General features: G+C 45.9%; 6 protein-coding genes across 6 annotated transcripts; all 6 read left to right on the forward strand.

The window, feature by feature from the left end:
• Nucleotides 1-11419: 11419 nt before the first annotated feature.
• On the forward strand, nucleotides 11420-15171 carry PtA15_13A163 (uncharacterized protein; the record flags this gene model as incomplete). The annotated part of the gene is made up of 17 exons (XM_053162333.1): nucleotides 11420-11518; nucleotides 11611-11808; nucleotides 11892-11948; nucleotides 12022-12121; nucleotides 12208-12751; nucleotides 12844-12904; nucleotides 12981-13214; nucleotides 13302-13546; nucleotides 13626-13717; nucleotides 13799-13972; nucleotides 14079-14182; nucleotides 14261-14287; nucleotides 14392-14565; nucleotides 14653-14757; nucleotides 14832-14861; nucleotides 14928-14957; nucleotides 15040-15171. The coding sequence occupies 17 exons, from the start codon at nucleotides 11420-11422 to the stop codon at nucleotides 15169-15171; spliced, it is 2406 nt and encodes an 801-aa protein (XP_053026319.1).
• Nucleotides 15172-21682: 6511 nt separating this feature from the next.
• On the forward strand, nucleotides 21683-23059 carry PtA15_13A164 (uncharacterized protein; the record flags this gene model as incomplete). Its single annotated transcript, XM_053162334.1, has 3 exons — nucleotides 21683-22301; nucleotides 22384-22899; nucleotides 23010-23059. 3 exons carry the CDS (start codon nucleotides 21683-21685, stop codon nucleotides 23057-23059), a joined length of 1185 nt encoding a protein of 394 aa, XP_053026320.1.
• Nucleotides 23060-25814: 2755 nt separating this feature from the next.
• Nucleotides 25815-29384, forward strand: PtA15_13A165 (uncharacterized protein; the record flags this gene model as incomplete). Its single annotated transcript, XM_053162335.1, has 9 exons — nucleotides 25815-25889; nucleotides 25977-26110; nucleotides 26186-26418; nucleotides 26502-26713; nucleotides 26800-26918; nucleotides 26989-27129; nucleotides 27809-28067; nucleotides 28208-29275; nucleotides 29376-29384. 9 exons carry the CDS (start codon nucleotides 25815-25817, stop codon nucleotides 29382-29384), a joined length of 2250 nt encoding a protein of 749 aa, XP_053026321.1.
• An 8280-nt stretch (nucleotides 29385-37664) lies between these two features.
• Nucleotides 37665-39628, forward strand: PtA15_13A166 (uncharacterized protein; the record flags this gene model as incomplete). Its single annotated transcript, XM_053162336.1, has 5 exons — nucleotides 37665-37850; nucleotides 37943-38016; nucleotides 38120-38320; nucleotides 38388-38589; nucleotides 39464-39628. The coding sequence occupies 5 exons, from the start codon at nucleotides 37665-37667 to the stop codon at nucleotides 39626-39628; spliced, it is 828 nt and encodes a 275-aa protein (XP_053026322.1).
• Nucleotides 39629-47816: 8188 nt separating this feature from the next.
• PtA15_13A167 (uncharacterized protein) lies at nucleotides 47817-51825 on the forward strand (the record flags this gene model as incomplete). Its single annotated transcript, XM_053162337.1, has 6 exons — nucleotides 47817-49851; nucleotides 49923-50762; nucleotides 50850-51101; nucleotides 51164-51410; nucleotides 51486-51663; nucleotides 51760-51825. The coding sequence occupies 6 exons, from the start codon at nucleotides 47817-47819 to the stop codon at nucleotides 51823-51825; spliced, it is 3618 nt and encodes a 1205-aa protein (XP_053026323.1).
• An 852-nt stretch (nucleotides 51826-52677) lies between these two features.
• PtA15_13A168 (uncharacterized protein) lies at nucleotides 52678-53060 on the forward strand (the record flags this gene model as incomplete). Its single annotated transcript, XM_053162338.1, has 3 exons — nucleotides 52678-52690; nucleotides 52768-52862; nucleotides 52944-53060. 3 exons carry the CDS (start codon nucleotides 52678-52680, stop codon nucleotides 53058-53060), a joined length of 225 nt encoding a protein of 74 aa, XP_053026324.1.
• Between the last annotated feature and the right edge of the window lie 13728 nt (nucleotides 53061-66788).

Consider the following 66788-nt stretch of genomic DNA (forward strand, 5'->3'; position numbering starts at 1 on the left):
AATGCTAAAGACTTTCGTGCTTTGAAGCGCAGATCAGCGGAGTTCTTCTTACAGTCCGGGCGCCTCATGAAGAGAGGAAGCCCCCTGCCAAAGATTGTTGTAACCATTCCCGCAAAACAGGACGAGATCCTCAATCAGCTCCATGAAAGCCTGGGCCACCGAGGCACTACGGAAACTTATCGCCGTGTGGCGGAGCGCTTTTGGTGGCCTTCGCTCAAGCAGGCCGTAGTGAAATGGTGTCAGAGTTGTGACGCATGTCAAAAGAGGGACCTCCGTCGGCCTCAAGAAGTTCATTACCCGACTGGAGAGTCCACGGTCTTTGGTCGCGTCTCGATGGACGCAGTTCATTTGAAAGCTAGCGGCGCCAAATATCTCATTGTTGCACGGGACGACTTCTCTGGCTGGGTGGAAGCCAAAATTCTCAATAATTTGACCTCAGAGGCTGTGGCTACATTCCTACAAGAACATTGGACGATGCGTTACGGGCTAGCACAATCATATTCGACTGACGGTGGATCGGAATTCGGCGGCGCGTTGGCCGACATGTTGCGGGCACTTCCCGGGCACCATCGTGTTTCTACTCCTTACTACCCTGAAAGTCAGGGTATGGTTGAGCGCGGGCACGGGCCACTCAAAGCCGCCCTGGTGAAATTGGCTGGCGAGAGCGGCAAGAACTGCCGGAAATTTCTTCCCTTGGTGCTCTTTGCGGATAGAATCTCGACCAAACGGACCACCGGCTATTCCCCATTCGAGCTGGTTTTTGGCCAGCGGGCCGTTCTTCCCTTAGATCTAGAGATGGAATCTTTCTTAGGCGTCGATTGGGAGTCGGTGACGAATACTACCGATCTGCTGGCGGCGCGTTCCCTTCAATTGGAGCGCAGCGAGGAAACGCGTGGCAAGGCGTACCAGAAGATGATGGAATCGAGGGGCGAGTCAGTCCGGTACTGGGAGGAAAGGCGCGCGGGTCATCAGCGGGAACCTTTCAAGACGGGCGAGCTAGTTTTGGCGTACAATCGATCTCTTGAGGTTCAGTGGGGCCAACTTTTCGCGCATAGGTGGAACGGTCCCTATCGCGTCGTGAAACAGGTCCAGGGTGGATCCTATGTCCTGGCGGAGTTGGATGGGACGGAACTTAAACGACGATTTTCGGCGGATCAGGTGAAGCGCTACTTTTCGCGTGGAGGCACTGGAGAACAAAAGTAAGTTCTCTCCAGTTGTGCACCTCCGGGCTAGATGCTCTTAAGTATTTTCGAAAACTCTACTCTATGCCACATTTGTGAGCACCGCGGCGGCCCTTGGTTTCTTTTCCTTCTCTTTCTGGACCTCTTAGGCGCGGATTTCAGTTCAATTTTCGGCGACAGGCGCGCAGCAGTCTAGGGACAGACTGCATTTGGGGAGGAGATGTGGTGTTCAATCTTGTACACGCGGGGTCAACTTTAGAACTCGCGACGGCGCGCGGGAGACATCAAGACGCGTGGAGGATCAATTTTCCCGGATGTAACCCGTTTCAGGACTCAATCTTTCCGGATCTTTGGCGCGCTGGTTCCCTTTCTACAATTGCTTTTGGATCTTTTCTTTTGTTTCCTTGCTTTCTTTTATTTTTATTTTTTTTCGCTCTCAGTTGTTGTTTCATTTCTCATATGCGCGTGTTGGATGGTTGTGCTATGTGCTGGGTTGGTTTGGTTTTGTGTTTTGTTTCCTTTTGTCTGTTTCCTCTCTTTTGTGTTTGTTGCGCGCGTGGGTGTATGATGAAGGTCCCGCTGCGTGCTGCGCCCGGAGTCTAAGTTCTGTTCGAACTTAGACAATGGGACGGCACGGGAAGACCCTGAACCATAATCTTCCTATCAAAATTTTTACGGATCACCTTATCAGCGCACTCGGAGCGCCTTCTGAGCCTTATCCATCCCAACGATCGGGATACTCTTTCATCACGCACGTGGCGTTTTTTCTTGTCGATCCTCATTCTTCCTGACCCCGCCTTCCGGCGCACTTCGACGACCGCGACATCCCAAACTTTCATCATCCTTCCCGGTTTCCTTTTTTTTTTTTCCTTTCTCCTCTCAACTCACAACCCCGCCGACGCGCGCTCAATCGCCGTCGTAAATCAAACACCCCCCTACCTCATCGCTTACAGATCCCCCCTTCTTCCCGCGACCAATCCCCGGAGGGCATTTCCCAACCTTTTCCCCTCCAACAACTGCCGCCGCCTGGCACGGACGGAGTTCCACACCGGTCATCACCGGTCATCAAGAGGTGTTATTACCCTTGATGACCGGTGTGACCGATTATCAAGGTGTGAGTCCCCTCAATGACCGGTCTGTGCCGGTCATTGGGAGGTGTGACCGGTCCGCGCCGGTCATCAAGAGGTGTGAGTCCCCTTGGTGACCGGCACAGACCGGTCATTGAGAGGAGATGTTACTCCCCTCGATGACCGGCACAGACCGGTCATCGAGAGGTGTGATTTCCCTCAATGACCGGCGGTCCGGTACAGACCGGTCATTGAGAGGAGATGTTAATCCGCTCAATGCCGGTCTGTACCGGTCATGGATATCAGGAGGATCAAGTGGGGTGTGTTTGTACATAGCCCAGTTGAAGTTGTAGGCACTCCAGCTCTGGCTGGAGTGCACAGTACTGCACTCCCCTTTTGAGGAGGAGAAATATCAGGAATGGAGTGCTGGGGGAATGCACTTCAATCTGATGGAGTGAGACTCACGGGCACTCATTACATTTCCTGGCCACTGGAGTTCTTTGTGGTGCACTCCAAAGAGTCTTGAGTCCCCGGTTCTGCACTCCAATTGACTTGGAGTACTCTAGTCTGTACTCCAACAATCATTGGAGTGCACACTCCATACACTCACTTTTGGAGTGCTTTTGGGATTTTTTTGGAGTGCATTTAGGCTGACCCAAAATAAATCCAAATCACTCAATAAGGCTTACTGATAATGCTACAAATGAGGATCAAAGAGTTTACAAACTCCCAACAGGTGACCAAATTGCTTAATAATAATGCTCAGGAACCTTGATTGGACAATGGGACTTTGTAATGGAACCAGGTTGGGCCCAAATGTGATTTACACAAGAGTTGTATCAGGTAACAGAGTTAATGATTCTGTGCCCATCCCTCAGAGTCACATTCCTTTCAATCTGACCCAGATAAGTCTGGAGCTGTCTGGACTGCCTTTCAAGCTCATACACAAGAAATTTCCTGTCAATCTGGCCTCCTCCCTCACAATCAATAAATCTCAAGGTCAAAAAATTGGTAATTTTGGTATTGTACTTCATGAACCTGTCTTTTGCATTGTCAAGAAGCAAGTCAAGCCAAACTACTAAGGTTGTGATTCCACAGCCTGAAAGTGGCCAGCCTTCATAATAAACTTCAAAAAATGTTCAAAAGGAATTTCTCTCACATTTTCAGTTGAAATTTGGTTTCTCCTTTGACTGAATGCATAGTCACCCTGAAATTGCATCATCAAAGGTTTGAAAATTTTCCTCTGTCCCATTCCTTTTTGGGACTTTCACATCCTGTGTCTTTCACACACCCTGGGCTGTAACCCCAAATTTGGGGGCTATGCCATTGCTGTAATTTACAAACCTCTATGACTTTAACACCCCCTGGAACCCCAAATTTGGGGGCTTCCCCTTGTTACTTCTACAAATCTTCTGTCTTGGCTTCAAATATTACTTCCCTGGCATTTTAGCTCCCCAGTATAGAGGCCATGGTCTTATTCTGTCTTTTTCTCAATCCTCTCTCTCCTATTCCACTACATGGTCACCTATTTCTCTATGTTGTTCTTGCCCTGATTCTCACTGCTTTCCACTCTATCCATTTTCTTCTCTCTTTTCTCCACATACTCCCCTGTCTTATACTATCAATTTTCAGCAGTTAAATCTTCTAGGAGTTGAAGTTCCATCTTTTGTGTATAAATCTGGGGGTCCTCAAGAGCTACTGTGATATGAAGTGAAGCACAAATCTCCACTTGTGCATATTATTATGGATGCCAGAGCAGTGACATGTGGCAATGCCAAGGATGTCCCCTCACATCTTATTGAGAAATATAAAGGCCACTGAATCTGCACAATAATGTATGTGAAGGTCCCAATTCTTTAACTAAAAGACAAAAAAAATTGGGCTAGCAATAGCATCTGAGGGAATTTTTCTTGGATGTCACTAACTGAAGGCCTGATGCGCTGCAGCGGCGCAGCCGCCCTAACCTCTAGTTTATTATTGAATATTGCTCAATTGAGAAAATTTGGGCATCATTTTATTTACAGTTGCAACACCTTTCCACACCAATGTGCATGCTTGCAGCCTAAATAGCAGGATGTTCACCTGTTTTTGCTGTTTTGCACCAGTGTGCAATGCCACAATCAGTGAGAAGAGTATTTATTATGGAATATTATTCAATGTAGAGTACTTGGGCACCATTCAATTTACAGTTGCGGCATTTTTCCACCCCAATGTGCATGCTCGCATCCTAAATAGCGGGAATTTCCCCTGTTTTTGCTGTTTTGCACCAGTGTGCAATGCCACAATCAGTGAGAAGAGTATTTATTATGGAAGATTATTCAATGTAGAGTACTTGGGCACCATTCAATTTACAGTTGCGGCATTTTTCCACCCCAATGTGCATGCTCGCATCCTAAATAGCGGGAATTTCCCCTGTTTTTGCTGTTTTACACCAGTGTGTAATGCCACAATCAGTGAGGAGAGTGTTTATCATGAGATAGTATTTAATGTAGAACATTTGGAACCATTCAATTTACAGTTGCCGCATTTTTCCACCCCAATGTGCATGCTTGCAGCCTAAATCGCAGGATTTTCAACTGTTTTTTCCTGTTTTGCACCAGTGTGTAATGGCACAATCAGCAAGAAGAGTATTTATTATTGAACATTTTTCAATCAAGAAAATTTGGGCACCATTTTATTTACAGGTGTAACGTTTTTCCACACCAATGTGCATGCTTGCAGCCTAAATAGCAGGATTTTCACCTGTTTTTGCTGTTTGATTTACAGTTTCAACATTTTTCCACACCAATGTGCATCCTTGCAGCCTAAATAACAGGATTTTCACCTGTTTTTGCTGTTTTGCACCAGTGTGCAATGTCACAATCAGTTAGAAGAGTATTTATTATGGAAGATTATTCAACGTAGAGTACTTGAAGAACATTCTATTTACATTTGCGGCATTTTTACCACCCCAGTGTGCATGCTTGCAGCCTAAATAGCGGGAATTTCCCCTGTTTTACACCAGTGTGTAATGCCACAATTAGTGAGGAGAGTGTTGATTATGAGTTAACTAGAGTCCAAGGCGGCTACGCTGCTTTAACCCACCAGAGCATGCTTTTGCAGTTTGATTTTTATTTCAATTAGATAAATCATTGTATGTTGTTGTTTGAAACAACTCAATTTCTACTCCTGATCATCTGTCAAACAAAAAATTCATGGAAAATGAATTAATCTGGATGTGTTAGTGTTGTTGCTTTGGATTCTCAAAGTTGAAAACATATAAACTTCTCACATTGTGGCATAATCCTAATGTAATCACTTCCTATGCAGGAAAGTAAACAGATTAAATAAGCAGATAGCTTACAGTTGCTGAAAAGAAGACCTTTTTTTTTGAAATGTTCTGGTATGTCAAAACTTTGAAGAACCCTAACTTTAAGGTAGACTTAACCTGTCAAATCGTTTCTTCAACTAACTGCATGGATTTATCACATTCAACAGATTGCTTCCAACACCACTTTATCAATCATATTCATTCACAGTCTTGTGCAGATACAAGGCTTTTTGTGGGTACTCAGTCTTGTGCTGCAGTGCAGCATTCAAAATTTGATCAGTAGCAGCGTCAATATGGTTAGATCCATATTGAATTTTTGGGAATGGATGGCTTGTGGCAGCCTACAATGTGTTTGTTACTTCTGCTCATATTAACAGTTTAACATTAAGCGGACCGCCGCGCCCACCAACAAAAAAAAATGGCAGCATTTCTCCCTTCCCCCACCCCCCCCCCCCCCCCCCCCCCCCCCAAAAAAAAATACAGGTCCCAATGCACCTGGATTGCTTGGCTCTTTAAGCAATTGGCGCCAAGCAAGAGCCAAGCAATGACCAGCATTCATCGACTTGCTGCCTCCTTTTATACTTTTCCCCTAAACTTCAATTCAAGCCGGACTCTGTTATTTAATCTCCTTTTCCCCTCCCACCTTTGCCCACATCCCCCTCCCCTTTTTCTTCCATTTTCATCTTATCACATGCAATCAATCACTTGAAAATGGTTACCTGAGGTTCTTTTCAGAACTCTTAAAATCACCCTGAGCCATTTCCCTAGCCCTTCTCCAGGCTCACACCTTTTCCGGCATGCCTCCAAGTCTTCCCGGACGCAATTGATCCCACAAAAATGGGAAATTGAGTTTCTTTTCAGAAGTTTCATCAACCCCCTCCGCGCACCTATCTGACCCGCTCTATAAAATCCAACTCCGGCGATCCGCGTATTCTGGTTGGAGGAGGATGCCACCTTGGCATACCATAAAGGCAACATTTTAGGAAGTGTCTTAAATTAATGGTGAATGAATTTACACCAGCGATCACGGGGCGGCGTAGCCGCCCTTAAACGCTAGTATAAAAAAAAGAGGAATCTACCTTTGCGCAGGCGCCATGATCCACCAAAGGTAAATACAACCAGCAAAGTAACAGAGAAAAAAACCACATAAAAATACATATGAGGGTAGGGATGCGGAGATCACACAAAACATGGGCTGTGTATAGCATTTGGCACAAGATGGTGTTGTTTTCTGGAGGGAGGAAGGGGGTGCTATGTGATGAGTCTGATGGAGGACCTATTGAGGGACGGCAGCGGGGAAGAGTCAGAGCCAGACAATTGTATTCTGACAATCCTTCATCCATCCATTTTGTGACCTGGATAGACACAAGGAGAAAGGGATTCCTCTGAGTAATAGATGGTGAGGAGGCAGATGGAAGAGTAAGGCATTGCTTACCTAGGCGATCAGCAGCGGGTAGTGTGCAATTCTCCTCTACATAGGCTGGAGCAATTAATGCTTGAATTCGAGGCCCTTAACTTTGAGATCATTGAGCCAGTCAAAGACAGAGATTCGGAGTGTCAAGTTGGCGAGGGAGTGCCTGGGCGCCGGCCGCCTGGGCCTGGCGGCTACTCCAGCGTGCTCACAAAGCGCTTCTCGAACAGCACAATCTCCTCGATTGACATTTGCAAAGATGATCAGCACCCCCTGCACGCCAATCAGCAGCTCAAGCTCCCAGTAAAACACCTACAAGAGGATCTAGTAGATGTCGACGAAGCCCACCTCCGTCTGGATCAGATTGTATATTGCTTCCTGGCTGTTCTGCTCCTTCTCGGAATATGTAGAGCGACCAGGCGGATCCATAAAGCTAGAAAAAGTCTGATAATTAGGTCCACAGAAGGTACAGGTGGGTTTATTAGTCTTGGGGAGGGGTGGATGGTTGGGCCAAGGAGTGAGGAGGACACTTACATTTCCAGGATTGACATTGAGTTGAGTTGAGGGTGAGGTTGCTAATGGTTGACGGCCGGCGTTGTGGTTGAGAGTGTTTGTCAAAGGTGTGGATGGGGCCTCTGAAGGCCAGAAGACATCTATCATGAGGGGAGTTGACGGTGCTTCTGGTAGGGCGGAGGTTGAGCGGGTGGTCGCAGATGAGATGGATTTTGCCATGCCCAAGAGCCACAAGCGGAAGGTGTTGTGAGTTGAGGGGACGGCCACCCCAGTGGCGTAGATTCGAGTGCAAATATTGGGGGCTGGTGATGGGGCTTGAGTTGCTTGCAGATTGCACAGCTTTCAGATATCATTAGGATCCATTTTGACTCCGGATGGTCTGCCGAGCAACTGAGAGTGAATTAGTTACATCTTTTTCATAATAAGGAAGAACCAGGTACATACCATGGTCGTTGTCGTCACGCTTTCAACACCTAGCCGGTCAAAACACCAACAGGAGGGGCGTGGCGGTGGCGTAGCTGTCAGGGCTTGATTAATGTGGCACTTGAGTGGGTGGATCTTGAGAGCCGTAGTGCTGGATCTTCTATAAAACATGCTTTGACTTGCTTGTTTGTGTCCCCCAGGGCGTCCTCTGCCGCTGTACTTCCAGCGTGCAGCTCGTCCTCAACCCCCTCCGCTGTTGCACTTGCACAGTTTGAGGGGCTAAAGAGTTGCCCCCCCCCCCCCCGGGTTCTGCAGCCTTTGCTGCGGGATGGGGGCCTTCAACGCCCTTCCTTTTTGACCTTTGCGCTTGACGCAGGCTGGAGGTTGGCCCAGACGCAACAGCCATTGCTGTTCACAACACCTTTGGTGTTGTATGGGGGCATTTGAGATTTCTTTTTTTTCAGTTCTGTTGTATGTGTATGAAACTTTGTATTTTTTTTTGTGTGTTTTATCATAAGGGGAAACCCTTGATGTTTTTTTCCCTATTGAGACAAAATGTAAGGGGAAACCCTTGATTTTTTTTTTCAACTTTTTACAAAGCTGTGTCTTTAATAAACTTGGATATTCAACAGAGAACATTTTGGCACCATTCAATTTACAATTGCGGCATTTTTCCGCCCCAATGTGCATGCTTGCAGCCTAAATAGCGGGAATTTCCCCTGTTTTTGCTGTTTCACACCAGTTTGTAATGCCACACAGCTCCACATTGTTTTGGCTTCTAACTGGTGATGAGGACTAATTATCATTGGTCAATAGCCGTAGAATAATAGTGTCACAGGTCTGTAAAACAGCAAAAACAGGTGAAAATCCTGCTATTTAGGCTGCAAGCATGCACATTGGGGTGGAAAAATGTGGCAACTGTAAATTGAATGGTTCCAAATGTTCTACATTAAATACTATCTCATAATCAACACTCTCCTCACTGATTGTAGCATTACACACTGGTGTAAAACAGCAAAAACAGGGGAAATTCCCGCTATTTAGGATGCAAGCATGCACATTGGGGTGGAAAAATGCCGCAACTGTAAATTGAATGGTGCCCAAGTACTCTACATTGAATAATCTTCCATAATAAATACTCTTCTCACTGATTGTGGCATTGCACACTGGTGCAAAACAGCAAAAACAGGTGAACATCCTGCTATTTAGGCTGCAAGCATGCACATTGGGGTGGAAAAATGCCGCAAATGTAAACTGAATGGCCCCAAGCTGTTCTACATTGAGTATTATCTCATAATCAACACCCTCCCCACTGATTGTGGCATTGCACACTAGTGCAAAACAGCAAAAACAGGTGAAAGTCCTGCTACTTAGGCTGCGAGCATGCACATTGGTGTGGAAAAATCCCGCAATAGTAAATAAAATGGTGCATAAATGCTCTCCATTGAATAATATTCCATAATAAATACCCCTCTCATCAATTGTGGCATTAAACCCTGGTGCAAAATAGCAAAAACAGGTGAAAATCCTGCCATTTAGCAACGGTCGGTAGTTATTGCTACAGCAACGCGTAACGTAACAATAACGTAACATTTTTTGGCCGTTATTGTTATTGTTACCAGTAACGGCAGTGCAATATCAATATCACACCAAGAGTTTTTTTTTGCGACGGCCGTTACTATATCTGAGCGCGTAGCGACAGATATTGGGCAAGATAACAAGCAATAAAAGGCCAAAACAGGGCCAATTTGGCCTTTTATTGCTCAATAACGCGTTATCCGCTGGATGACGCGTTACTTTACTGGTAACTGCCTCAAAAAAAGAGGACCGTTACGTTACACGTGATGCCGCTGTTCGCGCGTTACTGCTAACAATAACGGCACAAAAAGTAACGGCGGGTAGTTACTTTACAAAAACCCCGCAGATATCGTAAAGTAAAGTAACTACCCACCGTTGCATTTAGGCTGCAAGCATGCACATTGGGGTGGAAAAATGCCGCAAATGTAAATTGAATGGTCCCCAATAGTTCTCAATTTAATATTATCTCATAGCAAACACCCTCCTCACTGATTGTGGCATTACACACTGATGCAAACCAACTTATATTCCAGATAATGAGGCAAAATCCTACTAATGGCAAATTTCCAAAGATGCATTGTGTGCTCAATGAGCTGTAAATCTTCAACAATACCAAGTCAAATCCTTTTCCAATTCAATAATTTTCATATGTTGTACTTATAAAACATGCAACCACTATGTGTTGAACCGCTATACTATGACATTGAACCGCTATACATGCATGTAAAGTACATAATGTTTGTAGTGAGGTGTGATGTCCCAGTTCTTGGACCCTACACATTCTGGAATAGGCACCAGCCTATTGCCCTCCTTTGCCGCTCTTGGAACCCAATGTTGTTGCTTATCTTTACCTTTCCCTATCCTTCCTATCACAGCCCTCTGACCCACTCTTGTATTACTATTACAAGTATAAATAGGAAGGTAACTTGTCCAATAATCCGGATTAGGTAACATCCCTGGCTGATTAACGCCTCTCAAGGCCAATCTTGGCCTCTTCTTGTGAGAACAAAAGAGAAAAGGTGTTGACTATCAGTGGTGCAGCAAGAGGGAATGAAGTCCGTTGTGATCTATGGGTATAAATAGGGGTACGACGAGAGTCAATTTTTGCCAGGTTGCAGAGTTTCAGACTCATTAAGCTGCCTAGGAGAGGGGAAATTATGCGGAAATTTAGTCAGAAAATGGCAAATCTCTGTAGGAGATAACAGCAATAACAACAATAACAGGCCTTTTATTGCTACTAACAGGATAAAATGACAGTTACTGCTATTATCCATCACTATTTCCTGGGCAAGTTCCTGTATTGTTAGCAACAAAAAAAATAGATAACATAAAACATTGTTATTTTTAGCTGGTTTTGGCTACACTACACTACACTAACAAATAATGTTAGTGTATTGGCCCACTGTTGCCCCTAGCTCCAATGAGACTATTCCCACAATTCTTGGTCCAGGCACCCCACAAACCTGAATCTCTTCTTTCTTTTTCTTCTGTCTTACTAAAAATCTGGGATTGAGCGGAAAACCTCCCAGCTGGCCAACATTGCAATTTGGGGAGAAAATAGTGGCAATTCCAAAGAAAAAATCCTGAACAGTGGGGTTGTGGAACCTCAAGTCCCTGAACCTGGGTGCAACACCAAAGGAGCGGATTGTTGGCCCATGGGAGGAGAAAGATGTTCTAGTCCCGTAGATGGGGCTGAAAACAAGGCTGTGGGCCCTCTTGCCAGGAAGTGCAGATAGGAGTGACCCCCTCAAATCAATCAAAATCTACCTTCGGGCCAACGGGCCCCCGCCGCGGGGTCGGTCTTGTCGACGGGGCCAAGTTCGCGGTTGAAGTTGCAACGAGTTTGGCACTGCCACAGGCTGTTGACCACCCGCTCAAATCAATCCGGAAACCAATCGCACTCACACTCAAACTCTTCCAGCCGGTTTACCACTCCATGGGCGGAGGACCTAGCACACCACCACCACTGATGGATTCGTCCGAGGAAACGTTCGAGGATGAGCATCTGCTAGAGCACTCGATTGATGGTAGAAGCGTCAGTTTCTGGTTTGGCTGTCTGATTTAGTAAACCTCCCATTTGGTTCTCTTCTCGATGCCTGGCTGACTTCGGTGGCTATGCTTGCACAGATACTCTCGGACGACTTGGTGGAAATCACTCGGCCAATGGCCTTCCCATCCGGAGAAGAACCCAAAGGATCCCATTCTCACTCGCATGAACAACCTAGCGCTGATCCCTCTACATCACCCGACATCAATCCTGATCCAAGCAAGGCACAAGAACCAAAGCCTTACAAGCTACGATGGTCCAAAAGCAAAGTTTATATTGTCAGCCACCTACTCTTCAACTCAGTCGTCACCACCTCGCTCCTGAAGTCTGAATTGGTTTTCTCTTACCTCCCACCTTTCAGCATCCTACTAGTTTCCTTCGCGATAACCTACCAGGATATCTCGGAGTTCTCCAACGTGTACATACGTCTAATCCAGTCATCGAGTCAATCTGGGATCTGATCAATCTTTCTTTCTCGGTGTTTTGCGCAGGCCCCTAGATCGTTCTATCTTAGTTGGGTTCCCGAACGGGCCATAGAGCACTCATCGGAGCGAGACTCTTGGCTCAAGCTGGACCTCGATCCTAATCTTTGTCGGTATTCTCAACGCTCATGGACGGCCTCTCTGAATAACCAACTGACCCCTGTGAACGTTTTGCTCTAACCTTGCTTACAACAGCAACGAATGAGGACATTCTGGTGAATGTTCCTATCGATCTGGAGGCTACTCCAGACTACGCTTTTTCAGTCCCAATCGATTCCATCCATTCCGTCATTCTCACACCCCCGACTCTGAGCTCTTGGTATGGAACCGTAGTGATCAACGTCTTCTGCGGCCCGACGCTCCCAAAACTCTATTTTCATGACGATGAATCTCGCTCCACCCAGTTCTCCCGAGAGGTTCGTGAAACAAGATTGGCTCAGAATCGACTTTCTTCACTCCCTGCAAGCTGGGGTGGAGAGGCACTCCTCACACAGCTCCGTCGCTTTGCCGATGTCTGCCAATCCGCCAGAGAGCATGGCCTCTTTCTTCTCAACCCTAGCAAAGACGAACGCGAAGAACACCTCACACCCATCTTCGCAGACGATGCATTGATCCCGCCACCCTCTCCCCCAAAGCGGAATAGCATACTTCATCAAAGCCTGCGGAATGGCAATCCATCTGGCTCAATGGATGATTTTGCTTTCAACATTTTAAGTTCTTTCAGCAAGCTAACTCAGAAGTCAGTCATCCATGATCGTCTCACTTATTTACCTACAAGTTTTATACTCATCCCATCTACTTGCTTCCCGATTTTTATTGTGACTATTCCAGTGCAAAATCAGCTGCGCAAATGGTGTTGTCACACAGGCTCGCCAAGCCCATTATTCCACATGTCTGTCCCCTTTTCAGATTCCCGAACTGATGAACATTGGAACCGTCGAATACTGACCGGACATTATTTTCTTCAGTTACCCCAACCCATTGCGTCGCTCGCCAATGGTGAACCAGAATTTATCCGATGGTCTCAGCAAGCAGGCGTTGAAGGCTATGATGCTGCCCGAGTGTATTTGGCCAAATGGGCATCGATTGTCGCGGCCCAGGGGGAACGTTCACGGCGGGCCGAGTTCAACGATTGGGATCCCGAACCCATCACCAATGACGGTAATATAAGCAACTTGGACGGTGGATTTGAAATGATCCATGTGCGATAGCTTCTATTTATTGTCGCAACAAACGTAACAGCTTAGTGTGAAATTCTAACATTATTGTCTTGGTTTAAACCTTGATAGGCGACTTATCAAGTACCGAAAGTACGCTTTCAACGAGCACCTGCTCAGCCAATCGAGTTGGAAGAATTTATTGCATGGCAGGACGATTCTGGTAAATTGCTGCTGGACAAAGCCGAGGGACAACGGCGAATCTTTCAGCGCGGTGTTGCGCCCACCGCCAGGAAGCTGGTTTGGTTGTTTCTATTAGGAGTGCATGGTTGGGAGAGCACATCCCAAGAAAGAGAATCGGGTCAAGCAAGCATGATGTAAGTCACCTCATCGACTGGCTGCGTTGAGCGGGAAACAAGCCGTAGCCTTTCATTTACTTTCTCGCGCATTCATCAGTGAAGAATACCAGAAGCTCAAAGCCTCTTGGGAGACGGGGAACGAAGAGCTAAAGTCGACGGCCTCATTTCAGGAAGAGGCGCATCGCATAGGTTTGTTGTGATAATACCTGATGGAGACCTGATCAACAACTTAAAGTGGACTTACCGTTGGTGGTTCAATATACACCACAGAAATCGACTGCCGACGGACTGATCGGGGCCAGCCGTACTTCTCGACCGTTTCAAACCCCGCGACTTCGGACGGTCCTGAAACAGAGGAAGACTCCAACATGCCCTCCACCAATCAACACGTCGAAACTGTGGGGAAGATTCTGATGACTTACAACGTTTGGGAGAAAGAGCTTGGTACGCTCCCCCTCCCATGATACTCTCTGTACACAGCCCGTTCAATGGCACATGTCGTTGAATCTCAGCCCGCCTGAATTTTCCACAATGCCACTCCTACATTTAGGTTATGTCCAAGGCATGAGTGACCTATGCGCGCCACTTTACGTCGTTTTTGAGGCAGACGAGGTTACCACTTACTTTGCCTTTGTCAAGTTGATGGAAAAAATGGTGGGTTGACGAGTCCCTTTGGTGTATCGGTGCCTGTCAAGCATCTCAATTGATAGCTGACGCTCCAGTCTTTTACAGAAAAGTCATTTCTTACGAGATCAGAGTGTGCGCCCTACGGTATTCTCCCCCTATCTCCCTCCGTTTTGGTCTCCGCCTGACACGCCACCTTCTTGTGTTTTTAAAACCTCATTTGGTGGCCAATCTTCTAGGGAATGCGAGACGAACTTTCGCGGCTTCAGCAGCTGTTGCTCTTGATCGATCCCCAGCTGTATTGCCATTTCGAGAAGACTAACAGTCTCAACTTGTTCTTCTGCTTCCGTTGGATTCTGATTAGCTTCAAAAGAGAGTTTGAGTTTCATGACGTTCTGAAAGTTTGGGAGGCTGTGAGTTTTTTTTTTTTTGTACTCCTCTGCTATCCCTTCACCAGTCAGGATGCTTTGATCATCACGCTAAGAATTGTTGGTCTTTAGTTGTGGACCGACATGTGCGGACCTCATTCGGATCTATTTCTGGCATTAGCCGTGTTACAGACTCATCGGGAACCTATTATTCGATATTTGCAAGAGTTCGATGAGGTAAGTAATAATTGGAACACCGCCACAATACTAGTTCTCCGCTAATCTTACTCCTCTGTTCGGCGGTTTTTAAGGTCCTCAAATACATCAATGACATTGCCAATGTGAGTTCAGACCTGGTTGGCTGCATTGACATTTAACTTAGAAGCTAACCATATACGATCTTCCAGACCCTTGAGTGTGATACCCTTCTGACGCAAGTGAGTTGACTGCTAATCTCGAAATAAGTGTGATGGTGAGAATAATCGTGTGGGAATGCCAACTGATTCCATTAATTCACAGGCACACTTGTTGTATTTGACCTACAAGTCGATCGTCGAGACCCGCTCGACGGTCACGTCTGACGGAACACAAGTCATCGAATCCGGAAAGCGAAGTGTCGTCGTCACCCAAGAACTCAAAAGTCTCCTGTAGACCTCCAACATGTTCGATGCCCATCGGACTCTTTCAACATTGGATCCTATTTTTGGAAGTCAAACATGCCTCCATCATGAATCTTCTCTTTCACAATATCCTCTTTTTTCCGACACTTGCTCTTTCCCTCATATCATTCCTACTATTTTTGGTTGGTTGTGTGTTGTAATCATTATTCTGTTGTTGTAGCTCTTCGTCGGGTGTCATCTTTGGCCTTGGAATGTATGAATGTAATAACAGATTGACTTTTTATGTAACTTGAGCAGGTCTTCAGTTTTGTAATTTAGCTCAATGAATTTTTTACATTCAAGATCTTCTCCTTCCAGGATTTTTTCCATTCTGGTGGCCAAGTCTCCTTGACCAGTCGAGTCAAACAACCAATCTTGTCAAATTTGGCATCAAATTGAAGCTCATCTCAGAGTGGATATCTTCAGCTATTGATACTGCATACCAGGACCCTGGAAACCCCCTATAAATGTGGGTAATGTAAAATCCAGAATTTTGGCTAAATTCATACATTTTTGAATTCCATTCATACACAGTTCATACCTATGCTCAGAGAATTTCCAAATTTTTCATACATTTTTTATGCCTAACATTTTTTCCCTTGCAAGGCAGAAAGCCTAATTTTTTGTGATGCTAGCCATTTTTGATGGATTCAGCAGCACTGGGGCACACCCAAAAGAAACAGAAAACCCAAAAAAACGGAGAACTATGAACTTGTTGTGTAATAGACTCAAGTACAACTGAAACTTTGCTTTATTGAAAGAGATTTGATACAGAAGAATCACTCTTCCCACTGATGTAAGAATGGCACTTGAGACATTAGGGGGGTTCACAATTGAATTTTACAAAACTTTTGAGTTAAATTCAAGGCCCTTATGAACAGAATTATATTAAAATTTGTCCTAAAGTTTTTTAAATTTTGACTGTGAACCCCCCTACACTAAAACATTTATTATTTTGCCCAAAAAAGAGATAAAAGTCAACATGAAAAAAATGAAACCAGAATTTCACTCAGGGGAACAAACTGAGCATGCTGAGCCAAAAAAATAAAATGTCCCAAACTGAGCAAAAATCATTGGACAATGTTTTGGGATGGTTTTTTTTCACGGGCCTGGCAGGCCTGGAGCGGGCTTGAGCAGGCTTGAGCGGGCCTGGAGTGGACCTGAGATGGGCCTGCCCCAAAAGCACATTGGGTCAGTATTAAAGGATTTTGCCTTGCTGTGGGAGCTTCTGGGGCTTTTGATGGGCCCAAAATTGCAACATGGGCTTTTGGTGATCTAGAAGTATCAAACTGGGCCACAGAATAGCCTATGGGCCTTTGAATTCCCAGAAAGCCCACCATGAGCCCCCACATAGCTAATGGGCTCTTGGTAGCCCATGAAGATCTCCATGGGCCAACAGATACCCTCATGGGCTTTTGGTGGCCCATGAAGATCTCCATGGGCCAACAGATATCCTCATGGGCTTTTGGTGGTCCAAAACGCCCCCCATGGGCTTTTTGTGGCCCAGAAAGGAGGCAAAAAGCCCATGGGATCCCATGATGGAAGTATCTGTTGGCCCATAGGGATCTTCATGGGCAACCAAGAGCCCAATAGCTATGTGGGGGCTCAAGGTGGGCCTTTTGGGAATTCAAAGGCCCATGGGCTATTCAGTGGCCCAGGTTGATACTTCTAGACCACCAAAAGCCCATGTTGAGATTTTGGGCCCATCAAAAGACCCAGCAGCTCCCATGGCAAGGCAAAAAACCTTTAATACTGACCCAATGTGCTTTTGGGGCAGGCCCGTCTCAGGCCCGCTCAAGGCCCGCTCAAGCCCGCTCCAGGCCGCTCCAGGCCTGTGAAAAAAACCATCCCAAAACATTTTCCAATGATTTTTGCTCAGTTTGTGACATTTTATTTTTTTGGCTCAGCATGCTCAGTTGGTTCCCCTGAGTGAAATTTTGGTTTTATTTTTTTCATGTTGACTTTTTTTTTTGGGGGGCAAAATAATAAATGTTTGTAGTGCTATTGCAATGAGGGGGGCTGCAATTTTTGGGGGATTAATACACAATTTCCCCCAAATTCAGTAATATTGAGCCCTTCACTGAGTGTAAATAAGTGGTGCAGATGCACTGTTTTGAGGTGTGCCAAAATCCAAGAAGTAGTAGTTGATGTGAAGAATCCAGAAGCAATAGGCATATGAGGTTGATGTGTATAAGAATATCTGTACCAATACATAGAAAAGTTTATAACAACTATTGGCACTAGCAAGCTGTCAGAATTCTGGTCCATCTTCTCCGCTCACATGCTCCATCTCTTTTCCATCACCATAAGTGATGCTCAAAACCCTGTTTTAACTCATCATCTTCCATTGCATTTGTGTGATGTATCCATCAATAAGTTTTGATGCTTTTCCATTACTAGCAACACTGGGTCAATAAGATACCAGTAACGGTAACGTGTTGATATCATATCAATTTTTGGTGTGTTATTTTTACTGTTACCAGTAACGGCAGCGCGTTACCAATATTCAGTTTGAATTTTGGATTTTTTTTTCAAGCCGTTACAATATTTCCGCTGATATGAAGTCAATATTGCTGCAGTATCGAGATTTTTTTTGGCTCTTTTAGCCTTTTTTTTGCTCTAATACTGCTGTTACCACGTTATCTGTGTTACCATAGCGGTAACGGTATGGTAACACAGATAACGTTTCAATACGCGCAGCACGCAAAAAAACTTGTTACTGCTAACGGTAATGGTTCAATTAGGTAACGGGGATTGATTCAATACAAAATTTGGCCCAATATTGTATTGAATCATATCAACCCAGTGTTGTTACTAGTTTTAATGTCTTCTCTTTTCCATTGTCAAGTGGCAATTCCCCCTTCCATGTGCTGAGATTTTAGTTAGCATATAGGTATTTTGTTCTTCCATCTCTTGTGAAATGTTATGTTTGTTTTAATTGTCTCCTTGGCCCCCTTTTGGATCTTGCAAGGGGGCTCTCTATTTGTGACTACATGTTCCTGCTTGTCTGATTTGAAATACAGCATCAAGCCAGAGCCTTTTATCCCTTGAACCACATCTTCTGCTCCTTGGTCCAACCCAAGCCCCTCTCTGTCACATCTTTTTCTCCAGTGTGGTGATCAATTCTGGAACATGTGTCAAATTTTCCACGGAGCAATCAGTGCGGAGCACAGGTGGTGCGGAAAGGAGCGGAGCAGTACTGCGGTGCACACAACTGAAGGCGGCGGCGCGCGGAGCTTGACAGCAGAACTGGACTCAAACTGAGCAGGCCAGCGCGGACTGGCTAGCGGAGGCGGTGATTGGGGGAAGCCATGGCAGTCAAAGCGGGCTACGTCAGCAGGCATAGCTGGGGCGGAGGCAGCGTGTGGGATCCTGACATCATAGACTAGACAGGGGCATGGAAGGTAGGGAGAGGAGTTTGACGGTGGTCAAAGGCAAGCTGCAGAGACAACAGGAGTTAGCGTGAGAGCAGAGCTTGGCGGATGACGTGTGTGTGTGTGTATAGCGCTTAGCGGATGACAAGTGTGTGCATGTGAACGGAGTTAGTGGATGGCGTGCGTGGGAGGTGGGAGGAGGATATCTTTTAGTTCTCTTCCTTTTCTCTATAAAACCACGGTGGGGGGGGGAGGATTCTGCATCATACTCCCCACACACTCTCTTTTGCGGACTATTATGCTTCTTTTACTTTTTGCGTATGTTGCCAAGCAGAGTTTTACGTTGCGGACTTGCTTTATGTGTCACATTTGTGCTTTTGCAGAGTTTTTGTGCTTGCTTTACAGCTGTTTTCTTGCGTTTTGCGGAGTTTTGTGGAGGAGTTATCTTCTTTATGCGGCAGAGCTTTATTTTACAGTTTACTTTTGCGGAGATTTATTATTTTTACGTGCTTTACTTGATTTTACCCTTCTCAGAGCCCTACAACATTGGTGGAGCTGCGGAGCGGAGTTCTCTGAATCACTCTACTTTACCTGGAAATCATCTTGGAGCGGTGTGGTGGTATAAAAAGGCGGGCTGTCAGAGAATACCCACAAAGCAGCATGGCCAGAAAGCGCGGGCGGCTGAGCTCATTGGAAAGCTTGTGCATTCCTGAGAGATGAGATAAGCACATGTGCTTATATGCTGCTGAGGGAACCTTGAATGTATGACCAAACAAAAGCACACAGAAAGTCAACAAGCGGAGGAGGGTGTGGACCAGGGGACCGACACGGGTGCGGGGAACTGGGGTTGAAGCCACGGCCTAGACGGAGATTTAGCTGAGAGTTGGAGTAGGACTGCGGCGTATCAAGCGCAAAGACGGACTGGTAGCGGCGCAGAGTTAGGTGAACCGGGGCAGCGGAAGCGGATGACGTTGGGGTGGAAGCGCTGGGTAGAGACTAACTCTGGAGGCTAGTCGCAAGGTGCGGGAGAACAGGCGTCGGAGATGTGCTAGGCTGGGAGGCAATGCAGGTGGAGTTTTTTAGTGCAGGAAAGGGGATGCGGACGACGTTGGGTGGGAATGGAGGACGGCTGGGCGGACTCGGAGGGAGTGGGGGATATGGAACCTGAGGGGACGGCTTTTCTCTCATGATGAATCTAGCACTCTACTACTACTTTTACAGTACCAACATTGTAGTGGCAGTTTTTCTAGTGTGTCAACTTACAGATTACAAGTGTGCAGAGAGTTTTTAACTACCCTAAATCATACCTTTGTGGAGTTCTTGTGTGCGGAAGCGGAGCAGTTGAACCCTTTGTAGACTAGGCGGATTGTATCAGGCTTGCAGAGGAGTGCTGAGGAGATTTTTATGTTGCAGAGTTTCAGTGCCAACAACCAAACAAGCCCAGAACAATTCTAGAAGGAGGGCAGACGTTCAGTCTTACCTATACGTCCCGCTTTTTATTGGACAGCGGCAGTGCCCTGCCATTTCTATGCAGGGACCAGTTTTGTTCACCACACCGGGTGAAATCTCAACACAAGCCAGCAATGTTTTCCTGAGACTTGCCCATTAATCACCAGAATTTTTCCAATGCACATTTTCTGAAACAAAAAATCAACCCCCAGACCCCTGGTGAGTTCTTGCAAGATGAACAGTGGCCAACTGTTTAGGAGTGGGGAGGGGGGGGGGGGGTACAAAAAAAACTGTGTTGGTATCCTCAAGACTTTCATACATATCTAGTTACTAAACCCCGTTCCACAGTAAAATTTCCATACATCTGAGATTAGTATGCTTGCAGCCAAAAAGGCCATTTACTTTTCATGCCTACCATTTTGGGTTTTTGGCCAAAAATCCATACATTTACATTACCCACATCTATAGAGGGTTTCCAGGGTCCTCGCATACCTCATCAGTTCCCAAACTCTTTTTTTGCATTAATTAGGACTACTTTTTGGGGGAAGATATATGTTCCAATATTTTTTGAGGCTTGGAAAAACTGGCTATTCAATTTTCGTCCGGGGCTAATCAGCGCAGGTCTAACTTGGAGATTATGAAAAAAAAGACATGTTCTAATGGTCTTGAGTAAAGCTGAATCATGCAAACCCAAACCCTCAATAATAACATGCATACTTGTCAAGTGCCAACCATCTATTTTGTTGCAAGTAATAATCAACTAATTTTGGTTTGCTGCTCTTGAAATAACGGCCATCGCCTTTACTGGTGGCCTTTCTGGGGAGCATGTAGATTAATGCGTTTAGAGCCTCAAAAGCTAATTTCCCAGCCAAAATCTAGACTCGCAATCACCAACGGAAAGCCATCGATTCTTCGACCATAATGGTTCCAAAACCAGTCCTATAGACTCAGTACACATGCAAACGCAGGAACAACGTCAGCGCGGGGCACTGACAACCAGATTATCCAGTTCTTCATCATCCTCACAGATCCTACGTGAGGCTCTACAGTTGGCCAGATTGGAGCCCAAGCAGCACTCCAGCACCACGTTACTACTTCTCAGTCATTTTGGAGCGGACCTGACATGTGCAATCCAGGTATATCATGGTACGCAATCGATAGAACAAATTGATTCCACAGGTTTGGACGGAGTCGGGACCTTCGGGACAGTTGTATTACGCCTGATTACGCTTCTGAGGTTGAGTATTTCACTCTAATAATACACAACTTTCAATTTTTTTACAGTTTCACTGAAGCTCTCGCTGAAACCTCTTGGCAGTATGATTGGACTTGCTGAGGGTTCTTCACAGGTCTGGTTTGCAAAGGTTGATCTGTCCTTCCCCCACATAGTCAAGTCTGAGCCTGAATCCGAATCCAAGTGAATTTGTCATTTCCTTTCTTCAAGGAATTTATTCAATAGGTTTTTAACTTCACAAGAACTTCAGATTTAACATCAAGACTTTCATCCACAGCTTTGGATGCGAAATCCCATCTTCACCGCCCATCTGCCTCAACTTGTTTAATTTTCACTCTCCCAAATAGTCCGGCAGCTCTACTTGCTAACCATCAGATAATCATTTACATCCACATAGTCTTTTCCTAGCCAGGATTTAAATTTCCGTTACTTTTAATCAAATCGAGATGAGGTTGTGTTCAGTTTTTCTCGTGTATCTGTTTTCATTAACTTCTGTTTACTCAACGATCGAGCCATGGAGGCTTTTTGGACAAGACATGACACGAAACGCAGAAGAATCTCGAGCTGGCCCCTCTGGTACAGCAAACGAGATTCCCCGTTCCCCTCAGAACCTGATCGACTTGGACCCGGAAGTAGTCGACGTGGAATTGGATTCTTCAGACGGAAGTATTCAAGAAATCATCGATGTCGATTCAGTGACATCAGGCGGAAGTTCTAAAAGACCTCATGAAGTGATCAATTTAGATGATGAGCCGTTAGAATTCAATAATGGTGCCTCTTCTTCCCAAGGCCCCCCCTTGAGGCTGGGATCGCATCAAGCAGGGAAGAAACCTGTCGATGACTCACCTGCAAAAAGGAGAAGATTGAATCAGAAAGCACTACCGGAAGTGAGGTTTGATGCACTACAAAAGTCCAAAAACGCGGCATCACTGCAGCAGCTAAAAAAAGCGGGGCCTTGCAGCTATCAACCTCCAGGAATCAGGATACGGCGAGCTGGTTTGATGAAATTGGCTGAGATAGCAGATGGAAAAAGGACAACATACAATATCTTCCAAGAATCAGTCGGTAGGTTAGATTTATATCTTGCTTCATCCTAATCTATGATAATTGAAACTCTTTTCCTTTTCCTTCTGCTTGGGTTGTTCAGATACTGGGAGATTTGATTTTCAAAGTCATTTTTTTAAAACAATGGCACACTACAAAAACGCAGAGGGAAAAGAGAAAGAGCTGATTAGTGACATGTGGGAGGATATAGACTCCGATCTGAGCGGGCAGGAGAGCTATCTCCATTCTGAAGAACAAAATGGAGCTTCGTCAAGGGAAGCAAGGCGTTTACAATACATTATTGAACACGCCAGTGAAATAGAGGAAAAGAGGAAGAATACCCCTTTGAAATTAGAGTCTTTGCGACAAAGGCTAGAAGGATTGATTGCTGCGGCTTCCCGAATCGACAGTAGTGAAGCGGAGGAGCAATTGAGAGAGGATGAAATGATATCTGCCGCAGAGGTTTACACCGCAATTTCGGTCTTGGGTTTGCGGCCCGAGCTCCTTCGTGCAGGTTTATACAATTTTGGTGATGATGCACTCAAAAAGTTGAATACACACTTCATTAATTTGGAACTTCGGAAGAGCCATGCTGAAAATGAAGAAAAAAACCCAACAGGCGAGTCTATGTTTTCTTCTTGTTAAAAAAATTGGAAATATAGAAACAGTCAAAAAATAGAAATCTGTGTTTTGACTTGTTAATGGCGTGATTTGAATTCCCTTTGTTAGTTCGTAGGTATACGGATGTAATTCGTGCAATGCAGAAGTCGTCTATTTGACGTCCTGCCCACAGTGTGCGGTAGTGTAAAGCACTTCGCGTACTGCAAAACAAAGAAAGATAAATTTTCAAATTACCATAATGGAAATTTTATGCCACATTCCAACTCATTTCTAATTTCTGTGGCCTCCACCGGGAAGTCTTCAAGGCTCTATCTGCAACATTTGAAACCTTGATCACTCAATAAACTCAAATATTATACAAGATAAACCTGGATTTTCTGCTAGCCATCCTCTCTATTTATTTTCTGCATCTTAATATCAATCAATACAGAGCCTCCTCTTTATTCTTTTCTCCTTTTCTAAATTGCTTCCATTCAAAAAAAAAATCTTGATCCTCTCTCATGATTTTTGAAAGATTCAAAATTTACAGTAATAGCCCCCTCTCACTATTTTACCTTGTCATCTTTAGTTTTCCAGCTTTTTGACCTTGATTGCAATGTTTCAAATTCAATAATTATATTCTCTAACCATTCTTTCCACTCTTTTATCTTCCATCTGAAATAATTCTGATGGCTCTGGTTGATAGATTTGGACCTACTTTGCAGCAGAAAAAAACACTTCATGCACAGATGCAGCAGTCTCCAAACTTCCAGACCCCTGGGGGTTTTTCTTGCCCCTCCACAAAGTTTTTTTAAACCCTCCATATAGAGATAGCACTTTGCATCCGGGTACCCACGGAGGGTGCGGGTACCTGCCCAAGATTTCAAGAAATTCAGACACCCACACCCGCACCCAGCACCTACCGGCGTGTACCTGCCACACCAGACAGGTAGCCACCTAAAAGCGCCGGGAACCCGCCAACTAGTGCCCAGCGCCATCCCTACCTTTCAAGGACAACACTTTGCACCCATGTACCTGCCTCAAATTTCACTGAGATTGGACACCCGCCAGTGGGTGCTGGGAGGGTGTACCGGGTACCTGCAGGCAGGTGCTGGGTGGGTGTGCCAGGTACCTGCAGGCGGGTTCTGGGTACCTGCAAACAGGTACCCAAGTGCCATCTCTACCTTTATATGACACAAAGATCAAATTTCTTGTTATCTATAAGAGCATCCTTACCGGTGACTAGTTTAGCTCGAAATTAGCTAGTTTAGCCACCAATCTCAACCACACCGGGTGTAGCTAAGCCCAAGCTAAATTAGTGAGAAGCTTGAATTTCAGCTAACCGTCACTACATTTAGTGACGGTTAGCTCGAAGCTAACTGCCATTTCCCGCGCCCACCACTCAGCTCCACCCCGCGCAAGCCAAACCGATACGGCTGAATCGCTGTTGCTAAGTTAGTTTGCAACAGCTGCGAGTCAAAACTCGCGCCAACATGGCTTGACCGGTAAGGATGCTCTAACCAAGTCCATGATTGATTAAAGCTATGAGTTGAAATGAATCTGGGAGCATATATTCCCAATTTTCCCATTTTTTGAACCAATTAATTTCAGATCAAAATGATTTTCTGTTGATAGGCTAGGGGTTCTCTTCCCCCCATGGAGGATTGGCCAATAGCCAAGGCATTAAAGAAAACTTATGGGACCCTCTCATTCAATTTCTTGGCGCTCAGGTTGGGTTTTCAGATGTGTAGTGAGGGAAGCTTCACTGGCTAAAAAGTTTTTTAAAAAATGACATTAGTAAGCCATATAGAAGACTAGTTATCTGCTCTGCTTGATATGACCACTGCCAGAGCATTGGCATCCCATGCTGTGGTACATGTTGAGTTCCCCAGGGAAAGTGCTAAGGATTTAGTTTGTAAAGTGAGTTGTGCACCAGGAGGCCTCCAAAATTAACTGAGTCAGAAGGTTACCAGGGGGACTTATCACCAGGGAAGATTTGGGTGCACTCCCCAGGGAAGATATGGGTGCACTCCCCAGGGAAGATTTGGGTGCACTCCCCAGGGAAGATTTGGGTGCACTCCCCAGGGAGTGCAACAGCTGAATTTGGTTTAAGTTTTTGTCTGAACTGGGGTGGAAATCCTTACAATGTGATATTGAATTGTTTCATTACTGGGAAACAACTATAGGCCAATATAATTTGGAGTTATATGTAACTACTCAATGTGAACTATCATTCAACTTGGTTGAATTCATCTTGAAGTAAAATTCATGTCAGTTCTAACTAATTTTTACATTTTCAAATCAGGTAGCTCTTGCATCCCCATTTTTTTTACATTGGGGTGGTCACCCAATCAGCCAGGGCCCTGTTGAACTTAAGGCTGGCACCCAAAATGTACCACCCGGGTGCCGGGTGCGGGTGGTTGGGATGAGGCCAACACCCCGCCCAAACACCCGGGTGGTTTGACACTACATGATGGGCGGGCTTTCAAGGTCATTTGGACGGGCTTAAGCCTTGGGAGGGTCCAATGAACGGGCCTGGGAGGCCAATTGGACGGGCTTGGGAGGCTGCTTGGCGGGCTTTGGAGGTTAATTAAAGTTTTTTTGGGCAAGCAAATTCCTACTATGGGTTGTTTGGATGGTGTCAAGGATAGATAAATTGAAGATTTCAGCCCAGAAAAAATAATTGTGACCACCCGGGTGGACTCCGTTCCACCCGGCCCCGCGGTGGTCTCAGATCTGGGGCTCGGGACAAGGCTGACCGGGGGCCCGAACACCCGGGTGCCAGCCTTAGTTGAACTGAGGCCTCTACCATCCCCGGCCATCACCCCAGCCCTCAAGTATCCTTTGTCCTGCCAAGTTCAACCCTCAAGAGTCAAGACTCAAGACCAGATCAATTCAGCTCGGCCTTCATCTAGCTCAACCCAAAAATCCGAAATGGAGGACGAGAAAGAACGACTATCGATTGATTTGGATATGACTCCCGTTGTAGAAGAAGAAGATTGTGATGAGGTCAGCTTTGCTGTCCTAGCTTTGAAGCGTTAGAGATCGTGTCTCCGTCGAATTCAATCTCTTCGTCCTTTCATTCCTGTCACCAAGGATCTAGATATCTCGGAAGTAGGAACCCTGACCTGGCTAGTCAAGATCCCAAAATTCCTTTCCGAACGATGGCTCCAACAAGCTCAACTTTCCGGACCCCGAACCGAGCTTGGCGTGATGAGAGTCTATGAAGAGTTGAGCTTTTATTCTCGTGATCCCCCTATGAGCTATATGATATGATATTGATATCAACCAGTAATCAATAACAGGGATCACACCGGTAAACGAAAGATCGAACTTCTTTTAGAAGACGTACCCGGCCTTGCCCCAGTTCCGAAGCAATACAAATTGGATGTTCGGAATGCGGCTACCACAAATCTCTACGTTTTCGATGAGCTTTCTAAACCCGAACCTGTGGCTTCAACTTCGAAACCCGATCCAGTTGAAAGTACTTCTATCAACAAATTCGACAAACCTCGTCGGGTTCGACCTAAAGTCGCGCGTGGGTCTACTTCTTGCCAATCCGTTTGCTTTTGTCTTTCAGAAATCTAATATCCAGTGTTGCGTTACATGCATTTTTCACAGGCCGACCTAAGCTATCAGGAACCATTGCCCATGAATGTCAGGTTTCGCCGGTTCTCGACGACAATTATCGTGCAGTCATGCGTGCTCGTCAGCAGAAGGCCTCTCAGCCTAAACGGACCATCCAGCGAGTCAATCAGGACATTGGAACGCTAAACCGAATGGCTAGCGGTGTCACGACTCACGCTCAAGCTAGCAAATTTGCCGCATTTACTGTTAGTTTGGGAAAAGTATTTGCTTCACTTACTGCGCCCCTTGTTCGCTCTTTGTTCACTTTTGAATGGTTCTCCACATCATGTAGAGATCGGTGACCAAGTCCCAAGGAACAGAGAAATTTACGAGAATGCCCCGCACGGAATTAATAGACGCTTTGTTTGCCAGTTTCTTGCGTTACGATTACTGGGCGACCAAAACACTCAGGTCAGTTGTCCTTGCGTTTCAAACAATCTTTGTGCCTCACTCACTGATGTCAAGATGGCTGTGTCGGCAGGGCCCAGGTCAAGCAACCCGAAGCTTACTTGAAAGAAGTCCTGAGCGAGATTGCCACGCTTCTTAAAGCTGGGCCATATAACGGCCATTGGGTTTTAAAGCCACAGTATGCCGAACTCAATCGCTCGAAAGCCGCTGCGAAGTTTGCCGAGGACGAAGCTGCTGGCAAAGCGCGGGCCGAAGAGGCTGCAAAGAGCCCGTCCAAGATGGACGAAGATGACGATGAGAACTTTGGCATAGATGATGACGACGATGACGACGACGATGACGACGACCTTGATATGGAAGAAGTATGTTGATACACAGCTACACCAGAATCAACTATCCTATTGCCCTCAACAAATTCCTGTAAACTATAACTCCTCTGAGCAATCTATTACAGTAGGGAAGAAGCACCTATCCAATTTGAGAATTGGTTAAGTTCTGCAATCAGACATACATATAACCTACATATATTCTTAGAAGGAAGTTCTGGCACTTTTCATCCAGCTGGAATCAGAAGTTGTTACCTATAAAATGCACCCATATTTAACACATTTGAAAAAACAAAATCATCCATCCTCTTCCCAGACTTCTTTACAAATCCAGCCTTTTGCAGTTTGTAGACCAGAGTGGTCTTGCCTGTGATTGGCTATGAACTTTGGACGCAGACCTACGCAGACCCTTTAGGTCAATGAATCTCGGCATGGAATTACATCGAATGTTCGGTGCAATTTGCCTGGTCGCCCGTTCCAAGCTGTTCCAGGTTTCAACAGTTTCAACTCCCCGTGGGAGTGGCTGCTATGTACATAAAAAGCATTTATTTATTTATTCGTGAACAGTCGTGAACCCCATAATTCACCCCCGCATTATCTAATACTCCCCGCGCATTCATCCATACATAATCGCATACTTTTCGCCATCAGCTTCTTGACCATCCATCCCCTTTTCCAACTCTTCCCTTCATCCCCAGTGCCGACCAGCGAGCATCACGCCAAGTACTTCACTAAAAATTCTTATCGTCTCGCCATCATGTCCTCCGGAACCCCTGCCATCTCAACCCCGCCATCATCCGACCAACCTACCGACTTGCCATCTCCGGTTTGCTTCCCTCTCCGAACCTGACTGATCGCCAAATAGTTGTTTAAGAAGGCACTAACAAAGCTTGTTTCTCTTCTTCCCTTCTCGATCACGTCGGATTCACGAATCTTGAACTGATCGCTGTTGATTGCTCAAAGAAGAACCTCGAGTTCAGCAGTCAAGGCCCATCGCCGATGACCATGTTGACCTTCTTCAAAGGTCCATCACGCAACAAAAAAACTGAAAACCCCGTCCGAAAATCGATCTGTTTCGGCTTTGTGTCCAACAATCCGGCTCAGCAACAACCTCCGACTCGGAATGCTGATAGACCAAGAGTGGTCACCAATTGGAAATCAGAAAGCGAGACTCAAAGAGAGATTGCCCATAGTTTAGATCAACCAGTATTCTCATCCATAAACAGATTCTCCTGTCCTCAAACGGGTGAGCGAATCGAACCTTTAAACTTAAAATCGATCCCGGCCGAGGTCTTACTTCCGTTCGGTCAGAGGGAAAGTGAGATATTTGAACTGTTGGCTGAAAGACAAAACGTGGGTCTATACAACCGATTAAAGGACCGATTACAAGCCGATGACTGGTCCAAGTTTGAGAACGACTTGTTGAGGGCCAGCCGATCGGAGATGGGAGATCAAGAATGGATCATGGCCATCCGAGCCCTCATCGAGCCGCTTGACAACAATCTCTGGGTCAGTTTCCGAGGCCTGATCGGAGCTGACGGCTTGGATCATCAAGAGACCAGCAACGTGGCCATGGAACATGATTGGCACGTCCAGCCTTTCAAAGTCAGACGCTCCTCCTTCCGCTCAGCCGACGGTCGTCGTCGGCGCGATAGTCAACACGGTCGGTCTTTCAGCGAATCGTCCCTCTCCGGGGGCTTCGCCGGCGGCGAATCCGATCTCGACTCGATCAGCGTGATCAGCCAATCTCCCCGGGCTAGAATGGAATCGATCAAAGAACAAGAGGGCTTAGAAGCCGAGGATTCCTCGGTCCCTTTCGACAATTGTCCCATGCTTCAGACCTGCTCGGATTCGGGCGACGATGAGCCGGATGAAAGTCACGTCTTGGCGCTCAAGATCCTCGATGGTCCCTCTGATCCCCATCCTTCGATCGACACCAGCGGTAAAAATGCGTACTGCTTGCTTCCTCATGGACTCAAGTATTCGTTTGGTCAGGTCATCGATCATGGCCTTGGACTCCAATCCTTGAACCTCGTAAGTCTTTTTCTTCTTTCGTCTGGTTCCTTTGTCGATACGCTTGTTGACTGATCCCTTTGGCTTGCTCTTGCTCCGCTGGTGGCCCTTCATTTATTAGCCCGCTTAAAAATCCTGATTATCAAGAATTCATATCGTTCCAGTTTTCACGAACTAGCATTAACCAGCATTAACCTCAAGCACGCTTCTTCAAGACTCTTTTTTTTAATGTCCTTCTCCATCTTTCTTCTCATGCATCACTCTATGTACTTTACGCACTTCCCTTTCTAATCCCCGCTCAATTTCTACTCTTCATGTCCATTTAGTCGGTCAAAACAGTAATCCTAACTACTCCTTATCATGTAACTTTTCTTGATCTGAGCTTCGTCCATTTCCTATTTTTTGCTGATCAAACATACACATGCATCTTACAGATCGTGTGTTTACAGATGTGAAAAATTGGAAGTGTTTTTTGGGCACGGAAAACTTGTCTGAAGGGAACTCGTACCAATGAGCTTGTGAAGTCATCCCCGTTTCAGACAAATCTGAAGGGCAGATTTTTGTGATCCCTCCTTGCCGATCTCGCGTAAACAAGATGCTGCCAACATTGGCTTTTTTCCGACCGCCGCAGGTGTTTCTAGCAAGTGATGTCCCAGCAAGTCCAAAACAGCGACCTGCGTCCAATCTCAGTTTTGAAGCCAGTCATATCAGTGTCTGGATTTGGATGAACCTACATTTGGCAAGGGTGTGTAGAGGTCTCAGCATGCTACTGAGCTCACCTTGAAGTTTGGCAGGAATTCAACTTGGCTTATTTGGTATTCTGGATCCTCGAGGATTTGGCGTGGTACCTGTTCGGAACCATGAAGTCCGGAGGGTGCTCCGGCTACTGATTTTTTTTTTTTTTTTTTTTTTTTTTTTTTAAAGTGCTATTGATTTCACATTCCGCACTATTTATCGAGCTAATTTTTGTATGTACAAACCCATACTTCTGTAAAGTAATAAACTACGTCATGAAAAAATTGTGGCGTAATCAGAGACATGTGATACCGGATAGTGTGTGTATGTAGAGGTAAGAATTTAAGGGAAAAAAATAGGAGAAAGGGAAAAGTAAGAGATGAATAGAGAAGAGAAACTATCTATAAATGTGCCATCGATGAGAGAGATCATTGGTAAGACAAGTCTGAGGAAGGAAGTTTATGAGATCAAAAAGAAAAACAGGAGGGAGTATTTGCTTTGGAGTTCGGAAACCCCAGCCCTTCGTCCCATCCCACCATAGAATTTGAATCAGAGCGCTTCAAAGGGCCCCCGCAACCTTGCGCAAGCATCTGATAGAAAAAGGGGTTACTCAGGTTATCCCCCAATAACCCAAGGCCCGTCGGTCTTCCGGGATTCTGGGCTGAGGTCCCTAGTCCATCGCTTGTAGGTACATCTTTGGAGGGTTATCAAAGGAAGAAAAAGAAACTAAAAAAAGGAGGCAAAAGAGTGTGAAATTGCAGAAACCGGCACCATAGGTAGCAGAGAGCGAGCAAGGAAGGAAGACAAAATGTGTGAGGGTTGATCGATGTTGTCGATTTAATTGTATTTCCGAATGTTGGGAAATCGATCGGTGGCGAGTATGAATTTTGAGACTTCTTCCATCGCGTTGGGGTTGTCCATGATGGATCGGAAGGAGTTCGGGTTTACCCTGCATTTGAGGCGTCGAAGGTTCTTTTTCAAGTCCGTTCGAGCTTTTCTGTATCTGGTACAAAACATAAGAAAATGTGCCGCATTTTCTGGCACAAAGCAGTTAGTACAGCGGGGGTCCAGAATAGATTTGATTTTAAAAAGAAAGTTATTGAGAGGAGCGTGATCGGCCCTGAGTTGAAAGATGGTCGCCGCCAGGCCTTTCTCTTGCCTGTCCAGCGACTGAAGCAACTTCGTACAGTCTTTGGAGAATGGGAACCGACGAGTATCCTCGCCCGATATAGCTTCCGGTACCTTGAGGCGAGTCTTACAACTTTGCCTCGCCTTGGCTAGGCTCATTGGTACGGTCAAATGTTGCATTGCTCTTGATTCCGAAGAAGGTTCCCCTAATGCTGCCGACTTGGCCAGGGAGTCAGCCTGTTCATTAGCCTGTATCCCCTCGTGTCCGGGGCACCAATACAATCGGACCGGTCTCCCTAATAGCTTCATGCGAAAGAAATTATCAGTGTAAAGATGTTGTCCCGGGGATAGGGATAATGGGTCTGCAGATCTGGTTAGAGCACCCTGGTTATCGCTGAAGATTGCTACACCTATGAAAACGCAATCAATATCGGCATCTAGAATTTCCTGTGCCATATCAATGGCTAGTCGTATCCCTATTAGCTCCGATTCAAAATTGGAGATGGTGTCAGCTCGACAAATAGAGGTCATGGTGCTTTGTCCCGAAGGGTGGACTACCGCCGCTGCCCCGGCTCCTTTGTCTGGGATCCAGGAACCATCCGTGAATAAGATCAAGGCATGATTCTGGAGTTCCTGTCGCACCTGTTGAGGAATGTGTTTGATGGCATCCACTCGCTTTTCTCTGATGTTCTGTACAATAGAAATTGGCTCTACCCAAGGGGGGGCGGGAACCGGGCGAATGGTTTCTGTTTGGTTGATTGGGAAGCTGTATGGGTTGGACGGGGTAAGCAGTGAATGGATGGGACTTGGGAACGAGGGCGGTTGGCCGGTCAGCTCTGTTTGTAGAATGTGGGTAACAGGATGAGAGGGGGGATATGCTAGAGCTCGAAGGATGTACAGATGAGAGTTTCGGAAGTGAATCTCCTGGGGAGTGGTGAGACCACTACTTTTCCTCACAAAGATGAGCGGGGTTTGGCGGAACAGTCCTGTGATCAGTCGACATGCCCGATGGTATAATCCATCCAGGACCTGTGCCACCGTTTTGGCATTCTTTTTGGTGTACCAGATAATACTGCCAAAAAGAATCCTCGAGTATAGAACCGACACCACCAAACGTCTCGCTAGCACGGTGTTTAGCCCGTACGTCGATTTGATGATCCTATCAAGCTGCAAGATGGTTAGCTCTCCGGTTGATTTGACTTTTTTCAGATGTTCTGAAAAGGAGAGGCGTTGGTCAAAGATGATGCCCAGCCATCTTGTTGACTTCTGGAAGCTGTGAGTGTGTCCGTCGAAATCGAAGGTTGGGGGGTTCAATGGTTTACATGAGAAAATCATCAAAACAGCCTTTTTTGGGTCAAAGATGGCCCCAAATTTGCGGCCCCATTCGAGGGAGCGAGTGGCCTCTTCTTGGAGCATAGTTATTGTTTGTTTGACGGAGTCAGCTGCAACTAGATGGACAACATCGTCCACATATCCAATGGAGATCCGGGAGTCCTCAAGCATGCATCTACTCTCAATCAGCAGGCTGCTGTTATACAGGATGTATAGGGTGACTGAAAGAGGTGATCCCTGTGGGAGTCCCTCCTTAATAGAGAAGGAGGGTGAGACAAAATCTCCCAATCTCATGGACGTTGTTCGGTTGGTGGAGAAAGAGGCAATGATCGCTATTAGGTATCTGGGACAGGACAATTGGTGAAGCCGATCTACTAATCGGGAGGTGTAAACCGAAGGATAAGCTGACTTTACATCCAAAAATAAGCCGGCGACAAATCGTCCTTTTTGCCATTGGCGCTTCACCCAAGAGGTGAATAGTATGAGGGCATCGGTTAGGTTGCGGCCTCGTCTGCCACCCATATGTCCTTGGGGAAGGATCTCGTTGGATTCAATCCAGTGAATCAACCTCTCGTTGATGATTTTTTCGAACAGTTTTCCCAAAGTGCACAAAAGTGCAATTGGGCGGTAGGCGTTGGGGTCACTATAGTCCGGTTTGCCTGCCTTCCGAATTATGGCGGTCACCGCTGATCTCCAATCTTTGGGGAAGTGGCCTTGCCGTAAGCAAGCATTAAAAAGAGGAGTAAGGAAAGGGGACAGCTCTGCTTTGCCCATTCTAAGCAGTTCGTTTGGGATGGAGTCAGGCCCCACTGCCTTCTTGATGGGGAGGGAATCAATGGTGCGGTTCACCTCTGCCATTGTGATAGGAGGAAAGATGGGTGTATCAGTTGTGGTTATTAAGGGCCGTGCATCTGACAAGTCACAAAATGTGTTTATGACGGAGGTGCCCCGAAACAGTATATCTGCTTGTTCGACAACATCCGTGCACAGGGACTTGTCGGATCGATACAGTGGCTCAACAGTGGCGGACTGTTTGGCTTTGGTGAACTTGTAAGCCTGAAACGCCGAGGCGTCTCCAGTTCTGGCCAGGAATTTCCTCCAATGGAGCAACTTTAGCTCCTCCACTTTCTGTTTGAAGACGCTTTGCCAGGTGTAATAGCAGTGGCGGGCTTCATCTGAATTGGATAGAATCATCCATCTGCGCGCCCGATTCCTATTAGAGACAAGGGGTTGAAGGATCTGAGGATCCCACCAAGACTTCGCTCGTGTCTGCCCCCTCCAAGGAACGGTGCCTTGCTTTTTGTGACAACGCTGAATGCCCTCCGTTAATTGAGACACTGCTTCATCTATTGAACGGGTAGAGTCCGTGGAATGTGGAGGGGTGATAGATCTGACCATCTGAGCAAGGTCTAACCTGAATTGGTCGCTATCAACCTTTTCAGGGGTGATGCCTTTGGTGGATGGGGAGTGTTGCACTTGCCCCTCAAGATAGAGCTCGAGCAGGATGGGTTGATGGTCGGAAGCATGATTGTCTAGGTTTACAGTGCATTTTTTGACCCTGCGTTTACAATGTGCGTTGACCCAGCACAGGTCAATCACAGTTTGCGCCCCTCTAGTGTTCAGGAAAGTCGGGACCCCGACTGGGGAAGTCAGGATAAAGCCCCTCTGTCCGCAAAGTTTGATAAGATCTTTGGCGGCTGAGTGTGTATGATGGTATTTTGGGGGGTTCCACCTCGGGTGGTGTAGGTTGGAATCCATCGCAAGGATGGTGGGAGTATGACGACAGTTGTTGTTGCTTAACCAGTCACGTAATACGGGAATGGCAGCAAAGCTGGCAGGAGGATTATAGAGTGATAGGAGGTAGAATCGGAGAGGGGTGTTGATGTTGATCGTGAGAGAGGCAGCAGTGAGATATTTGGAGTTGTCTGGCAAGCGATGGAAGCTGAAGCTGGGAATGTATCTGTTGATGTAAATGCAGCACCGTGGCCTGTTCTCAGCAGATCCAGGCTGATCGATTGGCGAGAGTCGATGCCAGCTAGGGTGGGTGGGTGGGAGATGATCAATGGGGTTGGTCCATGGTTCTTGTAGGAGGATGGCAAGGGATGACGTCTCGCAGTGGAGCACACTGAGGGTGGTGTCTTTTCTGTTGTGGCAATTGAGTTGGAGAGTGGAGAAGGAATGAAGGGATTGCTCGGAGGATAGTGGATTAAAGGATCTAGAGAATATTGGGGGTAGGGAAATCTGGGTGGTGGGTTTGGTAGAAAAATGGTCAAGGGTGGAGGTTGCAGGTGTTGTACCTATCATTGGCGAGGGTTGGGAGTCTTATCTTTGGAAATTTTCTCCAATTCTTTGGCACGAACAGGGCATGCATTGCTGAAAGGAGAGTGGTCATACTTGGGATTGGAGAGGTCGATATTGGCAGAGAGCTTCCGATCAGCTTGTAGGCAGCGTTGGCAGGATCTGCTTGCGTCTTCTATGTTTTCGCAGGAGGCAGAATTATGGTCTCCTCCGCACCGCAAGCATAAAGCTTTCTCTCTGCAAGAATGAGCGAGATGGCCTACTGCCAAGCAATTGTAACATTGCTTGGGGCCTTGCAAATAATGCTGTCCCTTCAGGTGCAGGTTGTTGTAGCATAGACCGGCTCTCTCGATGTCGAGAGCTAGTCGCCTGTCAAAAAAATGTATTAAGAGAGTACTAGTCGCCTTACCAGTAACTTTGGGATTCAAGAGCCATCGAATCTTCTGGATCTCCTTTGGTTCGATATCGTTCTGTTTACAAAGAAGTTCTACATGTTCTTTGTTATCCACCGCAAAACTGGTGGGGCACGAGTGTAAGAGTACTGGATGAGTGACTTGAGACGTTATGAAAACCGGGTCAGCTCTCTCGGTCCACAAATGCTTATTGTCAAGTAGCCATTTAGCAGCTTGTCGATGCTTGGTGTAAATTTTAACGTCTCCGTTGGGGAATTGGGCTACCGCCTTTACCTTGATGGGTTCATTATCAATGGTGGCCTTCGCAAAGGACAACGCTTCGTTAATTTTCTGGCATATGATCGCCGCTGTGAGACCTTCGAAGGGCTTAGGTTGATCAAACTTCTTTCTGATCACCACTTGTCCAAGTTTGAATCTATTAATGTATGAAGAGGGAGGAACTGGCGGTAAGCTCTTCGGTAATCCAGGGTTAGGTGCCCTGGCAGCCTTCTCCGAGTAGAGGGGGACTGGCTTGGGAGGCAAGATGCCAGGTCTCGCAGCGTTTGCGTCCGTCATGTTAGCAGAAGTTGGTAGAGACAAGGTTTCTATTTTCTTCTCTAATCTGGCCATGTTTGCCGCTATCTCTTCAATCCTCACGAGGAGGGTATTGAAAGAGTCTGCGCGGGTTGCTCCGGATGGCTTGGGCGCCTGTTCGGAGACCGCCCTCTCGAGACTTTCCAGTCTAGGCACTAACGTGTCAATCAGCTGATTGAGCTTATCCGCTAGTTGGTGGTCGACTTCGGGCAAGGAGCCCTCAGCAACGAACATGTCCAAGTTGGACGAGTTGTTACTGGTCGCGGGGCCGCCGCCCTGCGGGAGCAGGGGGTGTGGCATGGGTGGATGAGGACTGCGCAAGATGGTTGGTTGTGGAGGGGGATGAATGGGGGGTGAGCGGGGCTAGTGCTCTGTTTGATTTCACAGGGGTTGGAGAGGAGGGGTTGTGCGGTGGTGTTTTCGAGGGGTGTGGAGAGTAGATTTTAGGATGGCGTTTTTGGACGAGCGGAAAAAGGGTGGTGATGTAAAATAGAAAGGAAGAAGCCCCCCCGGCTACTGATGCAACTGCCGGCGGAGGGACGCAGATGTACTCGGAGACCCTTCGGGCTCCCCCGGGCGGGCGCTCCCGCACACTCCCAGGCTCAGCCGAGGCTCGCAGTAGACTCACCAACACAGGCCGACACCGTTCTACACCGTTTCGTCGATTCTGGTCACAGGCATCCCCTCGTCTCCGTAGACTTTAACCAGTTCGATTTCCCTTGGTCTCACATCAAATCCCACAACGGATAGACAGAATGACGATGGCGCAAGTTGGTATAAGTAGGCTCGATAACGCACCATGTGCACCACTGCCCCTCGTCGCCTCTGCCTGTCTTTCGCTGCAATAGGGGGCTTCAAAATTGATCCAGGAAGCGTTCCAGGTCCAAACTCCAGGAAAACCAAAACACAGCCAAAAAATAATTCCTGGAGGTTCTACATTGAGACCCCCAGAAAGAGGAACTTCCTGCATTTGAACCCAGGAGAACAAGACCTGGAAATGATTATCTGTTTTAACATGTTTTGTCCCATGCCTTTGGGGTCCCCGAAGGACCAGCTCCTTCCCCCCCACGCAACCACAAGTTGATCTGACCTCATCGGACTTTCTTGTACATTTTTTTTTTCATCAGCAGTTTCAAATTAGCTCAAACTGCATCAATTCCGACTACTCTAATTGCTGTCGACCGGGAGGGACTTTCCCTGTCGACAGCCATATAAGGCAGTTGACCGGGAGAAGTCCCTCCCGGATGACTGCTTGATATGGCTGTCGGCCAGGAGGGACTCCTCCTGGTCGACTCTTGTATGTATGTGGTTGTCGGCCGGGAGGTACTGCTCCTGGTCGACTGCCTTGTATGGCTGTCAACCTTGAGATACTGCTCCCGGTAGACTGCCTTATATGGCTGTCAACCGGGAGGTACTGTACTACTGCTCCAGTCCCTCCCGGATGACTGCTTGATATGGCTGTCGACCGGGAGGGACTCCTCCCGGTTCCTCCCGGTCAACTCTTGTATGTATGTGGTTGTCGACCGGGAGGTACTGCTCCCGGCCAACTGCCTTATATGGCTGTCGACCGGGAGGGACTCCTCTGGGTTGAGTCTTGACTGCTTGATATTACTGTTGAGTGGGAGGTATTTTCTAGCATGGCGGGCGGTGGACAAAAATTCGCTCGAAGTTAGTGTGAGGTGGTGGGAAAGATGATGTAGGGGTGTCGAAAAAAAAGGCGGGGGTCCGGGGTTTGAGAAGAAAGGTGGGATTTATCCTCTTTTGTCCTCTTTTAATTTCCTGATTTCCTGTTTTCCTGGATGTCCTGGAAGGGCATAGGAAGAAGGAGATCAGGTCCGCAGGAAGCGTTCCAGGTCGCTCATTTTTCCTGGAAACTCCGACCTGGAACGCTTCCTGGATCAATTTTGAAACCCCCTAATATCCTGGAAAAGATGGTTATCAGCTTGCTCTCCAGTGTCTCCTCGATTCGCCGAGCCCTCCTCAGTAGTCGCCCCCAAAACCTCCTGCTTCCGGCCAGAACCAACATTGGCGCGCGACCAAGCCCTTCATTCTCATCGCGGACACTGACGATCAAGTCGTTTAATAAGACCTTGTATACCCCTCTGGCCGAATACGACGTGAGTCTCTCCTTGCCTCTCTTGTACTTCCACCAGCGAATGTCGATCGCTGACTGCCACTGTCCTTTGCTCCATTGACCGCCCTTTTCTAGCCGGAAATGCAGAAAATCATCGACGATGAGGCTTACCGTCAATTCTCGGGCTTGGAATTGATTGCATGCGAAAAGTAAGAGTTCATCCACAGAGCAAAAAGATGCATCCATTTTCCCGATCGATCCCAAAACAGATCCAAGTTGACCAACGAAAGCTCGACTGCTCTCCCTCCATAGCTTGACATCTCTTGCGGTCATGCAGGCCAATGGCTCAATCCTCACTAATAAATACCCGGAGGGATTGCCTGGTGCTCGCTACAATGGCGAACATGCCGATAAACTTCAGACTCTTTGCCAACAACGCGCTCTGAAGGCTTTTCGACTGGACCCCAAGGTTTGGGGCGTTAACGTACAGCCATATTCTGGATCGACTGCCAAGTAAGTTACCGCAGGAAAACCACCCCCAACACAAGAAAGCCGGAAAATTGACCTAGTTGAATGTTAGCTTTGCGGCATACACAGCATTGATTGAACCACAAGACCGAATCATGGGTCTATCTGTCTCAGACGGAGGACATCTAACGCATGGCCACTACTCTGCTCAACATAAAATCTCAGCCTCATCGATCTATTTCCAATCGTTCCCTTACAGACTGAACCCGGAGAGCAAGCTGATCGATTACGACTACCTAGAACAGACCGCTCAGGTCTACAAACCCAAGATCATCATCAGCGGTGCTAGTGCCTATCCGCGTGATTGGGACTACAAACGCTTGAGGAAAATTGCTGATGCCCACGGCGCTTTCTTGATGATGGATGTCAGTCTCGCACGCTCCACTTCTTGATATCACATGCTTTTTTTTTGTTGCTGACTTTGGGTGTTTGTGCATGTTAGATGGCCCATATCTCAGGATTGATAGCTGGACAAGTGCACAACGACCCGTTTGAGGAGTGTGATGTGGTGACGACGACGACGCACAAGACGTTACGAGGACCGCGGGCGGGCCTGATATTTTTCCGAAAGGATAAGGATGAAACGATGGAGGATCGGATCAACAAGGCAGTGTTCCCGGGCTGCCAGGGCGGGCCACACAGCCACACGATTGGGGCGATAGCGGTGGCCTTGAAGCAGGTGGCTGAGCCGAGCTTCAGGGAGTACGCGCAAGCGGTGATCGAGAACTGCAAGGCTCTCGCCGCCAGACTCGTTGAGCTTGGGTACACCCTCCAGACCGGCGGCAGCGACAACCATCTCGTGAACTGGGACCTCCGTCCGCTCGGCATCACCGGCTGCAAGGTCGAGAAGATCTGTGATCTATGTTGAGCCCTATTTCCTCAGAAAGACCCTCCATATTTCGCCTGAAGAGCCTCGCATCAATGCTGAATCTTTCTCGCCCCGACTCCCTCTCTCCAGGCCACATCACTATCAATAAGACTGCCGTCTCTGGTGACAACCCGGCCCAAGCACCAGGAGGAGTTCGGCTGGGTACCTCGGCACTCACCTCCCGTTCGATGGGCCCCCAGGAGATGGTCGAGGTGGCCAACTTCATGCATCGTGTCGTCCAGATTTCTCTCATCCTTCAGCAAGAAGCTGGCTCGACACATCTCAAGGATTTCCTGCTTCCTGCTACTCAGGGCGATGGGCACGGAAGACAACTCCTGAAGCAGTTGCATCATGACGTTGCCCTATTCAGTCAGAAGTTCGGTCTACCAGGTGTTGACGTTAATCAGATCAAATCACCCGTGTGACAATCTGGATATGATTTACAAGTTTTTTTTCGTTATCCATCCACGTATGAACTAGATTTACGCTTTATTCATGATCTCTCCTCCTCATCATACGTATCTATTTTTCTCTGGTTTATTGAACAATGCTGCTTGTGTGTAACTGCTACTAATGAAGACACGAAACAAATGTTGATGTAAAGTATAACCTTGTAATGAAATCTCACTTCTTGATTGTTTTGATGTAAACCAAGTCTGCCAGTCCTCTGACCTAGACCTCCGTCCTGAGGCGTCCTGGAAGGCCTTCCTGAGTCAGATCTGGATTTCCAGATCCCAGAGTTCAGGGTCTGCTAGATCCCTTGCCCCCGACCCAATCTCAATCAACCATCATCCCATTTTAATGATTTCTGCCTGTCCAAAGGTGACATGGACAGCTTCCACTTCACCTAACAATCAGTTTCATTAGCTTGTTGAGACAGAGGAGCCAGCAATGCTTTTTTTTCTTCTTCGGAATGTGGGGCAGTTGATCTGACACCAGGGGAGAATTTGACACACTCTCCAGAGAGTGCCTAACTGTAATTTTATGTGGTTCTGGGTCTGATGTAAGTCAGATATGTATTAGGAAATGATTGCTAAATTATTCAGAAGTCAATGGGAAGTCTGTTATAATTTATGAGGAAGTATCAAAGGACCTCATGCAATGTTGTACAGAACTTATAATTCTTTAAGGATAACTCAATTACAACATATGTTGAAATGATAGTTACTCAATGCCCAAATATTAATCATTTATGGTAAATTTATGTTGATCAATTTCTCCATGTGCAAGGGGTTTCACACAACATAAATGTGACTTACTGGGGCTTTAATGGCTTTCTGACCAGTTTTTACTTGTCATGGAGCTGTGAAAGGCCCCTCTGGTGATCTGTTGCTCCAATGTACATGCGTACACAAGGGTGAAATTGGCAAAATGGAAAACAGCTCACATGCATGTGCATGGAGACATTGGAAAACAACAAAAAAACACAAAAACAACTTACAAGCTTATATGTGTTAAGAAGCCAGGTTGTCTAACTGAAATATGGTACCACAAACCTCCAAGCTTGACTTGAGTCATGCTTTCACCCTATTTTCATCCTTTTTTGGCTCAAGTCTAGATGATACCTGCCTTTTTTAGGGAAACAAGCCAATTCAGATGGGTTTTTCACATCATTTTAACCAGGGTGTACATGTTGTTTATCTGAAAGAGGCCCAGCTTTAAATTTGTAGCAACCTTTTATGCGCGCAGATTAGGGGAAAATACACCTTCATGAGCATGTGAATAATATGAATTTAACCCCAAGAAATCATCCCAATCAACTATGGTATTCAAAATTGCATAAGATTTTTTTACATAAAATCATAAACTGCAATTTTGGCTGGGAGATGTCACTTAAAGTTTTATGCATGTCGACATCTCCCAGCCAAAATTGGCTTTATGATTTTATGTAAATAGCAACATATGCAATTTTGAATACCATAAACAAACAGTTCAAAGTGAATTATGATTTGATTTTGGTCATTGTGTCCTAGTGGTTTCAACTGTGTTCTGATTAAGTTCCAGTTGAATTCTGCATGAATTCTGGATGATTTATGGATGAATTTGATCCTTATAAGGATCAGTTTCAGATCAGTTGTGGATTAGTTCCAGAATGTTTTATTAAACCTATTGGCGGATAGTGCTTGGGCTCCTTCTGTTCCATTGATCAAGCCACTCCTGGCCGTCAGAGATGACCTCAAACAGAGTGTTGTCCTGCTGAGGGGGGGAGTGGGAGATGGATTCTTGGTGACGGGGTGAATGAGCCTATGGCTATTCGCGTCCTGGAGCTTGGTTGCAGACACTTTGACGGGGTGGGTGGGCAGGGCCTTGTTGAGGTGGGCAGCACCACCCGGTACTAGAGGTCAATGAGCTGAGCTTGGCCGTCTTGTTAAATCGCTGTGTGTGTATCAACTAGATTGGTCGGCTAGCTGAGCAGTCCGGCGGGGAACAGATTGCTCAGTTCCTTCTCGAGGCCGCCGACAGAGTAGGCGATCAGAATTTCCTTTCTGGATGACAAGCTGGGGAAGGCTCACAGGTCGGGTCTGGCTCGAGTTCATTGTGTGAAATTGGGTGCGCCAGCGTGAAGAGCTAGGATATCAGGATAATGCGAGAATGAGATGAAGAACTCCCCCAAGGGAAAAATAAGATTGCTGAGAATGTAGAATATATATACAAAGATGATTATGTAATTGTGTTGACGAGCTAAAACTATATAAAACTATGGCAGTTATGTAATATGTAAAGAGACCTGCCATAACACTCCCCCCCTCGACAACACCAGAGAGAAAAACAAAATGAAACAACAAAGAAAAAAGTGAAACAGAAAAAAGGAAGAACGAGCAAAGTGAAGAATAACCAAGGATAAGAATGTGAATGAGACAGAAAAATACAAAGAAGAAAGAAGAAAAAATGAAAGAGGGATCCAGAGAAACGAGTCGAGCCGAGAGAACCTGAGTCATCGAACGGCCAAAAAATATAAAGCAGAAATGGTTAACTTCCTGCAAAATCATCAACGGACTGATGTTGAGGGCCTGGAAGGAGACGGACAGATGCGGGGGGCGCATGTTCGTCGCCGCTAGCGCATACTGACCCCCCTGTACTTGCCATAGCTTGTGATGGGTTTCTCAAACCCATCTGAGTGGCAAACTCAACGACCTTCCTCCATCCAAGGGCCTTGGTGAAAATGTCGGCAAGCTGAAGGTCGGTCGAAACCCAATCCAGACGGACTTTCTCGCGGTACAGAAGTTCATTGATAGTGTGAAATTCACGATCAATGTGACGATGTTCCTTCCGAGTCCCGCAATCTTTGCTGATGTACACCGCCGCCTTGTTGTCGGAAAGAAGAAGAGGTGACGCGACCGGGAAGAATTTTGAGAGGAGAGAAGACACATAGCAAGCATCCTTAGACGCCAAAGACAGTGCCATGTACTCAGCCTGGCATGTCGACCGCGCGCAGCATGTTTGCCGTTTGGACGCCCAGGAAACAGGCGCTCCCCACGCCGTCGAAATGAAGCCATGAACAGATCTAGAACCTTCCCCGCCCCAGTTGGCATCGACGAAGGTGGTGACACATTCGGAGACCGCGCCAGTCGCGATGATTGGAAGGGAAGAAGCAGCCGTAAACCTGACGTAGCAGACTAGATGATCAAGCGCCGTCCAATGCGAGTCATCCGGAGCCATTGAAAATCGTGCAAGAAAGTTTACCGCAAAGGTGATGTCGGGTCGAGAGCCTTGAGACAAATAGAGCAAGCAACTGATGACAGAAAGATATGGTTTGCTCATCTCAGTAGACGGGTTAGACTGCAAATCAGAAGAAGCAATGGGAGTCCTGGTCTTGATGTTTGAAGGCATGAGAGAAGTGATTTTCTCAACTAGAAGAGGCTGATCGAGGCAAAAACCACCAGGGACCTCACGTACTCGCAACCCAACAATGCTGGAGAGTTGCTGATCCCATTTGAGATCCAGAACAGCGTCCAGTCTTGCCTTGAGCCGATCCAACAATGGTTTTGAACTTGCAGTGAAAATACCGTCGTCGACGTGGACCCACAAGAAAGCCATGTCGACACCGTCGCGATATACATAGGTAGACTGGTCTTCTAGATTGGAAAGGAAACCAATCGTTGCAAGCCGGTTTTTTAGATGCATCCACCAACAACGGCTAACCTGACGCGTGCCGTACAACGCCTTGCGGAGTTTCAGAACACAATTAGGTGATATTTTGATGCCAGGAGGAGGACGAATATAAACGTTGTAGTCGATGTCGCTGTGGAGAAAAGCGGACTTGACGTCAAAAGACGCCACTGGCCAGGAGAAACGCGACGCAAGGAGGTAAAAGTAGGAGTCGGGGCAAAAGTCTCCCCTACGTTGACCCCGTGAATTTGACGGAACCCCTGAGCGACGATGCGTGCCTTGAAACGAATAACAACGCCCTCTTGATTACGCTTAACAGCAAAAACCCACCGGCAATTCAGAATTTCCAGACGAGATGAGATTGGAACCTCGTCCCAAACGTGAAGAGAAACCATCATTCCAACCTCGTTGTCACAAGCTTTCAACCATTGGACGCCGGAATCAGATTTAACCGCCTGATTGTACGTCTCCGGCGCATCGGAAATGAAAGGTGCCACTGAGACAGCGGATTCCAGGCATGCATCCTGGATGTCAAACTCCCGCATCAACGAAAAATCACCTAGACGGCGAACTTGAATAGAACTGAGAACCGCAGTGATTGTCGTAGAATTGGAAACCATGTAGGGCAATTTGTCTTCATGAAAAGCCACCAACGCCCCGCGCTCCAAGCAGTTCTTTACTGGATCCCATAAGACCCAGCCATGAGAAACCTCCGATATGCCAACGTGGATCAGTTCCCGTGCCCTAGGAACGAACTGTTTGGGATAATTGAGATCGTGTAGGTAAGCTTTACAACCAAACACACGTATCATGTCGAGAGATGGTTTGGATTTGATACAAAGCTCATACGGGGTCTTTGAGGAACCGTCGTGTACAACTCGGTTGAATACAAATGTGGCGTGTTTGAGGGCCTGAAACCAAAGACTTTCCGGAAGTCGTGCATGGACCAGGAGAGTTTGAGCCATGTCAAGAAGACTTCGATTGGTGCGCTCCACACTTCCATTCTGATGATGCTCGTAGGGAATGGACATCTCATGACGAATCTGGTTGTCTTTGAGGAATGTATTGAATTTATTGGAGACGAACTCGCCGCCGTTATCGGAGCGGATGCACAGAAGTTCGTGGCCTGTGTGTTTCCGGAAATTAAGAACCCATTCAATAACCGACAAAGCCGCATCTGCTTTGCGTTTGAGGCCAAAGGTGGATGTCATTCGGGAAAAAATGTTGTGGATTACCAAACCATAGACGCTACCGTCGACAGCCGGAGGAAAGGGTCCGACCAGGTCCACAGCCACAATGGCCCCAGGTTTGTCTGCAATACCTCGACTGGGGGAATGAATAGGGACATGGCGACTCTTTGAGAGGGAACACGAAGTGCATTTCTTTGAAGTAGAATTGAAACGCTTCTCAGGAAGCCCATACACAGAATCATGCATAATGGTACGATTGATGGTTCGAACTGCCAAGTGACCCAGTCGGAGATGCCAAACTCTGGATGAAACACTGGCTAGAGAGGGAACCGGAGTAGAAGAAGGGGTGGAAAAGGAAGGGGAAACACTGGAAGAGATAAACCATCTATAGTTGTCGACATACAAGGAAAAAATAGAGTCTGATTGGCGGAAAATGAAACAGCTGTTGTTGAATGAAACACTACCGTCCCAATGATCAAAGAAACCGACGGAGAGAACCGTGCCACGAACGCCCGAACAAAATAAAACTTGACTCAGGTGAAGATCGCCTTGATCCGTCTTGATGATAATGTCGCCAACTCCGCCTACGGAAAGGCATTCTTCGGAAGCCACGCAGAGGCGTATATTAGTAGGCCGAAATGTGACAAATAGGTCACGACGTGACGTTACATGATTGGTAGCGCCAGTGTCAACCAGGACATCATCAGATTTGTCAGGAGCCGCTGAGATAGAAGCCAAGGAGTTGTCTGTCGTTTGAAGCCGATTGGAGAGAACCGAAGACTTCTTGGGCCTCCACCCTGGAATCTTCAAGCGGGGGTCATCCAGAGGCGGAAGTCCTGCCTTAGAGCCAGGACAGTCAGGAGCCCAGTGGCCCCAATCCCAACAGGAGCTGCAAGGATTATCCGGAGTGATCCACTGAGAACCCCAGCTGTCAGCCGGAAGAGAACCGTGAGAGCCAGTTGTTGGAAGTCATCCACGTGGTGCAGACCCTCTTCCCGAACGGCCCCCGTGTTGCCTTCCTCCTTGTCCTTGTTGAGCCGACATCGCCATCATCGCCGGGCGAGACCCAGAGACCTTCGATGATTGATCGACCCAAGTAGCAACGTTCAATAAGTCAGACCCGGAAACATTGACATTGGGAGAAATGGTGAATCGAGAATCCATCGCGTTGGCCACTTCGCTGCCGTAACGAATAAGAGCTGCATGAAAGACAAAACACAGAAGCTTATCTGTTGTCCAGCCTCCAATGCGCTCCTCGACATCCAGCAGACCCCGTTTAAAGGACTCATAGCTTGCCGCGACGGAGTCCGAAGCGTCGTCCGTAGTCCTGGCCAATCCAATCCATCGCGCAAGAAGCATTGACCAGGAGGACCCCGCAAAACGATCTTGAAGGGAGGTCCAGGCGCCGTAAGCAGTCATGCCGTGGAGAGATGGTCGAAGAGCCGGATCAATGGAGGCCTTGATGACCGTCAATACGCCTAGCGCCGTCGAAGCATCCTCCTCAAACAGACACTGGTTAAAGTAATCTTCCCGGCGAGTAACGGTGGCGACCAACTCCCTCAAGGCCGCAGACCAAGCCGGAAAATTCGACCCGTCAATAGACAGGGAAGGTTGGATGTCCTTCCCTAGTTGTTGCCATTTGAGTTGACTGGACGCCGAGGACCCGGGAGAGGAGTTGTTGGTAAGAGCCCGGACCAAAAGAATCTTCAAGACGTCCTCATTTAAACCGTCAAAGCCTCCCGGACCAATAGCCTTTCGGAGGACGTCGTCAACAGAAGTCAAAGAGGGAGACGGTTGAGGAAGATGGGGAGAAGGTTTTGGTGAAGGCGGATCCGGGAAATCGCGAGCTTTTCCTTTGTCGGACGGGCCAGGTTGAGGGGACCGACGTTCACCAACGGGGATTGGCGGCATCGGGGAGGGTGACTTGGTCGGAGGAACAGAGGGACGGAAATTGGGACACATGGTTGCAGGAATCGAAGAGGTTGGGGGGCTAGGATCGGAAAAACAAATAGACGGAGTGTTGACGGGATCTAGGGGAAAGGAACCAGGTACGGCGGAATGTGAACTATCACCGTTGTCGGACATAGAGTGGAAAGAAGAGACAGAGTTCGAAGATGCAGGAGATCTCGGAGGGGTAACTCGTGCGGAGAAGTCAGGGATGATAACTTCAGGATTCCGGGAACGAGTATGAACCATAAAAATAAGGAATATATCAAGCTTTGCAGGAATAGACGCAAAGCTAAGAAGAAAGTTTATGAGGAGTAGAGTTCACTGGATACCCGCTGGTGACAGCGCGGGCTCATAACCTGAAGAGCTAGGATATCAGGATAATGCAAGAATGAGATGAAGAACTCCCCCAAGGGAAAAATAAGATTGCTGAGAATGTAGAATACAGTGCCCCCCACGACTTCTCAACTACCCCGCACCTGCAAAAAAAAATTGAACTTTGAACAATGTGTTCAAAGTCACCAGACATGTATCACATGTAAACTATACATTTTTGAGCCCTAATGAAGTAGGAGAACTCAAAAATATAACTTTGAAGTCTGTGCAATGCCTCAAAAAAAAGTTTCATTTTTTTCAGATGCAAAATTTGGAACAGCTGGTTTTAAGACCATAGTATGTGGTTACAGACATGTACTATGGACTTATAAAATATTTATTATGTATTTAGAGACTAAATTATCTATGTACATACATACTACAGGTGTAGATATTTATGTAAATATGTAGCTCCTTAGTTATTGATGATTGCCATATCCATCAGTACACTCTTTGGAATGTGGCAATGTGAAGAATATTTCTTCATTGCTCTCTTGGCAGCAAGTCCAGTGAAATTTCAATGAATTTGGACTATTATCATGCATGTTACCAGGTCTGGTTGGTGAAATGTGACATTTGCATCAAAAAATGTGCCAAAAAGAGCCCAGCATCAGCCCACTTTTAAAAGAATTTTTAGAAAAAAAAAACTCCAAAATTTGGAACCTCCCTGTAGGGGTAGTTGAGAAGTCGTGGGGGGCACTGTATATATACAAAGATGATTATGTAATTGTGTTGACGAGCTAAAACTATATAAAACTATGGCAGTTATGTAATATGTAAAGAGACCTGCCATAACACAGCGAAGTTGCAGGCTGTTGGAGAATGAGCCGATGCTGTAGGGTTCCCCCGTGGACCTACCGAGCATGTGCGGGACAGCCCTGAAGGAATACCACCAATCTGAATCCATCACCACCTTCAACTTCCAGGTTGGCGACGCACCCCAGACATTCTCAAGCAAACAACCGACGATACATCGATAGTCCGTTTAGCAATGGACCAAGAATTCGAGAAACTAGAGATACTCTCGCTTGTCAACAGTATCACGAAGGAACTTCACAACCATGTCGGACTTCAGGACAGCACCCTCGCAGAATATTTGATCTCACTCCATGAAGAATCGACCTCATTCGAAAATTTCAAACTCAAACTCCAAGAGATCGGCGCCGAGTTCCCAGAAAGCTTCATCACCAACATGGATCGACTCGTGACCAGCCTACATCCCAAGTACAAGAAGAAGAAGCTGCCAGCTGAAGGCAAGGGGAAAGAGAAAGACATCGATCCAGCGGAAGACGAGGAAGAACTCGAACGGAAAAAACGGCGAGCTCAGGCCTTATTCCCTGCACTGGCGCTTCCGGATCGCTCCTGGGAACCAAGTTTCGTGCCCGATCCAAAGGACGCAACAGCCAAGAATACTTCAACTGCAGATCAGCTACTAGAAGAACTCGAACATGTTGGCAGACGGCATAGAGAACTACAAGCGGTCCGCGAAGAAGAGCAAGAAGATGACGCCAGCTCAGATTACAATCGTCCCACAAAGATGCCCAGACGAGACCGATCAGCAAGTCGTGAAAGAGGAAGGCGCTCCCCGGAGCCTAGATCCGGACGTTTCAGAGATGATTATTCGGGTGGCCGGTTTGATGACCGAGGACGACAGCGCGATAATGGCTACGGCAACAGAGCATCAAAAGCTCCAGATACTCGTCCGGTTCTATACAAGATTTACGACGGGACTGTGGCCTCGATCAAAGATTTCGGATGCTTTGTCACCTTAAAAGGTGTCGCCGGAAAGGCTGAAGGGCTAGTACACGTCAATGCTATTGCAGCTGGGAGAGTCAATCATCCTTCCGATCTGGTGTCCAGAGGGCAACCCGTCAAAGTCAAGGTGGTTTCGATTGCGGGCGAGCGGATCGGAATCTCAATGAAAGATGTTGATCAAAACACGGGAGCAGATCTAACCCCGCATTTAAGAATCAAGTCCGATGCTGAGATGGCCGAGGAGGAAGCTCAATATGCGGCTCGACACGTCAACCACAGCGTGGGTGCCGGTTTTGCAGACGATAACCGCTCTTCCAGTGCTCGTCGTCTCACCTCACCCGAGCGATGGGAGATCAAACAACTGATTGCTTCAGGGGCGGCCAGCGCCGCAGATTATCCAAACCTCGACGACGATCTCACCACTCCAGGAAGCACGAACGGGATGGCAGCAGCGGCGACGGCAGAGGAGGAACTGGATATCGAGATGAGAGAGGATGAGGCCCCGTTCCTGAAAGGTGCTCATCGCCGAGTGCTCGACCTGAGTCCTGTCAAAATCGTCAAGGCTCCCGATGGTACACTCAACAGGGCTGCGTTGGCTGGTGCTGGTTTGGCCAAGGAACGGCGAGAGCTGCGTCAACAGGAAGCAAACGAGCGGGCGGATGCAGAAACTCAAGATACTAGCACGGCATGGCTCGATCCAGTGGCCAAACCCCACGAGCGACTCTTCGCCCAAGATGCTAGGGATAATACTATGGGCAAGAAGCAAGAAGAGTCTGGCTGGAAGCAAGCTACGTTCAACCAAGCCACAACCTATGGGAAGATCACCTCTCTGAGTATTACGGAACAGCGGGCCAGTTTGCCTATTTACAAACTGCGAGACGCGCTGGTCAAGGCCGTCAAGGAAAACCAAATTCTTGTCGTCGTTGGAGATACCGGGTCGGGCAAGACCACACAAATGACACAGTATCTGGCGGAAGAAGGCCTAGCAGATGAGAAGAAGATTGCCTGCACCCAACCCCGTCGTGTGGCAGCGATGTCGGTAGCTAAAAGAGTGGCTGAAGAAGTGGGGTGTAGGTTAGGTCAAGACGTAGGTTACACGATTCGGTTCGAGGATTGTACAAGTTCAGAAACGAAAATCAAGTACATGACCGATGGAATGCTCCAAAGAGAAGCTCTGGTCGATCCCAATCTATCAGCCTATTCGGTCATCATGTTGGACGAGGCACACGAAAGGACGATTGCCACAGATGTGCTCTTTGGGCTTCTAAAAAGTGAGTCTTAATCGGAATTAGACTAATTTCACAAATTTATGTATAGCTGAACAAGAGCTCATTTCCATCAGAATCCATCATGCGTCGACCCGATCTCAAGTTGATCGTTACTTCAGCTACACTGGACGCCGAAAAGTTTTCGAAATACTTTTACTCCTGTCCGATTTTCACCATCCCCGGTAGGACGTATCCGGTCGAAGTGCTCTACACCAAAGAACCCGAAAGCGATTATCTTGATGCTGCCCTGATTACGATCATGCAAATCCATATCTCTGAGCCACCGGGAGACATACTCCTGTTCTTGACTGGACAGGAAGAAATCGATACTTCTGCTGAGATATTGTATGAGCGGATGAAGGCTCTGGGATCACATGTACCAGAATTGATCGTCTTGCCAGTCTATTCCGCGCTGCCTTCGGAGATGCAATCCAAGATCTTCGATCCAGCCCCTCCCGGAGCCCGAAAAGTGATCCTAGCCACGAACATCGCCGAAACATCGATCACGATCGACGGGATCTACTACGTCGTTGACCCTGGGTTTGTGAAGCAAAAGGCATGGGACCCTCGACTGGGAATGGATTCTTTGGTCGTCACTCCGATCTCTCAAGCTCAAGCCAGACAACGTTCTGGTCGTGCTGGTCGGACCGGGCCGGGAAAATGTTACCGACTGTATACCGAAGCCGCCTATCGAAACGAAATGTTGCCGACTTCGATCCCCGATATCCAGCGTCAAAACTTGGCTCACACCATCTTGATGTTGAAAGCCATGGGCATCAATGATCTGTTGAACTTTGATTTCATGGACCCTCCTCCGCAACAAACCATGATCACTGCCTTGGAAAACCTGTATGCGCTCTCTGCTCTGGATGACGAGGGTTTGTTGACGCGCTTGGGCCGGAAGATGGCCGATTGTAAGCTCCCAGTTGACTTATCTTCCAAAGGCTTGCTTTCCTAAGATGGACTGACTGCCAAACATCGCGATCCAAAAAAAAAAACAGTTCCGATGGACCCCGAGTTATCAAAAATGTTGATTGCATCAGTTGACTTGGGCTGCTCGGAGGAAGTCTTGACGATTGTGGCGATGATCAGTGGTGCGACAAATGTGTTTTATCGTCCCAAGGAGAAACAGGCGCAAGCGGATGCCAAGAAGGCCAAGTTCCATCAACCAGAGGGTGATCACCTGACACTCCTGGCAGTATATGACGGCTGGAAAAACAACAAATTCAGTAATCCTTGGTGCCACGAAAACTGTAAGTCTATCTCCGTTATTTAGCTGCAAAGGCATCTCCCGCTAAGCCGTCGGATTATCCAGACATTCAGTCTCGGGCCATGAGAAGAGCGCAAGATGTACGGAAGCAATTGCTGGGTATTATGGACCGATATAAACATGATATCGTGTCCTGTGGAACAAATTATGATCGGGTCCGTCGCGCCATCTGCTCAGGTTACTTCAGACATGCTGCCAAGAAAGATCCCCAGGAGGGATACAAGACGTTGGTTGAAGGAACTCCGGTGTTCATTCATCCCTCTTCTGCGCTCTTCAATCGCGCCCCCGAATGGTCAGTCCACTCTCATAGATGCAACCATCCCAGAACACCCTCACTCACTTTATCTCTTCTTATCCGTGTGTACAGGATCATCTATCATGAATTGGTCTTGACTACTAAGGAATATTGTCGTGATGTCACCGCTATCGAGCCGAAATGGCTCACCGAAGTCGCCCCGACTTTCTTCAAAGTGGCCGATGCCAAAACCATGTCGAAACGCAAACGGAACGAAAGAGTCCAACCCCTGTTCGACCGATTCGCCAAGGTCATTACCCTCTTCTCTCATCATACTCTCCTTTCCTCTCGTTTTTGGGGGCTAACATAATTTATCCTATTTTGGTCGTTGCGTGTGGTTTTACAGAGCGAAAACGAATGGCGTATTTCGAAAGTCAAACGCAGTACTCGGACCAGTCAAACGTTTGGTTAACCATTATGCTCATCATCCTATAACAATCAACAGCCCCGATCAAGCAGAGAAAACGAAATCTGGTTTGCTTCTCCCCTCCCAGCAGAGAGAAAAAAAAGACGAAAACAATCTCTCAAGAATGGGTGTATATATCTATATGTGCAAGTATTATGTGTATGTTCTCAATGGTCGTGGTTTTAGTTGAAATTCATTTCCTTCTTCTTCTTCATGATACATCGTCTATTGTGTTTCTCAAAAACCTCGCACCGTTTTTCTTCTTTCAACTGCGCATTGAAACCAAAGAATGCAAGTTTAAAACATCCTTCTTGGGTGTAACAAGAAATCCTTTTTTTGCACCTGTGTGCGAGATTTTCGTTACTTGCTTTTCTTATTGTGATCCTGCATGCAGAAGCAGAAGGGCAAGTTGCAAAGAATTGAGTCATCAGTTGACTTGCAGGATACTACTACATATAGGCCAGTTGGCTCCTGTCCTTTCAGAAAGACAGTGGCTAGACAGACTGCAACATGCGGTTTGGGCTACACATCTGTGAAGAGCACAGTGGAGAGAAAGAGGCGCCGGGCAGTGGCACTGTACCCTTGAAAGTAAAATAAAGACAGACTTGATGGAATTACTCACTCCTCTCCTTTTTTTTAAGGAGGAATTTGAGTGATTTGTTGGTTGGATTACACATTAGAAGAACCCAGATAATCATACTTTTGCGCGCTTCCTCGGAGCCTGGCGCGTTCTCCCCGACTGCGTAAGGTTTACAAATACATTCCCTTCTCATGTGCCGAAATTATTATGTACCCATTCGCATTCCCCTGATACTTCAAGGGCCCTGTGACAAAATCAGCTGGAATACCGAGTCGGACATGCCTGAAGAAGGTAAGTTTGCTTGATCGGACCATCTAATCCCGACTTCTGCAAAAACCCAGCTGACTCAGTCAGCACACTCCACGAAGTCGCCCCGACTGTCAACGAAGTGGCCGATGCCCAAACCATGCCGAAACGCAAGCGGAAAGAGAAAGTTCAACCCCCGTTCGACCGATTTGTCAAGGTCATTCTCCTCTCAAATAATCCTCTCATGTTGTGGATTACATTATTCATTTTCTTTTGGCCGTTGTGTGTGGTCGTTTAGAACGAGAACGAGTGGCGTATTGCGAAAGCCAAACGCAATGCTCGTATGAATCGAAATTGTGCTAAATCATCGTCGTCATCCAAAAACGACAGTAACCAAGCCCAATCAACCAAATAAGAAGGGAACAATTCTGTTTTTTTTTCTCCCCCCAGCAGAAAAAAAAAGAATCCAATCTCTCAAGAATGGGTTTACTTATCTACATGTGCAAGTATTATCTGTATGTTCTCAAAGATCGTGGTTTTAGATGAAACTCATTACCTTCTTCATGATACATTGTCTAAACGCCTTGAGCCGTTTTTTAATCCAATGACGCATTTAAACCAGAAAAGAAAGAATAGCTAACAAATAAATCTAAACCAAATTGAGGACTTGCAGTTACAATACCAGGATTTCCTGGCTGTTCATAATGCCGGCCAGCGGGTGCCAGTGGCCATCTCTAGTTATGGGTGAGGAGTTTGCATATTGGACTGCTGGTATTTCTAGCATTCACTTTGTGGAAATCTAACTTAGATGTCATCATGCATTAACTCTAACAGCTATTTGGCTGGGTGAGGAAAATCCTCATTGTGAAAATCCAAGACCCCCCTGCCATCCTTTTTGGAAACTGTTGTACTATGACAACAGAGAACTACTTAAACCATAATAAACTGTCACACTTGTGACTTGTGACAGTTACAATACGACTTGAGAAGAGAAACTGCATCTCTCAAAGACAGGGGAATATTGAGAAGCTGCAAGTCTCAAATAATCTGTTTTTGGATGAAACTTTCTAGAAGCCACATGTCTTATTAACTATGATATTTCTGATGATGATAGTGATGTGGATTTGTGATAAGGGATAAGAAAATAATGAGACTGAGAGAGGGACTTAGAAACCTAACACTCTTTGAATAGTCTCAGGGTTGCCTTTGTCTCCTATTCAAATACAACAAAATAACACATCATTGAAAACAATATGCACTGTCACAAGATCCCATGGACAGACGTTGGGGTTTGTTTTTCAAAAAGCTACCACTTTAGGCATTATCATGAGATCTCTTGTGATTCTTTTTTTATATTGGTGTCTTCTGGATAAAAATCTTGATTTATGTTGTCCTCACAAGGAAAAGAAAAACCCTTTTCTCCAACCACTGCTATAATTTACATTGAAACTGAAAGTGTGGATTTAATTTTTCACTCATTCTTTCTGAATTTTTGTTGTTGGTTATCTTTATCCTTTTCATTGCCTTTATATGTGCTTTTATCAATAGAAATCACCAAAACAAGATAATTCCAGCCAAATTGCTTGGTCTAGGTGTGTGGCACCAATCTTGTCATACTAAACCTCTCTAATCTTTCTACACTCCTCTAATCTTCCTCACCAGGGGAGACTTTGACGCACTCTCCAGAGAGTGCCAGAGTCTCATTTTATGTTGTTCTGGGGCTGATGTGAGTCAGATGTGGATTAGGAAATGATTGATAAATTCTTCAGAAGTCAATGGGAAGTGTGTCAGAAGTGATGCCAAATTGTCACAGGACCTTGTGCAATGTTGTATAGAACCATTTAATTTTCTAATGATACACCGGGGGGAATGTGTGGCACTCTCTAGAGAGTGCCAAGTCCTATGTTTTTTTGGGAAAGCTGATTGATTTCAACTGTGTGAGCATGTGTGATGCTGGCTTCAAATATGTTGAACTTATGTTCAATTAAGGCTGATCATAGATCCACTCCATGGTGTACACACTGGCAATTCAGTGGAGGGACCTCCACTTGATGCTTGGTAAACTTTTGGATTCTACACTTACTGGTGTGTATCACTGCAACGGTGGGCCGATGTGTTACGTTACGATATTTAGGCCTAAACGTGTAACGCATTGACCGTTATTTTTAAGAAAAAGGTGTTAATTTTATCAAAAAAATATCAAATTTTCAATACTTTATGATAAATTACAATACGTTTTTGGCTGTATCTATGAAAAATGGCCAATATTTGCTGTTATTTAGGGTATTTTTGCATATTTTTGCACCCGTGGGTGTTATAGTTAACTTATTTTATACACTCGATAATCTTAATTTTCTGTATTGTAACTTATTTTTCAATACTTTACAATACTTTACAGTTACGGTTAACTGTAACGGCCCACTGTTGGTATCAGCCATCAAGCCCTCCACTCAATGATTGGTTTGTACAGCCATTGAGTGGAGATACCCTCCACTTTATGACTGTTGGACAACCATTTAGTGGAGGGTGTGTCCACTCAATTAACATATGCACATTGCCAGCTACATGTCAAGTGAAGACATCCTCCACTTGATGAACAGTGGTGAATGCCATTGAGTGGAGGTATTCTCCACTCAATTACTGGTGTGTACCAGACATTGAGTGGAGGGGTTCTCCACTAGGTGATTGGTGTCTACCAGCCATTGACTGGAGACACCCTCCAATTGATGACAGGTCAATGGGCTGGGAATAACCAGCCTGAATGACCAGCACTAAATGGGAGTCATTCTGCCTTACCTTTCCATGTTTGACAGAGGGGTAAGTACTGTACATTGCGCTGGGAGAGTCCCAGCTCAATGAGCAGTACATACCATCCATCCAGCTGCGCTTTTCCGAGCTAGGTGGCCAGTATACATGCCTACCATGCTTGGAAAGGTTGGCTTGATGACCAGAATGTGCTGGTCATTGGGCTAGGGCTTCCCTGGCTTGATGACCAGGTGCTGGCCATTGCCTTTGAGTTCGGAGACGCCGCAGATTGATGACTGGGGCATTATAGCCATCAAGTGCGGCCTCTCCCCACCTGATGACCAGTTTGTGCTGGCAATAAATTTTGAGGAGGCCTAGATCAATGACCAGAACATACTGGTCATTGATCTTGGGATTTCCAAGCTCTGTAGGCAGCACATACTGGTCATTGGGGCTGGGCAGGCCAGGCTCAATGACCAGTATGTGTTTTACTGTTGAGGGTGGGGGCTTTCCCAGCTGAATGATAGCAAGAAGGGCTTGGCAAGTCTGGGTACATCGGCACCTTGCAAATGTCCTCCCTGATGTTTGGCTGAAAATGACGGTGGACATTGCAAAAAAAAGCAACACTCCCCAGGGGCACATAGGGATGCAGAGCTAATCTCTGTCGTCCCTCTGCAGCTGCTGTTGACTTATGTCCACCTTGAAACTCCCTGGTTTTTTTTGTGCTTTTCAACACATATCACCAGGAAAAAAACATTGTTCCCTTGACAGCAAGTGAAATTTGAACAGCTACAGCCGTCTATCTATCATCTATCCACAGCTACCACATCACGGTGTGAATACTAAAACTGAGTATACATTTATCTGCCTTGCACAGCCAGAAGCTGCTGGTGTAGCTCATTCCAACTTGTGTGTGCGCAGCTTCTGATGTGCAGCTGCTCAGGTAAGCAACACCTGAGCTTATTGACCTTCTTAAACCTTCTTTTCCTTTGATACATACTCAATGGCCGGTACCTACCGGTTATTGAGCGGAAAATACTTCACGCAACGACTAGCTTATGTAGCGCAATCCCCTTGTTACAGGGGCTGGGGGACACCACGCACCAAAGGCGCCTCGCGAAGCAAGCCTCAGGGGCCCTTCGCACCAGCCCAGGCTACACCAGGGCCCCCTGAAGCCAGGGCTTGCATATGCTAGAAATCAAGTCATTTTGAGAATGAGTGGCTGCTTTGAGTGTGGTAGGGCTGGAGGATGGTTCAGCTGCCCCCTTGTGCCGTGATTCTCACAAACGCTGTTGGTCGGAATTTTGGTGGTTTTTCCGTCTGTCTCTGCTTCAGGCGCAATTGCATGGTTATTGAGGAGCAATAGGCCAAGCTCCTGCTCCCAAAATCCTCCTCCTTTGTCCGTTCAGCTACCAAGATCGAGGCTCTCAGCCAATCCGGCTGCTCCGTCGGCCAAAGGCTCTCTGAGCTGACTGGTCGAATAAGGAGGAGGGCGACTTGACTAACTTGGTTGTTGAGAGTCTGGGGAGGTAGCTTTCTGGACGGCCAGGTTGGTTTTGCGGAGGGCCTTGATCTCGTTAGACTCTTCTTCGTTACATCCCCCCGGCACTTGGTTGATTGAAAACATCCCATCCTCGCCCCAAATCCAACTGCTGCCCACCTTTGAAAGACTCACGGACTCATGGATGGTGTGGGTTGACGACATCTGCCATTTTATTTGCGACTTGCGCAAAAGGTGGGCAGGCGAGGGGTTCCCCAAAGAGAGTCCGCGCTCAGAAGGCTGGGCAAATTGAGATGAGTCAAAGACTTTTCTGATTCTTCCATCACGGCGGATGGAGCTTGTTGTGGCTTCTGGGAAGAGAAAAGAGCCCAAGTGGCTTCAGACTCCCTAGTGCCGGTTGGGAGAGGTTGAGTCCCCGACCCACTGTATTGACTCTCATTTGAATCCCTCTCGCGTTGAGCCTCCCGGGAGGGAGCCTGGGAGGACTCCCTAGCGAGAGGCTCCCAAGGGGGAAGAGGTCTGCGTGTCGGAACCTCCCGGAGCAGACAAATCACCTGAGGGTGTGAGGTCACAGGCGCTAGCCCACCCCGCTTGTGGGCGTGGGTTTTCTATCCCCCTTTTAGCTAAGGTATATACTATGAAGGGTGGGCGGGTGGTCGCGAAATAAGGGGATTTCCAGGATACACAAGAAGGGCAAAGGAAGGGATATGGAAAGCACTACCAAGATGGATGAATTTGCAATGTCGTATATTGATCAATATAGCGTATATTGATCAATATAGCGTATATTGATCAATTTATATTGATCAATTTTTTTTTATTATTCTTCTTGATACCTTTGTCTGTTTTCCATGTCTCCTTAATACCATTCTATAATCTCTCTCCTTCCCCTTGTGTTAGCTTCAAGCCACAGGAATCTTTTTTTTTGCCTGATAACATTCATAAATTTCTACATACACCACTCAATTCTTCCTGAAAAAAAGACATTGCAAGTTTTAGGATTAATCCAGCGTGGCTGAGGGGTCTCAATTTTTTTTTTTTTTTTTTTTTCACTTCAACAATTGATCTGTTATCAGAAGTCTGCAAATTGACTTTTTTTTCAAAAAAGGAAAAACATTGACCCCTGACCTCTCTCATGATACCATCCTGCACACATTTTTAATTTGGTTGGTTGAACTTGCTCAAGATATTGCATATCATACTTGAAGTGCTACAGGCATAGGAGGCCTTTTTGAAATGAGTTTACCATGGGTTAGCATATTTTTGTCAGGTTCTTTTTTTTATCTACTTTTGTTATCAACCACAGATTAATGAGGAATATTTCCACATAAAATTTTGTTGGACAATTTTTCTGAATATAAAACCCAGAAATAATGTTTTTGGGGTCACATCCATTATGCAGCAGCTGCAATCTGATCAGTTGCCAAATATCACTAATTTGGTAGTTTCTTGGTGTTTCTGCCACTATATCTCAACACAGGCTGGGGGTTCTTCCATGATATTGGTATCAAAATGTTCAGTAGCCCCCAAGGATCCATTGTGTACCTTAAATGACCACAAAACCCCCAAATGTGGTAGCTACAATCTCATCAGTTGCCAAATCTCACTAATTTGGTAGGTTCTTGGTGTTTCTGCCACTATATCTCAACACAACCTGGGGGTTCTTCCATGATATTGGTTTCAAAATGATCAATAGTCCCCAAGGATTTATTGTGTACCTTAAATTACCATGAAACTCCCTAATGTAGCCCTACGACCTGATCAGTTGCCAAATATCACTAATTTGGTAGTTTCTTGGTGTTTCTGCCACTATATCTCAAAGCAGCCTGGGAGTTCTTCCATGATATTGGTACCAAAATAATCAAATGCCCTCAAACATTCATTGAGTACCTTTGATGACCACAAAACCCCCAAATGTAGCAGCCACAATGTGATCAGTTACCAAATATCACTAATTTGGTAGTTTCTTGGTGTTTCTGCCACTATATCTCAGCGCAGCGTGGGAGTTCTTCCATGATATTGGTACCAAAATAATCACATGCCCCTGATGATTCATTGTGTACCTTGAATGAACACAAAACCCCCAAATGTAGCAGCCACAATGTGATCAGTTGCCAAATATCACTAATTTGGTAGTTTCTTGGTGTTTCTGCCACTATATCTCAGCACAGCGTGGGAGTTCTTCCATGATATTGGTACCATAATGATCGAAGTCCCCTGAGGATTCATTGTGTACCTTGAATGACCACAATACCCCCAAATGTAGCAGCTAGGATGTGATCAGTTGCAAAATATCACTAATTTGGTAGTTTCTGGTGTTTCTGCCACTATATCTCAGCGCAGCGTGGGATTTCTTCATGATATTGGTATCAAAATGATCAAATGCCCTCAAACATTCATTGAGTACCTTGGATGACCACAAAACCCCCAAATGTAGCAGCCACAATGTGATCAGTTGACAAATATCACTAATTTGGTAGTTTCTTGATGTTTCTGCCACTATATCTCAGCACAGTGTGGGAGTTCTTCCATGATATTCGTACCAAAATCATCACATGCCCTCAAGCATTCATTGGGTACCTTGGATGACCACAAAACCCCCAAATGTAGCAGCCACAATGTGAATGGTTGCCAAATATCACTAATTTGGCAACTGATCACAGTGTGGCTGCTACATTTGGGGGTATTGTGGTCATTCAAGGTACACAATGAATCTTCAGGGGAATTTAATCATTTTGGTATCAACGTCATGGAAGAACTCCCACGCTGAGCTGAGATATAGTGCCAGAAACACCAAGAAACTACCAAATTAGTGATATTTGGCAACTGATCACATTGTGGCTGCTACATTTGGGGGTTTTGTGGTCATTCAAGGTACACAATGAATTTTAAGGGGCATGTGAAAATTTTGGTACCAATAGCATGGAAGAACTCCCACGCGGGGCTGAGATATACTGGCAGAAACACCAAGAAACTACCAAATTAGTGATATTTGGCAACTGATCACATGGTTGGTGCCACATTTGGGTGTTTTGTGGTCATTCAAGATACTCAATGAATGTTTGAGGGCATGTGATCATTTTGGTACCAATACCATCGAAGAACTCCCATGCTGTGCTGAGATATAGTGGCAGAAATATCAAGAAACTACCAAACTAGGGATATTTGGCAACTGATCACATTGTGGCTGCTACATTTGGGGGTTTTGTGGTCATCCAAGGTACTCAATGAATGTTTGAGGGCATTTGATCATCTTGGTACCAATATCATGGAAGAAATCCTATGCTGTGCTGAGATATAGTGGCAGAAACATCAAGAAACTACCAAATTAGTGATATTTGTCAACTGATCACATTGTGGCTGCTACATTTGGGGGTTTTGTGGTCATCCAAGGTACTCAATGAATTTTTGAGGGCATGTGATCATTTTGATATACCTATATCATGGAAGAACTCCCATGCTGGGCGGAGATATCGTGGCAGAAACACCAAGAAATTACCAAATTAGTGGTATTTGTCAACTGATCACATTGTGGCTGCTACATTTGGGCGTTTTGTGGTCATTCAAGGTACACAATGAATTTTTGAGGGCATTTGATCATCTTGGTACCAATATCATGGAAGAACTCCCAGGCTGCGCTGAGATATAGTGGCAGAAACACCAAGAAACCACCAAATTAGTGATATTTGGCAAATGATCACAGTGTGGCTGCTACATTTGAGGGTTTTGTGGTCATTCAAGGTACTCAATGAATCTTTGAGCGTATGTGATCATTTTGGTACAAATATCATGGAAGAACTCCCACACTGTGCTGAGATATAGTGGCAGAAACATCAAGAAACTACCAGATTAGTGATATTTGGCAACTGATCACATTGTGGCTGCTACATTTTGGGGTTTTGTGGTCATTCAAGGTAAAAAATGAATCTTCAGGGGCATGTGATAAATTTGGTACCAATACCATCGAAGAACTCCCACGCTGTGCTGAGATATACTGGCAGAAACACCAAGAAACTCAAATCAGTGATATTTGGCAACTGATCACATGGTGGTTGCTACGTTTGGGGGTTTTGTGGTCATCCAAGATACTCAATGAATGTTTGAGGGCATGTGATCATTTTGGTACCAATATCATGGAAGAACTCCCATGCTGCACTGAGATATAGTGGCCAAAACACCAAGAAACTACCAAATTAGTGACATTTGGCAACTGATCACAGTGTCGCTGCTACATTTGGGGGTTTTGTGGTCATTCAAGGTACACAATGAATCTTCAGCGGTGATTAATCATTTAGGTACCAATATCATGGAAGAACTCCCACGCTGTGCTGAGATATAGTGGAGGAAACACCAAGAAACTACCAAATTAGTGATATTTGTCAACTGATCACATTGTGGCTGCTACATTTGGGGGTTTTGTGGTCATTCAAGGTACACAATGAATCTTCAGGGGTGAATAATCATTTTGGTAACAATATCATGGAAGAACTCCCATGCTGCGCTGAGATATAGTGGCAGAAACACCAAGAAACCACCAACTTAGTGATATTTGGCAACTGATCACATCTTGCCTGCTACACTTGGGGGTTTTGTGGTCATTCAAGGTACTCAATCAATCTTTGAGGGCATTTGATCATCTTGGTACCAATATCGTGGAAGAACTCTTATGCTGCACTGAGATATAGTGGCAGAAACACCAACAAACTACCGAATTAGTGATATTTGGCAACCAATCACATTGTGGCTGCTACATGTGGGGGTTTTGTGGTCATTCAAGGTACACAATGAATCTTTGTGGCCATTTGATCATTTTGGTACCAATATAATGGAAGGACTCCCACGCTGCGCTGAGATATAGTGGCAAAAACACCAAGAAACTACCAAATTAGTGATATTTGTCAACTGATCACATTGCGGCTGCTACATTTGCGGGTTTTGTGTCACATTGTGGCTGCTACATTTGGGGGTTTTGTGGTCATCCAGAGTACTCAATGAATGTTTGAGGGCAAGTGATCATTTTGGTACCAACATTGTGGAAGAACTCCCACGCTGGGCTGAGATATAGTGGCAGAAACACCAAGAAACTACCAAATTAGTGATATTTGGCAACTGATCACATTGTGGCTGCTACATTTGGGGTTTTTGTGGTCATTCAAGGTACACAATGAATTTTTGAGGGTGTGTTATGATTTTGGTACCAATATCATGGGAGAACCCCCATGCTGCACTGAGATATAGTGGCAGAAACACCAAGAAACTACCAAATTAGTGATATTTTGCAACAGATCACAGTGTGGCTGCTACATTTGGGGGTATTGTGGTCATTCAAGGTACACAATGAATCTTCAGGGGCATTTGATCATTTTGGTACCAATGTCATGGAAGAACTCCCATGCTGCGCTGAGATATAGTGGCAGAAACACCAAGAAACCACCAACTTAGTGATATTTGGCAACTGACCACATCTTGGCTGCTACACTTGAGGGTTTTGTGGACCACATCTTGGCTGCTACACTTGAGGGTTTTGTGGTCATTCAAGGTACTCAATCAATCTTCGAGGGCATTTGATCATCTTGGTACCAATATCTTGGAATAAATCCCATGCTGCGCTGAGATATAGTGGCAGAAACACCAAGAAACTACCAAATTAGTGATATTTGGCAACTGATCACATTGTGGCTGCTACATTTGAGGTTTTTGTGGTCATTGAAGGTACACAATGAATCTTTGAGGGCATATGATCATTATGGTACCAATATCATGGAAGAACTCCCATGCTGCGCTGAGATATAGTGGCAGAAACACCAAGAAACTACCAAATTAGTGATATTTTGCAACTGATCACATTGTGGCTGCTACATTTGGGGGTTTTGTGGTCATCCAAGGTACTCAATGAGCGTTTGAGGGTGTTTGATCATTTTGGTACCAATATAATGGAATAACTCCCATGCTGCGCTGAGATATAGTGGCAGAAACACCGAGAAACTACCAAATTAGTGATATTTGGCAACTGATCACATTGTGGCTGCTACATTTGGGGGTTTTGTGGTCATTCAAGGTACCCAATGAATCTTCAGGGGCATTTGATCATTTTGGTACCAATATCATGGAAGAACTCCCATGCTGCGCTGAGATATAGTGGCAGAAACACCAAGAAACTACCAAATTAGTGATATTTGGCAACTGATCACATTGTGCCTGCTACAATTGGGGGTTTTGTGCTCATTGGAGGTACTCAATCAATCTTTGAGGGCATTTGATCATCTTGGTACCAATATCATGGAAGAACTCCCATGCTGCGCTGAGATATAGTGGCAGAAACACTAAGAAACTACCAAATTAGTGAGATTTGGCAACTGGTCAGATTTTAGCTGCTACATTTGGAGGTTTTGTGGTCATTTAAGGTACAAAATGAATTCTTGGTGGCTATTGATCATTATGATACCAATCTCATGGAAGAACTCCCAGGCTGTGTTGAGATATAGTGGCAGCAACACCAAGAAACTACCAACTTAGTGACATTTGGCAACTGATCAGATTTTAGCTGCTACATTTGGGTTATGTGGTAATTTAAGGTACAAAATGAATCCTTGCGGGCTATTGATCATTTTGATACCAATATCATGGAAGAACTCCCACGCTGTGTTGAGATATAGTGGCAGAAAGGGCCAGAAACTACCAAATTAGTGATATTTGGGAACTGATCACATTGTTGCTGCTGCATAATGGATGCGACCCCAAATAAATTATATTTTAAAATATTTTTGGGTTTTATATGCAGAAAAATTGTCCAATGAAATTTTATGTGGAAATATTCCTCATTAATCTGTGGTTGATAACAAAAGTAGATAAAAAAAAGAACCTGACAAAAATATGCTAAACCATGGTAAACTAATTTCAAAAAGGCCTTCTATGCATGTAGCACTTCAAGTATGATATGCAATATCTTGAGCAAGTTCAACCAACCAAATTAAAAATTTGTGCAGGATGGTATCATGGGAGAGGTCAGGGGTCAATGTTTTTCCTCCTTTGAAAAAAAGTCGATTTGGAGACTTCTGATAACATCAATTGTTGAAGTAAAAAAAAAAAGAAAAAAAATTTGAGACCCCTCAGCTACCCTGGATTAATCCTAAAACTTGCAATGTCTTTTTTTCAGGAAGAATTGAGTGGTGTATGTAGAAATTTATGAATGTTATCAGGCAAAAGAAAAGAAAAAAAATTCCTGTGGCTTGAAGCTAACACAGGCAGAAGGAGAGAGATTATAGAATAGTATCAAGGAGACATGGAAAACAGACAAAGGTATCAAGAGGAATAATAAAAAAAAAAAATTGATCAATATAAATTGATCAATATATGCTATATTGATCAATATACGACATCACAAATTCATCCATCTTGGTAGTGAAGAGGGTACTCCTGGGAGGCGCTGGGGGGAACGGGACCTAGCTGTTGGGAATGGTCATGTCAGACCTCCGTCTCCCTGTACGCGGTACAGATCTATCTGGGACATGTGGTCCGTACAGACCCCAAACACACGTGTCTCAGGTTTCCTGTGACCGGGGGGTCCCCATGGACGGCACCCACCTTCCTCTTTGCTCCCGGTAACCAAACATTCCAAACTTGGCACAGTCCCTTGCCTGCCGGGGGGCAAGGGCTCAAAGTGCCTCGCACAAAGTGTGACCTCTCTCTCTGTGAGACAGAGTGAGAGACCCTGCGGGGCTGCCCCTTTGGGGCTCTCACAGTTCTTTTTTAAGCTTGAGCTGAGTGGCTCACTGAGCACAAAACTGTGCCAGAATGAACAATGCTGTGTGGCGCTGGGGATCAATCAGCTGGGCCAGTGAGCCCTGCACCATGAGTCTATGTATGTATTTATGTACATACCCCACTAAAACTCACTGAGCAACAAGGACACAGGTGACACAGGATCAGAGCTTCTTTGGAGCTGCAACCAAAGCTGTCAAATGTAACTTGCCTACAAGGGAATATTCTTTTTTCCTGGTGTATACATGGGTGCAAATTCTCCTTCTCCATTGTGAATTATGTTGATTGGTCTGGATAAAGCCGGTACTACTGCAAAGTTCATCAGTTTTATCTAAGAACTTGGCAACTATGTACCATTTCATAATAGCAATCAACACCATGTTGTTGCACAATGCCCATCAACATGATGATACCTGTGATGAAAGCATGCTACCTGTAGGAACAAATTGGCAAAAAAATTCAGGGGAAAGATGTGAAGATAATCAAGCTACAAGACAAAAGGTGTTACCCATGCTGGGATGTGCATGGGTATTTCAGAATTCACCGTTCACCTTGGGTTTCTCAGACCAGTTTCTGAAATTTTTTGCCTGCTGGTTCCACAATCACTGAAATCTTGATGAACCTGTTGATATCCACCAATCTACCCACTTTCTCTTGAGAAACTTGATTAATTTTACAACTAGCCACATTTTGTAGTCATTTGGCGGTAAAACTATGAAACTTTTGCAATGTGTATTCTAATATGCCAGGTGTGGTACAAAAATAACAGCTGATGACACTTCAAACTTTACCTTTCACGAGTATTTCATCCTTTGTTAAACATGGTAGGGAAAACAGCCCCTGGTATTGTTCACATTTCATGGCATTGCAATGTGGAAAGTTATAAGTTACACAGCTTTTACCAGCTTTGGCACTGTTTGATACTCAAAGAATAGACATTTGGTTTTAACATCACTTACCTCCCAATTTGTTACAGGAATAGGCATGACAGAAACATGCCGGATGGATTCATCTACCACTTGGTTGATACTTTGCAGTTGCTAAATTTTACAAGTTTTTTGGACAATCTCATTTTACATGTGTTGAGTTGTCTGTTAGTCTGCTACCATGATGTATCACCACAGTATGGAGGGCTGTTGGATCGACCCATGAGCACTACCAACCAACCACCCAGCTGGCAGCCACAAGCTTCTGTAGCCTAGTTGTTAAAGGCAGCACTCTAGTATGTGTCTCAGCATAGCTGAGGTTGTGAGTTTGACTCTCACCAGACACATCTTCATTTTACAGTCTCTACAACATGTGTTTTGAATGAAAGAAATCAGCTCTCCAAAATATTCCTTGTCACTTGGTTGAGAATATTTTTAGCAGAAGTATAGTCAAATGCTTGGCACCACATCTTGTGCATTGATTTTGACATCCAGAATGTTATCAAGATGGACCAGACAAACAATTTCACAAGAGATATTTTCATGTTTTGGCATTGAGGAAGATCAGTTGGAAACAACTTCACCTAAAGTTACGCTTGGATTGAGAAGAAAGTTGAGCAAAGGGTTACAGTTAACATTGGACTCACATCAGACCATTTGACTGATAAAATTACAGTCTGGCACTCTCTAGAGAGTGCCACACATTCCCCTCTTGTGATAACTTAATTACAACCTGTAATGAAATCATAATTAATCAATGCCCAATTATTACTCATTTATGGTGAATTTCTGTTGATCGATTTCTCTATTTCAAAGGGGTTTCACACAACGTAAATGTGACTTACGGGTGATTTCATGGCTTTCTGACCGGGTTTTACTTGTAATGGAGCTGTGAAAGGCCCCTCCAGTGATCTGTCACCCTAATGTGCGCGCGTACACAAAGGTGACATTGGTGAAGTGGAAAAAAACTCACATGCATGTGCATGGAGACATTGGAAAACAAAAAAACACAAGAACAACTCACAAGATCATATAAGTTAAGAAGCTAGGATGTCTAGCTGAAATACGGGATTACAAACCTCCAAGCTTTACTTGACTCATATTTTCACCCTACTTTAATCCTTTTTTTGGCTCAATTCTAGATGATACTGGCCTTCTTTAGGGAACTATTCCACTTCAGATGGGCCTTTCACATCATTTTAACAGGGGT

The sequence above is a fragment of the Puccinia triticina genome, chromosome 13A (assembly GCF_026914185.1).
Source record: "Puccinia triticina chromosome 13A, complete sequence".
Classification (NCBI taxonomy): domain Eukaryota; kingdom Fungi; phylum Basidiomycota; class Pucciniomycetes; order Pucciniales; family Pucciniaceae; genus Puccinia; species Puccinia triticina.